The sequence below is a fragment of the Bubalus bubalis genome, chromosome 20, assembly GCF_019923935.1.
Source record: "Bubalus bubalis isolate 160015118507 breed Murrah chromosome 20, NDDB_SH_1, whole genome shotgun sequence".
NCBI lineage: Eukaryota > Metazoa > Chordata > Mammalia > Artiodactyla > Bovidae > Bubalus > Bubalus bubalis.
The window spans coordinates 57,999,439-58,071,527 of record NC_059176.1 but is presented as its reverse complement, the minus strand read 5'-3'; positions in this window follow the sequence as shown (position 1 = coordinate 58,071,527).

The window sequence follows — 72,089 nt, the reverse complement described above, 5'->3', positions numbered from 1 at the left end:
GAAAGAAACTCTCATGGAAATATGAACAATGGTTGAAAGAGGTAATGATTGGCCTGGAAGCTAATCGGGGGCGGTGGAAAGGGAGAGAAAAGAAGAAAATCACAATTATGGTGTAGGACTTTCAGGCATCCACAAAGAACACTGCAGGTCGGGAATCCAAGACCCATCTACTTCAAATTGGTCAGGCTAGGTCAGAATGACCATCATCAAAAGATCTACAAACAATAAACACCAGAGAGGGTCTGGTGAAAACTCTTGCACTGTTGCTAGGAATGTAAATTGATACAGCTACTATGGAGAACAGTATGGAGATTCTTTAGAAAAAAAAAAAAAAAAACAACAGGAATAAAACTACCATATGATCCGATAATCCCACTATTGGGCGTATACCCTGAGGAAACCATAATTGCATAATTTAAAAAGACACATGTAACCCAATGTTCATCACAGCACTATTTCCAAAACCAAGACATGGAAGCAACCTAGATGTCCACTGATAGATGAGTGGATAAAGAAGCTGCGATACATATATACAATGGAATATTATTCACCCATAAAAAGGAAAGCATTTGAGTCAATTCTAAGAAGATGGATGAACCTACAGCCTATTATACAGAGTGAAGTAAGTCAGAAAGAGAGAAAAAATGTCATATATTAACACACGTATATATGGAACCTAGAAAGATGGTACTGATGAAGCTAATTGCAGGGCAGCGGTGGAGACACAGAGAGAACAGACCCGTGGACACAGTTGGGGAAGGACAGGGTGGAACTAATGGAGACAGGAGCATTGAAACATATGCATCACCATACACAAAATAGACAGCCAATGTGAATTTGCTGTGTGATGCAGGGAGCTCAAACTTGGCGCTCTCTGACAGCCTAGAGGGGTGGGATGGGGTGGGAGATGGAAGGGGGTTCAGCAGGGGGGGACATGTGTATGCCTAAGGCTGATTCATGCAGATATATTGCAGAAACTAACAAAAATTGTAGACCAATTATCTTCCCATTAAAAAAATATATTTTTTTTAAAAAGCAAAGAACTAAAAGAACAACAACAACAAAACTTGTCAGGCTAGATTAGGGGAACTTGAACAAGAGATATGGACCCAACAGGGCAGGAAAAACCTGCCTCCTTGACAGCTATGCAAAAGCACCAAAAGCAGGAGTCCAGTTGGTTTCGGATGACTGACCAGAGTCTCATGGGACTAAGGAAAACTCTGTGTTGGACTTAATTTCTCAGCTGACCATACTGGCCCCTGCACTTAGTCTGTGGGCATATAATCTTTTCTGCCTAACACAATTAATTATCTGCTAAATTCCCACATGTAGTTACTCTGTACTCAAAACACTGAGCTAAACATTTCCTTATTAAGAGTTTCCCACTAAGAGTAACCATACAACATGAATTTTTTCAAAATAATCTTTATCCTTCTTTCTTTTTAAAAATAGTATCACTTTTTTTTTTTTTTTTTTTGCCACTGTGTAGCATGGAAGATCTTAATTGTTTCCTGATCATGGATGGAACTCGTATACCCTGCAATGGAAGCTTGGAATCCTAACACTGGACCATGAGGGAGTTACCTCCAAAAAATCTTAATTTCAAATATAGTGTTATTTTGGCCTCAGGAACCATCAAGATAACTTGGGAATCCCCATATTTGTCCAATTTTTATTAGGTTAATCACTCTAGAAAGAATTGTATTAAAAAGTACATGTATGTTAGAAAGGTCTTCATAAAAGAATGAATGCTTGAAAAATATCTAGTTAATCAAAAGACAACAGTTGTTGAGCCTCAAGTGTCAAAGGACATGTCTGTGTCCTCTGGTCCTATTCACTTTGCAGTGAAAATATTTGGATTATCTGCCAATATGAAAATCCTCAGGATTTATAGGGCTATAAGGCAAAGCTGACGGCATCAAGAGAAAGTAAAGTTTTTCCAACTGCTTCTGTAAACAGTCATTGTGTCTGCCAATCAAATCACTTCAAGTGTTCCAGTCCATTTAATTATTACATTTTATTTTAACATCAAAATGAGTACAAAGAGCAGGGAAAGAAATACATGTTATGATCAGAATACTCTTCAAGAAAATTACACATTAGGGATAAAAAGCTCATAGACCTATATTCTTAGCATAGAAAACATGATTCCCCAGTGAAAGTGCCTCAAATTCATAAGTTATAGCAGCAGATGTGGCAGCCAGAGCAGCAGGCTGGGAATGTCAATGCAGCTTGGGGGAACTGTGAAACCGAGGATAAGCAGCAGGCCTTCTTGGATGACAGGTCAATGTGAAACGAGAAACCAGCCTCCATCCGACTCCCACTGCATGGGTGTCAACATCAGAAAATGCTCCATCACACAGCTAGTAGAAGCACAGCCTGATGGACACAGAGCCTGACCTTGCTTCCCCAGGAGACAATCCCTGAAGGTCATGGGTGAGGAATACTGGCAAGGGTCACTGAGGGGGGCGTGCGAGTACAGCTGCTTGCTCAAAATCCATGCTCTAATCAACAGGACTCAGCCTCAAGGGGTTGTCATGCCAGCCCTCTCTGCGGCACTCGCTGAACAAATGAAAAGCAAAGCCCAGGAAAGGGCTCTCGCTTTTCAAGATCCAAAGCTGCATGGAAAGGAAAGGAAAGCATGAAGAAAAGGATTAAAGCAAGGTCCAGCATGCATGGGAGGGCCAAACTAGATGGACGTGTTGAGCAGCACTCGAGTCCTTTATTGCAGAACGAAAGAGAGCTCTGCTTAAAAGTGATGTAAAGAAAGGGGAAGAGAAATGGTGGATGGATGGGTGGATGGCTGGGTGGGTGGGTGAATGGATGAATGGATACATGGATAAAGAAACAACAGGTAATATGTTTGGCTTCCCTAGTGGCTCAGATGGTTAAGAATCTGTTTGCCAATGCGGGAGACCAGGGTTTGATCCCTGGGTCAGAAAGATCCCTTGGAGAAGGGAATGACCACCCACTGTAGTATTCTTGCCTAGAGAATCCCATGGACAGAGGAGCCTGTCTATGGTCCATGGGGTCACAAAGTGTCAGACACAACTGAGCCACTGTGAGAGGATAGGTGGACAGAAGGATGGATGAATGGATAAATAAATGATAGGTAATGTGTTTAGCTTTATAGTTACACCTTTCTATCAATAATTCTATCTGTACTTAAAACCACCTCTCTTCGTACATATGTAGCCATGCTTGAGGTACACTGACTCAGGCAGTGAGCACACAGTCCTCACTTTTACATAATCAGAGATGTCTAACTTCCCCAGTTGATGCTTCAAAATGAAATCCTGCCTTGTGGCTTCCTGTGATGTGTAGAATCTTGCACAGCCCCGGAGGCACCTATCAGACTTCCTGGTTTATTGGGTAGCTGGAGGCTGCTAAGATTCAGGGCAAGGGGAGTCATACGTCCTGCCTCTGGTAAAGGGGTCATCAGTTGGACAGCACTGTGCCTTTAGCAGGTGCCTCAGTGTCCAAGGCATTAAGGCTGTTTATTTTCTGCACTTCCTCTCATCATCCACCCTGGCCTGCTTCCTCTGCACCCACTCGTGTCCTTTTCATTAGGTTTATCGTCAGTGACTACTAGCTGGCCTGGAAGTGGAGATGTCAAGCTGAGCCTGCAAAGCTAGAAGCTCATGAGGCCTTCCAGCTGCAAAGAAGGAGGACATAGTGACGGTCCTTTCAGGTGGAAAAAAGAGATCTGGTTCTTGTACGTTTGTTCAAACTAATAATACACATAGAGGTAAATTCTGCCTGACACCGACTCCATTTGTCCTGATTCTTAGCCCATCCTGGGGAAAAAAAAAAGACAGAAAAAATTAATAAGACATATGATAGCCTACATGCTTGCAAAGAATCTGAAATTAAAGATGGAATTAATGACTTCACTTATTGACTCAACAGATATTTGCTGCTGCTGCTAAGTCGCTTCAGTAGTGTCCGACTCTGTGTGACCCCATAGACGGCAGCCCACCAGGCTCCCCCATCCCTGGCATTCTCCAGGCAAGAACACTGGAGTGGGTTGCCATTTCCTTCTCCAATGCATGAAAGTGAAAAGTCAAAGTGAAGTCGCTCAGTCGTGTCTGACTCTCAGCGACCCCATGGACTGCAGCCCACCAGGCTTCTCAGTCCATGGGATTTTCCAGGCAAGAGTACTGGAGTGGGTTGCCATTGCCTTCTCCACTCAACAGATACTTAGGTTACAGCAAAAGATGTAACTGTACATCTGTGTTCTCTAACAATAACAGCATAAACATTTCAGTTTAGCCTGAGGAGGCTACCTCCATGCTTCTACATGTCTGGATTTCATAAACTTCTAGTAGGAAAAATAGGTATAGGTGAAACTTACCAGTCAAAATGGTAGTGCCAGTAGTGAATACTGTCAAAGGCTGCAACCCTAATTGCTTTATGTGGATTATCTTTAAACCCAGCGATAACCTTATGAGCCAAGAATTATGACAACAACCTCGTTTTGTAGAAAAGAAGACTGAGACACAGCAAGGCCAATGTCTTGTGCAAAATCTCGCAGGGGCAGAAGGTTGACCCAGGCAATAAGACTCTAGAATCTGTTCCCCTTAAACACCACACTATGCTGCATCTCATCATTTTTGCTGATAACTGACCAGTGTAAAGTATTCCCTTGAAGCCTCCATTGGTTTTGCAGAATATTTCAAGTAAATAGAAATGAAAGCACACATTTTTGTTCACTTACCCATATTACAGGTTAGAGGCATTAGTACCACTTTACGAATGAGCAAACTGCAGTGAGAAACCAGCAAGAGGCTATCCCATAATCAAGACAGGGACGTGCTGGATTAGAGGCTTAGAATTTACAGTTCTGATTTCATGTCAAAGGATTAATTCCATCTTCTTGTACTAAACCAGGAAAGAAGGAAAAGGTCAGTTCTTTGCTCTCAAAGTAATAATTACGTAGGAGGAGAATCAAAATGGAAGCGAAAAGGAGATGAACTTGATGTAATGTCATGCCACTTAAATATTCTCTAAATGATGTCGACTTTAGCAAACTCCATTCCCCTGGGCTAAATCTGAAAACAGACTTAAGAGAGAAGGTTACTGTGAGAACTTTAATGAGTAGAAAACCTCTTTGATCCTATAAAAGCAAAAGAATCTATCACGTTCTAATTGAGTTTCAGTCATTGGACCATAAAGAAATCTCTGGGTGTAAATGTGAGCATGAAACAGAAATACTCCAGAATAACCCTAAGTAGAAAAATACACCCATTTTGATTCAGACATGATCCTCTCTCTGCCCCACATTTTCACATTGTGAAATTGTCTACCTTTCATAGTGAAACAATAAAACAAAGAGTTAAATGACTACAACTTGCTGGTAATGACAAAATTAGTTAAAAGAAATAATAAAACAACAGTGTCACTTCATTGCTGTGTACAAAACATAACCTAAATCAATGTAAACCCTTCCCTAGACCAAAGTGAGGAAATCATATTTTGTGGAATACTACTCCATCAAAATATTCCAGAAAAATATGTGCATCTTATGTCGGAACACATTTAGGAAAAACCACGCACCCTTCTTGGATGTCCTTGAAGTCCTTTGTAAACTTTGGAGTCCATTGTAACCTTTTGGAAATTCAAAGAGTCTGTTTCATGGGCATAATTGTTATTAAACCAGTATTAAACAACTAGTAAAGGCACTGGGAAGTTCTGCATAAAGAAACTTCCTAACTTTCTTTAAAACAGTGTTTCCCAAAATGATTGTTTCTTTCAGATTATGCCCACAGAATTTTATGGTAAAATCTTCATTTAGGTAGGGGCAGCATCTGTGTTATAGAGGTTCCTCTTTGTTCCTTCCTCTTTCATAACTGTTTTACCTAGAAGAATCCTCCCAAGCTCATAAAAGACTGCTGTCTTTATGGAAGAACCTATTGGGAAGCACAGTTATTGCTGTTCCCCTGTATCTTTGGATCAGCCTTGACCATTTGTTCAATATACAGTCTACCACATTCCCAACCCTCATATTTGGGCATCTCAGAGCTATTAATATAGAAAGTCCTGGAACCCTCTTCTTTGCTCTGACTGTTTTTCTTCTGGACCTGGATTCATGCTTACCCTCAAATTTGTCCATACCAGGCCACATCCGCTAATCTGCCTGATAAAACCTCAGGTCCAAGGTCAGCATTACTCACAACCTAGCGCCCCCAGTGACTGCTCCTCTTGAAAGAGAATCAGAATTACTGCACCAATCTGGAAACAAATGATTGCATCAATTGCCGAGAGATCTGAGGTACGATCTGGAGGTGCAGATTGATAGCATTATCTATGATGCTAAGCACACACAGCTTCCTTAGTCCTCAGTTTAGAGGTCCATAAAATGATGACTTCCTTACCTACCTTTCTTATAACATGGAGAGGACAAAAAATTTCTACACGAAAGTATAGCCTTTTACCTTTTTAAGTATCACTTCCCTTTTCATCCATATCAACTTGGTTGACATATTATTATGGCTCTCAATAGTTTACAAAATGATGCTACACATTTATTTTCATTTAATTTTAATGCTTCAAGGTGAGGTTGGGGTTATGATAGCAGTTTCTGATGAGACCACTGAAGACACGGACATTTAAGTGAATTGCTCCTAGTTGCACGGCTGGTAAAGAAGGTGCTGGTCTAAGACCCCACTGTGTGAGGCCAGGGGCGGAGGGCTGCCACTGGAGTCTCCTAGCTGGTGAGCGTCTTCTCCTTTGGCTCTAGGCCACTGACACCCTGGTGACCCAGCGACCTTCTGAGAATCAGGCTCAATTACAAATTTCCTACACAATGCCTTCTCTCTAAATAAAGGAACATTGACCATGCAGTTTCCTGCTGCTTCCTTCTCATCAAAAGGGAAGGTCAAACAAACACCTCCTCCTGACTTGCACACCCAAGATACAATTCCTTAAGACACCCATATGCTTGAGGAATGGTGGGACAGCTGCATCATGTTTAGTGAATGCTTTGTTTTGTGAGGAAGGTGTAGAAAACCAACACATCCCTTCATTTATTCACTCACTCATGGATTCATTCATCAGTTCCTTCTGGACATACTGAAAACTACTCTGTGCTAGACATTCTACCAGAAACTAGTGGTTTAGACATGATCAAAACAGAAGGGCTTCTGGGCTTCCCTGGTGGCTCAACTGGTAAAGAATCTGCCTGCAGTGCGGGAGACCTGGGTTCAGTCCCTGGGTTGGGAAGATCTCCTGGAGAAGGGAAAGGCTACCCACTCCAGTATTCTGGCCTGGAGAATTCCAGGGACTACATAGTTCATGGGGTCACAAAGAGTCAGACACGACTGAGCAACTTTCACTTTCAAAACAGAAAGTTTCCTCTACTCAGAGCACTGAGCACAGAGCACAACAAATTAATATACACAAAAATAAGGTGATCCTTGAGACTAAGAAGTCTAAGAAGAAAATAGCACAGAGTAACAGTGAAAGTGACGTGGAAGCAAGGAGGACACCAGACATCATTGTTTAGGAATGGTAACAGCCATAGTTTCTGGCGAGAACAGAATAAACATCACCTAAGACCTCTGAAACAAGAGAATGGGCTAGTAGCAAGGATACGTTGGACTGCACCTATTATTAGCTTGTGTGGTTTCAAGCTCATCAAACTGGACTCTTAAAATTGTGGATCAGAAAGTGATTCTTTGGGTTTTGTTTTTTTTTTTTAACTTAATGGAAGCTATCTGGCTTCCCAGGTGGTGCTAGTGGTAAAGAACCCGCCTGCCAGTGCAGGAGACATAACAGATGCAGGTTTAATCCCTGAGTCTGAAAGATGCCCTGGAGAAGGGCATGGCAACCCACTCCAATATTCTTGCCTGGAGAATCCCATGGACAGGGATCCTGGTGGGCTACAGTCCATGGGGTCACAAAGAGTCGGACATGACTGAAATGACTTAAAACGCAGGCAATGGAAGCTGTCAGAAATCAAGATTTGTAGACTGACAAGGAACTGAGGAAAAGGGAGTTTGGAGTGGAAAAAAATTAAGGCCAGTCTGTGTTCTTCCAGTGAAAGTGTTCAACTTTCATTGTTAAAGGGGGAGCAAAAGGAAATGAATAATTATCTTCATGAGAAGGGGCCAGGGGTGACCTGCTCACCAAGCGAAGGCAAGGCCAGCAGTTGCTGTCTTTTGGCGCCGTTAACCACGCTCTTGTTTATGCAGTTTGAATTCCAACTGCTGAAGAGTTTTACACTATTCAATGAACATCTTCTGTCATGTTCATTTTCAAAAGGATATAATTTCCTATCCAAACTGTAACATACCGACTTTCAAAGGCAGCCGCTGTGGGTAGGTGGTGATGGCACTGTGTTTCCTAACTGGTGATTAGCAAATTTATTGCATGATAAACCATTTTCAGTGCAGTTTTGAAAAATAAAAACATGCTTCTTCCTGAGTAATTAGTTGCTTTTTACCGCCAACAAACTGTAATTTTTATTCCTTTTACCCAAGCCCATTTATTAGGAGAGAGAGAGCTAGCAAGCATTTAGGCTTTTGTGTTTATACTGCAAAGAAGACATGGCATGGGAAACCTGCTATGATAATTCTGAATGCCGTTATATTTTAAAATCCACATTAATTATAGATCCACTTATTCTTAGAAAAGACAGGAATTGCAGCAGAATGGTAGTGGGTGGGGGGAGCGATTCATGTATAAATTGCCTCCCAAGGACCCCACTGAAATTTCCATAACATTCACCACATGACACTGATGTGTGAAAATTGACACGAAGATTTGAAAATTGGGACCGAGGGAGCCCAAGCATAAAATAACTTCAATTTTGCGCTCCCTCTGTCTCTCAGAGGGATAGCGCACAGGACTGACCACACAACACAAACAAGCGAAGGGGGGCGGAAATCCAGGAGAAGGATAGGAGTTATTAAGGAGAAAACACACTTCTCACTCACAGAGAGAAAGGATGATCAATGGATTTAGTCACAGAGAAATTCAAGCAGAAAATTGCTGCTGTTTTTTATCTGAACAGCAGAAAGTTTAACCAAACCAGAATTCTCAAGTCTGAGGAAGGCAACCACAATACCTGTGCTTGAAAGGATGGGAATTGGGTTTCTGAACCAGGGGGAAATGGCCAAGTCCTCTTACTCTTTCATGATATAATGAGTAGATTTTTGATAGAGGCTTTGCATCTGAAATGCCTTAGGTCAAGGCTAACATCCATTACAGCCCCCAATAGTTTCAAAGTGTATGAAATAAATAATCTGCTTGGTTCCATTACTTGCCCTTGAAGGAAAATAATACCCCAAACAGTGTCCAAAATAAATGTGTAAATAGTACACCATCCACAGATAGTCTATCCACTAAGAGTGACAAATATAAAATCATCACTGACAAAATGGAATGTACCAGCAATTCCTCACCTGGTAAAAATATTTAATGAGCAGCTCAAATTGCACTATTTTGGCAAGTGCACTTTTGAAGCTTAAGGAAAACAGAATGGGGGGGAAAAAAGCAAAAAGCACTCTTTATCTACCCAAGCTTTTGGCTGTCTTGGGTTACCTTTAATGTAAGAAAATTGATAACTCAATTACTTGAACTGCATGGTTTTAGGTGAGAAGTAGCTGTCCACACTTGGAGAATGACTTAAACAGTGTCATTTCCAACATCAGGGTTTTCAGATCCATTGGAATGAACAGAATGTTCTGTGTGAACATCTCTCTGCTGTTATTCCTCTGAGATAAAGGGAGTAAACAGTTAGACTTTCCTCAAAAAGAAGTTTAAGTTTTATGAACACTATACTAGAGTTTAGAGCAGATTTACAAAAATAGAACTTCAATGAGAGCCTTCAGCCCTTGGTAGTTACATGATTTTAGGCATGTGACTTGATTTCTCTAAAGCTTGGTTTCCTCAAGGAAAAATCAGGAAAGAGTTTTTACTTAAGGTGGTCAGGAGGAGTAAGTTCAATACACCACGTAAGATTTGAATAAATATTAGCCAGTAGTATTTTATTTCACTGTACCTTTAGCAGTTACTCACTTAGGGGCTTCCCTGATGGTTCAGCAATGCAGGAGACCCAGGTTCGATTCCTGGTTTGAGAAGATCCTCTGGAGTAGGGCATGGCAACCCACTCCAGTATTCTTGCCAGGGAAATCTCATGGACAGAGGAACTTGGTGGGCTACAGTCCATGGGGTCACAAAGAGTCAGACATGAGTTAGTGACTAAATCACCCAACACTTCATGCAACCACACCAACAAAAATCCCAAAATCTGTACAGGGTTTTAGCATTTGCATGATATTTTACATTCATTTTATCATTTTATTCTTACTTGATTCTTGTACTAATTAGAATAATACTAGCTGCTGTAACAAATCAACCTTGAGACTTCAATGACTTTACATTAAAAAAAGAAAACAAAAACTTTTATTTTTACTCTTGACAAAGTCCAATATGGGTGTTCTTGGTAGGAACAGAGGCTTCTTCATGGCAACATGGGGGCCCAAACTCCTAATGTTGATTCTGTATTCCTTTTTCCTGGGCTATGGGAACCCGTGTGTTTGGCTGGTATTTAGGGAGGCAGCATGGAAGGTCACTCAAGGAAGGTTTTCATCAGCCACATGCTTCCATTTACATTCTATTGGTTAGAAGTCACGTGGCCCCACTGAGCCCCAGGAGAACCTGGGAGTGGGTATACAGTCTTAGCCCTAATATCCCCACTGAAAATACCAAGACCTACAAAGAGTAAACAGGATTTCTCCTTTTCATAGATGAACAGAACTCAGAACAGTTCACTTCTGTGAAATCATGAAAGACTCAAACTCAGTCTCTGGACTCCTAATTCATTGATTTTTTTCTTCCATCCACCTCAGCTTCACTGGGAGCATCAAGACGGCTTAAGAGACAGATGATAAAACAGGTTATCAAGCTATCAGGACTCTTGCTTGTGCTTTCCCTCTACTCTTCTCTCCTACCCTCAAGCTGCCCACATCACTTCAACCAGGGAGGGAAAAAGTGCAATAGACTGTTTCACATTTTTAACATTTTTAAGGGCCTAAAAGACTTCCCTGTCCCTCCAGCCCTTGTACTTTATAGGAATTGTTGTTGTTTAGTTGCTCAGCCATGTCCAACTTTTTGTGAACCCATGGACTGTAGCCCACCAGGCTCCTCTGTCCACGGGATTTTCCAGGCAAGTATACTGGAGTGGTTGCCATTTCATTCTCCAGTAGATCTTCTCAACCCAGGAAATGAACCTGCATCTCCTGCATTGGCAGACAGTTTCATTACCACTGAGCCACCAGGGAAGCCCCTATAAAAGAGCAGAGACGCTTCATTGTTAGGACAATGTTTACTCCCATTGAAAGGAGCTTGGGAACCAGCTCACCTATAGTTAAAGCAGTGGGACCTCTTCTACTAGTTTCATGGCCCAAGAAGGAAACCAGTTTCTCTCCATTTTCCTGCATATCTGAACCCACAAACCGAGGATACAGAACAGTTAAGACCCAGTTTGTTCTGCTCCCTTTTCTCCCAGAATCATCTGATAAGAAGGCCAAATCATCCTGATTTTTCCAGAGGCTTAGAGATCTACCAGGTTTCCCAGGTGGCCCTAGTGGTAAAGAACCCACCTGCCAGTGGAAGAGACGTAAGAGAAGTGGGTTTGATCCCTGAGTGGGGAAGATCCCTGGAGAAGGGCATGGCAACCCACTCCAGTATTCTCACCTGGAGAATCCTGTGGAGAGAGGAACCTGGCGGGCTACAGTCCATGGGGTCACAAAGAGTCAGACACAACTGAAGTGACTTACCAGGAACGCAGAGATCCACCAGGTGTCCTGTTAAAACGTACCAGGAAATTGCAAGCCTTTGGCCAGAAAGACCTCAATTATCATCTCAGAGGGCTTTTGGGCCATCAAAAAGTGAGCAAAGAAATCTCATAAGATTGTGTCAGACAGCTATGAACTTTTCTCACCTGCAGTAGCTCTGAATAAATATTCAGATGGTTTAAGACAGAAGGCAAACCAAGTTTACTGCTAAAGAGTCTAAATTCTTTTGCCCCAAAGACAGTCATTTTCTTTCACCTCAAACAACTTCAGGATATTGCCCTGGGGCCGTGGGAGTATTTTGTTATTTTCTGTGTGAAATATTATATTCCCTGGTGGATGTGGGCAGATTGTATTACTGTCCACTGATTCCCTTAGTTGACAGAGCCAGCAGCGCTGGAGACCTCAACATCTGAGCTGCATCCAAATGTGGGCTTTTCTGCTGAAGGACCAAGATAAAGCCCCGAGGCTGGAAGAAGCCACGAAAGCCCAGTCTCTGCAGAATCTGAGCGCTCTGCCAGGCTGCGATGGGTATGTAACATGTCCACTGGCTCAGTGTGGTGTTGCAATCCTGAAATACGAGGTCTGAGGCGCAGCTTGGCATAGGTAGCCGATAAAACCCTCATAATTCACGCCACTTACCAATCAGTGACCACCAGGGATTGTGTCAGGTGAAATACGACTCGGTCTCAACTGAGTTCTTCTCCACTCTTACATATAAATAAATCTCTTTCTGCTGGTGAAAATAAGCTGGCCTGCGGACAGAGAAAGATCTAGCGCCTTCCTTTTTTCAACCACCATTAGCGCCCTGATACATCTCAGAGGCGCGGAGACTTCTAGGGAGGGACAGGATGCTATCAGAGGAGAGTTATGGTATCAAATTTCACCCGAATGGGCGCTCCTCTAGGTTCATTTATTTTTTTTACTTTGCACTGCAGTTAGGTCTGTGATTTTCCCTAAGATGATGATCTACAAGACAGGCTGTTTGCATGCTCTGGATCTCATTTATTAAGAAGTGAAGTATGTAATGGTGAAAAATAGCTCGACGGATTTCCTCTTTCTCTGGGGTATCTCTCCGCTGCCGCACGGCTGGCTGCACTCACAGTCAGTGCCAAGGAAATAAATGGAAGGGAACCGGGCGCTCGGGAGGCGCAGTGTGGGAGATCCTCCTCTGCATCTGGAAGCCTACGACAGCCAACCTTCTCCTCCTTTCTGCCCAGGACTCAGGCTTGCGAAGGATCTGGGGGTCACTAGGATGGCAATTGCAAAGACACATGTGAGCCCCACACTCAGTAATTTATTTTCTTGACGGGCTGTGTGTGTGTGTGTGTGTGTGTGTGTGGAGTCTCGGCTCACAGCGTTGATGGGGTAAGGCAGACTCTCCGCCTCCCAGTCTGCAAGACGCCTTTCCCCGGTCACCTTGAGGACTTGCCAGCAAGTCAGTGGAAAATCGCTGAGTGCAGAAGAGGGTCTTAAGGACTTAGTGGGAAGAAAAGACGGTGGAGTTTGATCTACTAAGACATCTTTAGCAAACGCATTGGTAATTTCTATGGCTGCACTTCTAGCTAGGGCAGCAGACTGCTTCTCGCGGACATCACTCCTTCAAATTTGTGGCAGTCCTATTTTATAGTCGATGAACTATATTCTGGAATATGGAGATAGTTAAATGACTGCTCAAAATCTTACCCTATGTTCAGAACAGAACTGCTACCCTGCCCATCTAGAACCTGTGCTTGGCAAGGCAGAGATCTTGCTTGGCCTTTCCAGCTATGTCCTTGCTACTCATCAGTATTCATGTCTTTTCACTGTGTGTTTAGCTTTCTCCTAGGCACCAGGGAAAGTCATATTTTCCAGGAAGGACAAAATGTGTTATGGTATGATGCAGTTCTGTAAAGTTAGAAATACACACACACACACACACACACACACACATGCACACACGCACACACAGAAAAGGTAGATCCTGAGAGTGTGAGAGATGCTGGGACTGATTTTTGTGCCAATCTCTGGGGGAGGCATTCTATATACCTGACTCACTAGGCTTCATGGTGCCTCTGAGATGCTATTGGGATGTTATGACAGCCATAACACCAATGAGGAAGCCAAAACTTAGGAAATTAATTTTCTAAGTCTCCCAGATCATCAGTGACAGAACCAGAATTTCCACCCAAGCTGTGATACCATAATACACAGCTGGCTCACAGATGCACCTATATGAGAGGAAAGACTGGGAGACCTGAGAATAAAGTCACTAAAGTTTCCTCCAAGACCAATTACTTAGTAAGGATCTCTGGTGTTCAGGGATTCTTCTCTGCAAGGAGCCTGAGTTGCATGCTTGCAGTCACCTGCTTTTAATGTGTGAAAACCAATGGAAGCCCACAGGGTCATGTACTCCACCCCCTTGTGTTATAGTTGAGGAAATCAAGAACCAAGTAAGTGAAGCTAGATTTGTGGTATACACAGTGAGGAAGTGAACTGAAAGTGTTGGTGACTCAGTCATGTCTGAGTTTTTGCAACCCAATGGCCTGTGGCTCCCCAGGCTCCTCTGTCCATGGGATTCTCTAGCCAAGAATACTGGAGTGGGTAGCCATTCCCTTCTTCAGGGGATCTTTCCAACCTAAGGATCTGCATGCAGGCAGATTCTATACCATCTGAGAGCCACTAGTTGAGACTAACACCTGGCTCTTCCAGATGCCTTGCTTCTCCTGACTTAGAGGCATTTAGCAATGGATTCTGCCATCTCCTTGGTTGCCAGGATAGACTCCTTTTTTCTAGAAGGTGGGAGAATGATTAACCTCCCTACCTTGTGTCTCTCACAAGACCCTTTATGAAGGTCACCATGGCTCTAAAGAGGGAAACTCATTGGAGAGTCAAGATGATGAGACATGATGACCTCCAGAGTGAGACCCTCAAAAGTTTAAGATGTTTGTTGGGCATGCTGGTTATGTTGTCCATCTGAGTCAAAAGCAATTCTATTCTTGGTTAATGTATTGAGTATTATTTCCTGGGTAATTTCTGCCAGATCACATGCCTGCCATCAGGTTGCTACTGTTGTAGTTCAGTTGCTCAGTTGTGTCCGACTGTTGCAAGCTGGATAGCAGCACACCAGGTTTCCCTGTTCTTCACCATCTTCCAGAGTTTGCTCAAATTCATGTCCATTGACTCAGTGATGCCATCCAACCATCTCGTCCTCTGTCATCCCCTTCTCCTCCTGCCTTCAATCTTTCCTAGCACCAGGGTCTTTTCCAATGAATCAGCTCTTTGTATCAGGTGGCCAAAATATTAGAGCTTCAGCTTCAGCATCAGTCCCTCCAATGAATATTCAGGGTTGATTTCCTTTAGGATTGACTGGTTTCATCTCCTTGCAGTCCAAGGGACTCTCAATAGTCTTTTCCAGCACCACAGTTAGAAAGCATCAGTTGTTCAGTGCTCAGCCTTCTTTATGGTCCAACTCTCACATCCATACATGACTACTGCAAAAACCATAGTAGTAATAATTTATTCTCTAGCTTCTAATATCTTCTCACTTCCCCACATAAACTGTGTGAGATTTTCTTTCTTTCTGAACTTCTAGTCCAGAGGTTCTCAATCCTAGATGCACAAGGAAGCCCTTGGGAAGATTTGGAATCCTCCATGTCCCCGACACCCCACCCCCCCAACACACACACACACACAGATCTGTGAATGGATATTTGGCCGGGACATCGGTGGGACCCAGTCACATGCCCTGATGAAGTCAGGTTCCTATCTTATTCCAATCATTTGTGGAAGAAAAGGAAAGACAAATAGGCATTAATTTCTGCAGGGTGACCCAGCATTTTACATCTTTTACCTCATTCAGAAGCTACCATGCTTCTGTGATGGAAGGTCTTATCATCTCTCTTTTTAAGTGAAGAGATTCACGCTCAGAGGAGTTGAGTCTTCTAACCTAGGTCACACTAGATACAGGAGATATGGAATTTAAACACAGTGTTGCTACGTTCTCCCAACCTCACCTTTTGTTTTTCTCATGTGAAATGTTTAGCTTGGTGCCTGCACACAGTGGGACGACACAATGTATTAATGCCCATCTCTTTCTACTCTCAAAATATCCATATATTTCCTCATATCTATTCTCAACAATTTTGTCAGACTGCCTTCCTGTTAAATTTAACTTGAGGTTATATATTTATATGCCCTCTGAGGAAAAAACCTCAAAGAATTTCCTTTTCTTACAGAATCAAATCTAAACTGTTGTTGTTGTTTGGTCACTCAGTCGTGTCCAGCTCTTTGCGACACCATGGACTGTAGCCTGCCAGGCTCCTCTGTCCATGGGATTTCCCAGGCAAGAATACTGGGGTGGGTTGCCATTTCCTCCTCCATGGAATCTTTCTGACCCAGGGATCAAACCCATGTCTCCTGCATTGACAGGCAGATTCTTTACCACTGAGCCACTAGGGAAGGCCCATCAAATCTAAACTACTTGATTTTCAAGAACCCACTTTATATTTTTGTCCAATTTTATGGTTCAATTCTTTCTAAATTATATATTCCTCCACAAGTCAATTTAATATCCCATCAAAATGACCTAAGTTTACTCCCCATCTCTTGTCTTATCTATTTCTTAAATCCTGTAAGGTTATGTAATACAACAATCAGAAACGATTTTAAGACAATTATCAATGAATCAGGAAAATGCCTAGATATAATATTAAGTGAAAAAGTAGCACCCAAAACAGAAATATGTGTGTATATATATATATATATCTTAATCCTAATTATGCAATGCCTATAAACAAATATAATTATGCCATGATCCTAATTATATAATATAAGCATATGTTTATACATTTGGATGCATATATTACATATGTTACTTTATTTGTATATATAAGCACACATTTTAAATTATAAGCATACATGGAAAATAATAGTAGTAGTTACAACTAGGTTATAGTTAAGTTTTTATTTGCTTCTTTTTTTTTTTCTATTTTCCAAGGCTCCTTTAAATTTCTTACAAAAGTAACTTTTATCTTACTTTTATTGTAAGATTAAATAAATTCAGCCTATCTTCCAGATATAAATATGACATTTCTATAAAGTCTTCTTAATCATATTCAACCTAGTTGACCTCTGCTCTTTGAAGGCTTATATCATTCAACAGACACCTGGTAGGCACTTCAACACTTACTATATTTTCTGTTCAGCATTCATTCTCCCACATGTTCTAGAGGAACTGATGCCACAAGTTGGTTCAAGAGTTAGAGTTAGTGATCAAGGCTAAGACTGGATTTTATTTATAGGGCTATAGAGATGGGCTTTTTGTGAAGTAACACATTCTCTTTACTTAAAAAATTTTTGTTTTTTTATGCTGTTTGCAACTAGTATATTTCTAACCATTGTTGTTTTTGTTGTTGTCTAGTCACTAAGTCATGTACAACTCTTTTGCAACCCAATGGACTGTAGACCGCCAGACTCCTCTGTTCATGGGACTCTCCAGGCAAGGATACTGGGGTGGGCTGCCTTTTTCATCTCCAGGGGATCTTCCCCATCCAGGACTGAACGCCTGTCTCCTGCCTTGGCAGGTGAATTCCCAGGTGGAGCCACCTGGGAAGCTTTCTAACTGATATAAATCCCAGAAGATTTGCTACATGTATGTATTTTTTTTTTTTTTTGCTACATGTATATAATTTTTATCTTTGCAACCAAGTTGGCCCTCATTCAACAAACACCTATTAAATGTCTTTTCTGTGCCAGACCCTTTATAGAAACAAAGATAAGCTCACCACCACTTTATCCACAGAGGCCTTGAGGTCTTGGCTGCTTGTCTGGCATCCCCCATTGCCCAGAACTAAATCTGGGGTAGGTTTCTTGGCGCTTGATGAACACATGATGGTCCAAAGATTCACCTTATGAGGTTTTTCACTTCAGTGAATATCTTGTATCTTCCTTTTCAAGGTTTTCTTTGCAAATCTGGCTAATACAGTTCTGTTTTACCACCTACAGATCTCCTCTTGCTTTAAGGTTCATCTCTGTAATAATAACATTTTCCACTCTAAACACATGTAGTTTAGTGACTGATGATATAGATAGCTGTTTTGTTTATTTTGATGCAAGCATTAGGCCTTAAGACTTTATACAATTCAGTTCAACCTGAAAAGAAAGAAGAAAGGAAGGAAGGGAGGGTGGGAAGGTAGAGGGAGGGAGGAAGGAAAAAAGAGAGAAAGGGAGAGAGAAAAGGAAGAAGGGAGGAAGAAGGGAAAAGAAACTCAAAGATCTTGACTACAAAGGCTTCCAAAATTACACTGAGAGATAGAAGAGGAAAAGTTGAAATTAGGCTAACAAATTCTTAAACTGATTTATGGCAGCAATCAGTATTTTAAATTTTTACTTTTAACCTCAGGGAAGTTATAGCAAAAATAACTCCAAGCTTGCCATCCAACCCAGTGATCAGACCTCAAATTTACTAATCTTGGCAACTGAAAGCAAAATTATAGGGTAGGAGCAACCACATAAAGTAACCTATATTTGTAATTGCAGTAAGTGAGGGACACGGAGAAAACATCCAAGGCCAGCTTTCTAAGAACTCCTTCTCACCAGGAGCACCTGGGGCTAAACTGTGGCTGATTCACAACATCCTTTCCTCACCCGGAAAGGCCGGGTGAGCAGAAAACCCACCTAGGAAGCCTGCTGAACATATCTGTGAGTCTGACTCATGCAAACGTACCCCTCCTTCTCTGACTATGTCCTAAAGCAACCTTCAAATTTTCCAACGGATTGTGTTGGGAAAGAGATGGGGGATTTTGCCACAAAGCGGACTCTGACTTTCATTCCTATTAGGCAATGTTCTTGTCCTGTGACCTTGAGAAGTTCTCTTAACCTCCCCCAGCCTCATTTTCCCCATTTGTACATTGGAGAAGATATAATGGCTTCCCAGGTGGTGCAATGGTAAAGCAGCCACCTGCCAATGCAGGAGACACAAGAGATGCGGGTTCAGTCTCCAGGTGAGGAAGATCCCCTGGAAGAGGAAATGGCAACCCACTCCAGTTTTCTTGCCTGGAGAATCCCATGGACAGAGGAGCCTGGCGGGCTACAGTGCATAGGGTCCCAAAGAACTGGACATGCCTGAGCTCACATGCAAAAAACACAAAGTGACTCATGCCAGGTGCTACACTAGATGCCAATATAACTTTTTGTTAATTCTTTCTAACAACACTAGAAGCAGACATATTTTCACTTGAACCAATGAGGACATTGAGGCTCAGATAAATAAGTAACTTGCCAAAACCCATACAGTTTGTAATTTTAAGAACCAGTATTCATATCTGGATCTTTCTCAGTTGACTGGATTCTACAGCAGTCAGACTGCCCAGTGCTTCCAGTGTTGTGTTTTAGCCTGCTTGGGAGGCCATAACAAAATGCCATAGACTCAGTGGCTTCAACAACAGAAATTTATTTGTTCCTAGTTTTGGAGTCTATGAAATCCAAGATGAAGATACTAGTTGATTTGGTTACTGGTGAGGGTTCAGTTCCTGGCATGCATATGGCCCTGTACTTACTGTGTCCTTTCATGATGAAGAGAGTCATCTATGTCATCTTGTTTAAGGACGCTAATCCTGTTGGATCAGCTCCCCACCCTTACATGTGTCTGTGCTTGTGTTCGGTTGTGTCTGACTCATTGCAGCCCCATGGACTATAGCCTACCAGGTTCCTCTGTCCATGAGATTTCCCAGGCAAGAATGCTGAGTGGGTAGCCCTTTCCTTCTCCAGGGGATCTTCCCCACCCAGGGATCTGAAGCCACATTTCTTGGGTCTCTTGCATTGGTAGGCAGATTCTTTGCCACTGTGTCACCTGGGAATCCATCCTTATAACCTCATTTAACCTTAATTATTGATCCCTGTGTCAGGAAGATCCCCTGTAGAAACAAATGGCACCCGACTCCAGTATTCTTGCCTGGAGAATTCCATGGACAGAGGAACCTGGTGGGCTGCAGTCCATAGGGTTCCAAAGAGTCAGACCTGACTGAGCGACTAACACATCTCCATATAGGCCCTGTCTCCTGAAACAGTTACATTAGGGCTTCAACATATGAATGGGGGTGGAGGAGCATAATCAGTCCATAGGTAGTGTCTTACATAAATTTCTACCCTATACAGTATTTTTGAGGCTATTATTCTACTTCAGATATCCCCCTTTTTCTTCTCAATTCAGTGAGCTTCTAAATTCTGCAGATAATCTCTCCATATCACGTTTATCACGTTACTATATCTCCTTAGATCAGACCATCATCAACTCTCCCCTTGAATACTGTGCAGCATGCTAACAGATTTCCAGCTGTCAGGTTTCATCCTCTCAAATGCATCCATCAGACAACCACAGCACAGACAGCCCAGCTCAGACTGTCTCAGTCCACATCTTAAAACCATTCATTTGCTTAACAAATAAAGCCCAAACCCGATCTGATTGGCATTCACTGCCTCCCACTGTCAGGTCCCAGGCTGCCTATCCAACTTTATCTGTTCCTTCTAAATCTCTTTTCCCTCTCTTTAGTACAGCTTGCACCAGTGACTCACTAATCATTTGTTTGCTTATTCACTTACTAATTTATTGAATAAGTATTTATTAAGCATCACTAATGTTCCAGATACTGTGCTAGGCTTTAGACAGTCAGCAGCAGACACCACATGTCTGACTAGGAGAGACAGACGTTACATGCTCTCACAGAAACTGCCTTCATGCATATCAGAGAACTATTATTCGCCATGTCCCAGCTCAAAGCATTCCTCCATTAAAGTTGTCCCATAAGAAAATACTTGGAAAATATTACCTAATAAAAGTCTTGCATCCAGAATATATAAAACTAAACAGTAATAAAACAACCCAATTGAAAAATGGATAAAAGATTGGAAAAGACATTTCACCAAAGAATATATATGGGTGGCAAGTAAGCCCATGAAAAGACATTCAACCTCATTCAAATTAGGAAAATGCAAATTAAAACTGCAATAAAATATTACTATACATGCAATGTATAGAATGGCATGTATAGTAATACACATAAGAGACTGACAAATATGAGATATTGCCAAGGCTGTGGAACAGCAGAAGGTTTCATACGTTGCTGATAAGAATATGTCATGGTGTAGCCACTTTGTGCAGAGTACATCATGAGAAATGCTGGGCTGGAAGAAGTACAGGCTGGAATCAAGATTGCTGGGAGAAATATCAATAACCTCAGATATGCAGATGACACCACCCTTATGGCAGAAAGTGAAGAGGAACTCAAAAGCCTCTTAATGAAGCTGAAAGAGGAGAGTGAAAAAGTTGGCTTAAAGCTCAACATTCAGAAAACGAAGATCATGGCATCTGGTCCCATCACTTCATGGGAAATAGATGAGGAAACAGTGGAAACAGTGTCAGACTTTATTTTCTTGGGCTCCAAAATCACTGCAGATGATGATTGCAGCCATGAAATTAAAAGACGCTTACTCCTTGGAAGGAAAGTTATGACCAACCTAGATAGCATATTCAAAAGCAGACATTACTTTGCCAACAAAGGTCTGTCTAGTCAAGGCTATGGTTTTTCCAGTGATCATGTATGGATGTGAGAGTTGGACTGTGAGGAAAGCTGAGCGCTGAAGAATTGATGCTTTTGAACTGTGGTGTTGGAGAAGACTCTTGAGAGTCCCTTGGACTGCAAGGAGATCCAACCAGTCCATTCTGAAGGAGATCAGCCCTGGGATTTCTTTGGAAGGAATGATGCTGAAGCTGAAACTCCAGTACTTTGGCCACCTCATGCTAAGAGTTGACTCACTGGAAAAGATTCTGATGCTGGGAGGGATTGGGGGCAAGAGGAGAAGGGAACGACAGAGGATGAGATGGCTGGATGGCATCACTGACTCAATGAACGTGAGTCTGAGTGAACTCTGGGAGTTGGTGATGGACAGGGAGGCCTGGTGTGCTGCGATTCATGGGGTCTCAAAGAGTCGGACACGACTGAGCGACTGAACTGAACTGAACTGAGCCACTTTGTGGAACAGTTCATCAGTTCCTCAAAGGGTTAAATATGCACTTATAGGAGGATCAGTAATTGCAGTCATAGGAACTTACCCGGGAGAAATGAAAACTTACAACCATATAAAGACATATGCGTGTGTGTGTGCTAAGTCACTTTATTCATGTCTGACTCTTTGAGACCCCATGGACTGTAGCCCGCCAGGCTCCTCTGTCCATGGCATTCTCCAGGCAAGAGTAACTAGAATGGGTTACTGTGCCTTTCTCCAGGGGATCTGCCTAACCCAAGGATCGAACCTGCAGGTCTTATGTCTCCTGCATTGTCAGGTGGGTTCTTTATCACTAGTACCATGTGGGAAGCCCATAAAGACATGTATATGAACTGAATTTGTTTATAGCAGTATAGTCATAAAACCCTAAAAGTAGAAGGCAGACAGATGTCTATCATTTGGTGACTGGATCAACAAATTCCTGTATATCCATACAACAGAACATGCATACCAGCTCAGTCGCTTCAGTTGTGTCTGACTCTTTGCGGCCCTATGGACTGTAGCCCACCTGGCTCCTCTGTCCATGGAATTCTGCAGACAAGACTACTGGAGTGGATTGCCAATACCCTCCACCAGGAGATCTTCCTGACCCAGGGATCGAACTTGCTTCTCTTATGTCTCCTGCATTGGCAAGCAGGTTCTTTACCCCCAGTACCATCTGGGAAGGCCCAGAACACTACTCGTCAATGAAATGATTAAACTACTGATGTTCACAATATGAATGTAATCTCAACAATGTTATGCTAACTGAAAAAAAAAAAAACAAGAAACAAAAGAATATCTATGATAACATTTATTTTAAACAAAAAGGCACTAAAGCTAGAAAGTAAATATTAGAAGCCAGTAGGTAGGAGGGAGATATGGACTACAGATATGCACATTAGAACATTTTAGGATGATAAAACTCTTCTGTACCAAGTTTGTGGTGGTCCTTACATATCTGTGTAGGTTGATCAAGCCTTATCACTTCTTTCTCATGTTAAGTTTTGAAGGACTAAATCCCATTTTAGAGAAGGCATTGGAGGAAGAAAAGATAGAAATAGAAGACACATCCTAATGTTTACCTAAATGAGACCATGAATTTTTGCTCAATTTAACCCCTCTTTTCCCAGTTCTCCTGATGATGGTTCTCCCTCTTCACTAGCACCTATCTGACTGTTTCCCCTTAATGAGCCCTGAGCTGGAAGAGCAGGTCCTAGTCACTTTCATACCTCTTGCTAATTTAGCACCTTGGCTTCCTGGTGGCTCAGACGGCAAAGAATCTGCCTGCAAAGCAGGAGACCCAGGTTTAATCCCTGGGTCAGAAAGATCCTCTGGAGAAGGGAATAGCTACCCACGCCAGTATTCTTGCTTGGAGAATTCAATGGATAGGGGAACCTGGCAGGCAGCAGTCCATGGGGTCGCAGAGTCAGGCGGAATGACTAACACTTGGAATTTTTTTTTCACTTTGCTCAGAATAGGATGTAATCAATGCATAATAAATTAAATTAGCCATGTTTTACAACTGTTCCTCATTCACCCCCAAACCAAACCTTTACTCTTTGATTGAAGAAACCTAAATGTCCACGGACAGAAAATAGATAAAGAAGATATGGCACATATACTACTCAGCCATAAAAAGGAATGAAATTGTGCCATTTACAGAATCATGGATGGACTTAGAGCCTGTCATACAGAGTGAAGCAAGTCAGAAAGAGAAAAATAAGTATTGTCTATTAACGCATATTTGTGGAACCTAGAAAAATGGTACGGATCATCCTATTTGCAAAGAAGCTGTTATATGACTTTCCAGTCTGAAAGAATCACTTCATTTAAGTTTTTAAACTGTCAGCCTTCTTTTTAACATTCCTTTAACAGGACTTTTGGCCAAATCTTCTTCTAGGAAAGACCAACTCCACTTGATGGACCAACTCATTTCAGGTTGAAGTGAAGTTTGGGGGAAGAGGAGAATTACCTGGAAATCATAGACTATGCCTTGTAATTCTGATCAGAGGATGTAAGAGAGAAATGTATACTATGTATGCATTATTATTACGAGCTATATATTATTTTATTATATACATATATATGTATATATTATTACATAATATTATTATATAGTAGTATTTATATTATATATACAGGGGGCTTCCCTTGTAGTGTCAGTTGGTAAAGAATCTGCCTACAATGCAGGAGACACAGTTTCAATCCCTGGGTCAGGAAGATCCCCTGGAGAAGGAAATGGCAACCCTCTCCTGTATTCTTGCCTGGGGAATCCCATGGACAGAGGAGTGTGGCAGGCTGCAGTCCATGGGGTCGCAAGAATCGGACATAGCTAAGCGACTAAACCACCACCATTATGAATACAGTAAGTATAAAATATATTTAAATAATCAATAAATTATATATAACACACATTATATATCACATATATAATATCAACTCATATAATATGTATGTTATATATGTTATACAGAAAGCAGTTCACATTCTAATTAATATATTTTTATTTTTGATATATGTGTAAAAAGATTTTTTTTGTTTTTTTGCAGAGAAGATGCCCCTATACAGACACACTGTATCTTCTGTTTAGAATGATAGTGATGTATCTTCATTCAGAACATAGAGATTTTTGCAATATAAACTGATTCACTTCATAGGGATTTGTGAGATAATTGAAAATATATATTGGTCTCTGACTCCTATTCCTAGCACAGAGCTTCTGAAGCCCTTTAAACTCCTAAGTGATGAAAGCAGCAGGAGCATTTTTGTTCTAGTGAGAGGACTCCGAGAGGGCTCTTGGACGACCCTATGTATTAGCGTGTTCATCCGTATCCTTTATCACATCCTTGAACAAACTGGTAAACATAAGCAAGCGGTTCCTGAGTTCCATAGGCTGTTCTATCAATCAAACCCAGGAGGGAGGGGGGCATGGGAGCCTCCAATTTGTAGCCAAGTGGAACTGAAGTTCTGGGTGACCAGGGCACCTACCACTTCTGATTGGCATATGAAGCGGGGACAGGGTGATCTGTGGGACTGAGTCCTTAACATGTGGGGTCTGGAGTTACGTCCGAGTAACTAGTGTCAGAATGGAGTTCGGTTGCAGGACACTTGCTGGTGTCACAGAGTACTGCTTGGTGGGGGAAAGCCACACGCATTCGATATCATGACTGTCAGCATCATTCGGTATTTGTATGAGCATGAAGGAGAAACGCAGGAAGGAGGAGACTCAGGTGTTTTCTTTTCTTTTTTCCAACACACAATTCTTTTAAGTATTGCACAAAGACTGGGTTCATTTTATCATGGTATCCTGAGAGCCTGGCATGATACACAGGCACTGAAAAAATATTTGCGAAGTAAATTTTAAAAAGCGAATGAGTGAATCTGTCAGCTGGCTCATATGACCCATTCATGACAACTGAAAATCCAACACTGTGTGCACACCCCTGGTCACTAAGATGTGATCAGCTTTACCTGTCCTGTTTTTTTTACTTTTTCACACTAATGCCTATTCATTTGCTAAGTCACTTCAGTTGTGTCCGACTCTGTGCGACCCCATAGATGGCAGCCCACCAGGCTCCCCTGTCCCTGGGATTCTCCAGGCAAGAACACTGGAGTGGGTTGCCGTTTCCTTTTCCAATGCATGAAAGTGAAAAGTGAAAGTGAAGTCACTCAGTCGTGTCCGACCCTCAGCAACCCCATGGACTGCAGCCTTCCAGGCTCCTCCGCCCATGGGATTTTCCAGGCAAGAGTACTGGAGTGGGGTGCCATTGCCTTCTCCAATGCCTATTCATATGCATGTATAATTCTTGGCAGTGTGTATGGGATAGAGATTCTGGAGGTGAAAAGGCATAGTTAGAAAGAAGGTACCAGAAGAAGGAGGAGCAGGAGGTGCAATGTTTATTTACATGAGAATCTATAAGCTTAGTTTTGTTGCGCTCAAAAACTATTCTGTGTATCTGTTTGCTGTACATTCAATTTCTTCTCTTCAACATCAAATGAAATAGGTCAAAAATCATGCTATTACTAACTTTGCTAGCTAACAAGGGCTTCCCTGGTGGTTCAGTTGGTAAAGAATCTGCCTGCAATGCAAGAGACCCAGATTCAATCCCTGTGTCAGAAAGATCTCCTGGAGGAAAAAATGGCAACCCACTCCAGTATTTTTGCCTAGGAAATCCCAGACAGAGGACCCTTCGAGCTTCAGTCCATGGTGGTCCCAAAGGGCCAGACATGAGCGACTGACACTATTATGACCACGGCTCTGCTCCAAGGATCTAGTCGTCACAACAGTAGAACATGCTGGGCTTCTCATGCCTTCTCTACCTTCTTTTTCCCAAATTCAGTGTTCTTCTCTATGAATGGAATCAAAACAATTTATCTTCAGGGCAGAGACCATCGTGAAAATGGAAAGCAATTTTCAGTTCTAGGCACACTTTTTTTTTCACTGCTGCTGCTGCTATTAAGTCACATCAGTTGTTTCCAACTCTGTGTGACCCCATAGACGGCTGCCCATCAGGCTGCCCAGTCCCTCAGGCTCTCCAGGCAAGAACACTGGAGTGGGTTGCCATTTCCTTCTCCAATGCATGAAAGTGAAAAGTGAAAGTGAATTTGTTCAATAGTGTCCGACTCTGCCACCCCATGGACTGCAGCCCACCAGGCTCTTCCGTCCATGGGATTTTCCAGGCAAGAGTACTGGAGTAGGGTGCCATCGCCTTCTCCTTTTTTCACTACAAGCCTCTTAATACCTCCTACAGGCATAGATTACTTTTTAGTGCTCTCTAATGGTTCAATACATCAGTATCCATTTCTGTGTTTTTAATCTGAATGAATGGTGACCTACCATGATGCACAATTCCAGGGGCCACCATTCAAATCCTAGTTCATGTGGATGGCATGGGAATAAATCCTAGTTCAAGCAGCATGAATGTGGATGGTTCTACGATGTTCAACCTGGGCAGTGTTCAATTAGGCAGCCCTTGGCAACAGATTTGAATTCCCAAAGGAATTTTCTTTTTAAATCTGCATGAATCCGTTGCTCCATTTCCTCATCTGGTAATGTAAGAGCAACCATACATGAACTTTAATGAGTGAATATTCTATGCCAAGTACTTGACTTGCATTATCTCATTTAACACTTATAACCCTATGTATGTGTGTTAGTCACTCAGCCATGTCAAACTCTTTGCGCTCCCATGGACTGTAGCCCACTAGGCTCCTCTGTCCATGAAATTCTCCAGGCAAGAATTCTCACTGGAGTGGGTAACCATTCTCTTCTCCAGGAGATCTTCCCAACCCAGGGACTGAACTTGGGTCTCCCATATTGCAGACAGATTCTTAAACATCTGAGCCACCAGGGAAGCCCCTATAACTCTATATGTAGATACAATTATTGTAAAATCAACTGATTTTACAGTTGAGGTAACCAGTACATCTGGAAGTAAGTAACCAACTGAGAATAGTTATCAAAGCTTGAAGTGAAACTCAAGCATTTGGATTTCAAGCCCCAATATGCTTGTTTTGAATAATCAGCCAGAAAAGTTAATACACTTCCTATAATTCTTGCTGCTGACATTCATTCTTCTTTGTGCATTGGAGGCTTCATTGGAGGATTTGGTGGGAATGACTTCCCCAGTGGCTCAGACGGTAAAGCATCTGCCTACAGTATGGGAGACCTGGGTTCAATCCCTGGGTCAGGAAGATCTCCTGGAGAAGGAAGTGGCAACCCACTTCAGTACTCTTGCTTGGAAAATCCTATGGACAGAGGAGCCTGGTAGGCTACAGTCCATGGGGTCACAAAGAGTCAGACACAACTGAGTGACTTCACGTTCAAGGAAGTAGCAGAGGGTGAGATGGTTAGATAGCATCACTGACTCAATGGACATGAATTTGACCAAACTCTGGGAGAGAGTAGAGGACAGGGGAGCCTGGTGTGCTGAAGTCCATGGGATCACAAAGAGTCAGACACGATTTAGTGACTGAACAACAACAACAAAATGTCACAAGAAATCTCATCCCAAAGCGAGTAATGATGATGGAGCTTCTGGGATGTTAGAGGCTCTTTTGCTAAAAGAAGCCACGAAAGAAGGGTTAGGGTTAGGGAGCCAAACCGAATAAAACATAAGGAAGAAGTTTGGTATCCATGAACCAAGGCTTCAACAATGATGTGATATCTTCGGGTCAAACAAGGATTTTGCTCAGCAATGAAAAGATTCACCTCCAGACGCCTGGAAAGGTTTCACTGGCTGCCTCCTCCTTGACTCCCCGTCTTTGCCATACCCTTCCTCTCTTGTTTATTCTACAAATATTTCAACTCTATGACTACGACTAAGAAAAGTCTATCTTCTTTCTTAGGCATTCATCTGAAGTTGGATGTTATTTTTTCCCTTTCATGTTTATTTGGTTTATTAGTCAATCACCATTACTTTTATATGAAGTAAAACCACAGCTTCTAGGGAATTTTTTGTTTTGTTCCTCTGCAACTCTAAAGTTCAAGGCTGTGGACACTGTCAAAATACTTGACCTAGAAAAATAGTCAAGGCTGTGCAGTCTCCTGCTGGTTGGATTGGGGTGATAAATTGCACCAAACATTCTTGTTCTGCTTCTAGGACTTGGTGTTTCAGGCAGAAACTGGCTTCCTTCCCTTGCCACTGGCATTTGAAATTAAAAAGAGGATGATACAGCTCAAGGGATATTAGTACTCTTTAAATATATCTTCTAAACTACTTATATAATCAAAGGCATGGAAGTAGTTTTCTATGCCAAACAAATTAAAGTTAAGCAGAGCCATACAAGAACTGGAATTATAACTTGGAAATGCAGCTACACAGCTTCAATATTTTTTTCCACCCAATCATGCACTCTGCATGGATTTTTAAAATTGGTATCTGGAGATTTTCTCCAGTGTTAAATCAAATTCCAGAACAATGCTTAAATCAGTATCCCACCATTTCAAGTGTCTGCCATTTGCAAAGATTTAATGGGTTTTTACTGCAGGATTAGGTCTCAAATTAGCCACCCAAGGACCAAATCCTTCTCACTGTTCAAACCCAGTCCACAAGCATATTATGATTTTCCACGGGGCTGTTTGTTTTTAATGGATTAATATATAAATACAGAAATTTCATATAAATTCTGGATACCCAGAATTTTATTTTTTTAAAAAATGAAGAACCTAGTTATACTTGAATAACATTCTTTCATTCTACATTTATTTATTCAGCAAATATTTCTTGAGTGATGCTGTTTCCTGGATAATCCATTTAGGTGATGGGCATAAATCAGTGGGGGAAACAACTGCAAACAAAAGGTCACTGTCCTCGTGGAGCTTCCATTCCAGTGGAAGCGTATCTAGAGAAAAACAGCGACTCCCTGCGTAGACAGGTCAGTTTTTCTCCATTTCACAATAGTCTTTATTATCCTATAGTTTTGGAGTTTCTGTTCCTAATTTAGGCTTCCACTCTACACTCCTGTCTTCTAGCTTCTGAGTTTTTAAACTCCCATCTAGAGAGACCTATGCCATATGAGTTTCTGATTTGAAGACCCAGGAGCAGAGGGGAAGGAACACAGCATGGAAGGCAGGTACATATCTGGAGCTGCACAGCGAAGGTTTAAACTCTGGCTGTGGTTTTCATAAGCCTTGCAGTCTTGGCCGCATCATTCAACTTCTCAGTTTCCCCACCTGTTACACTGAGATGGTAAGGGTCCCTAAGTCACGACGATTAAAAGAGTTAATGCTTGAACATGCTTAGAAAAGAGGCTGGTACATGGAGAAAGCTTGTTAAATAAAATTTTTAAAAGCAAGGTGAAGTCTCTTTTTCCAGGTAACCTCAAGAGAAACAGGAACAAGATACAAAGTCAAACTTCTCATGTAGGAGTAGTAACTGAACAAGTAACCTCCCTGAGATACATGCTGTGGTCCAAATAGCTCCTCATTATGGCGCCCCACTCCAGTACTCTTGCCTGGAAAATCCCATGGACGGAGGAGCCTGGTAGGCTCCAGTCCATGGGGTTGCTAAGAGTCGGGAACGACTAAGCGACTTCACTTTGACTTTTCACTTTCATGCATTGGAGAAGGAAATGGCAACCTGCTCCAGCGTTCTTGCCTGGAGAATCCCAGGGATGGTGGAGCCTGATGGGCTGCTGTCTATGGGGTCGCACAGAGTCGGACACAACTGAAGCGACTTAGCAGTAACAGCAGCATGGAACACCCAGAATGCTTTCAAATGTCTTTATTCCTATTTTTTAACACCCAAAGCATTTTGTATTGGGGTCTAACCAATGAAAAATGTTGTGGTAGTTTCGAGGGAACAGCAAAGGGACTCAGTCATACACATACATGTATCCATTCTCCTCCAAACCCCTCTCCCATCCAGGCTGGCACGTAACACTGAGCAGAGTTCCCTGTGCTGTACAATAGGTCTTTGTTGGTTATCCATTTTAAATGCAGCAATGTGACCATGACCTAGCCAATGTCCCCCACTATCCCTTCCCCCAGCAGCCACAGGTTCGTTTTCTAAGTCTATGAATCTTTTTCTGTTTCGTAAGTTCATCCATATGACTTCTTTTAGATTCCACATATAAGGGATGTCACTTGATATTTCTCCTTCTCTGTCTGGCTTCCTTCACTCAGTATGACCCTTTCTAGGTCTGTCTCAAATGTCTTTTAAATCCACCATGCATGATCTTCTCTCCAAAAGATTTGTGATATTTTGAGAACTATTCTAGATGATTAGCTAAAGAATTTTGTCATTATTAATGAAATTATTAGCTGCTTTCATGACCTAATTTTCACATAGGACCTCAACACAGCATTAACTTAGAAACACACTCTGATGCACTCTAGCTGGCATATAACATGCTAAATGAGGCCATTTGCTTTAATAAAACAAAACAAAGCAACATAAATAAAAAGCCTTTCTTACCCCTTCCTCACCATTTGTTAAATAGTCCAAATCCTCCTCATGTCAGATTCAACTCGGCTAAAAAGCATTTACTATGTCAGACACACTGCTAGGTGTCTTAAACACATCATTGCAGCTAAACATCACAGGATCTTAAACAAATTTGTTATGATCTCCATTTTCAGATGAGAACACAGAAGCTCAAGGTAGGGAAGCTGACGCAGCCTCTGGTCATGATGTCAAGCTCTGAATTCAGTCCCTTAACTCTGGATGCTGTGCCCATGAGAGTTGTTTTGGATGAAAGCAAAAGTGAAGGTTGCTCAGTCGTGTCTGACTATTTGCTACCCCATGGACTATACAGGCCATAATACTGGAGCGGGTAGCCTTTCCCTTCTCTAGGGCATCTTCCCAACCCAGGTATCAAGCCCAGGTCCCCCACATTGCAGGTGGATTTTTTACCAGCTGAGCCACAAGAGAAGCCCAAGAATACCAAAGTGGGTAGCCTATCCCTTCTCCAGCAGATCTTCCCGGCCCAGGAGTTGAACCAGTGTCTCCTGCAATTGCAGGTGGATTCTTTACCAACTGAGCTATGGAAGGAAGCCCTGTTTTGGATGGTGGTCCTCAGAATGTTTGCCTGAACCAGCTGCTTCAGCATCACCCGAGTTCTTGCGAGAAGTGCAGGTTCTTGGGCTCCACCCTGATCTACTGATTCATCCACCCCCGGGCCAGGACCCAGCTCTGAGTTTCAATAAGCCCTCAGGTGGTCCAGAGGCTCACTCAGACTTGAGACTTCAGTTCATCTCAGCTAACCACCCTAACCTTAGTCTTTCTCCCTCTAATAACTGTGCTTAGCCTTGCCAAGCTCTTCCTTCATGAACATCATTTTAATCACATCCCTCTCTGCTCAGAAACCTAGAGTCAGTCTCCATCCCCTGCTCTGTGAAGGCCAAACTGCTGACAGTTCAGGCTTCTCCCTGTTTCAACTGCTGTTTAGTATCTTTCTGCCCTCAGGATACTCAAATCAGTGAGCTGTGGGGAGGGGGATAGGGGAGGGATGAATTGGAGTCTGGGATTAGCAAGTGCAAAGTATTATATATAGAATGAAAAATGAAGTGAAAGTGTCAGTTGCTCAGTTGTGTCCGACTCTTTGTGACCCCATTCTCTACCCCTAGGATTCTCCTGGCCAGAGTACTGGAGTGGGTTGCCGTTTCCTTCTCTAGGGGATCTTTCCAACCCAGGGATCGAATGTGGGTCTCCCACATTGCAGGCAGGTTCTTTACTGTCTGAGCCACAGGGAAGCCACAGGGGAATGGATAAAAATCAAGTTCTATTGTACAGCATAGGGAACTATATTCAATATTTTATAATAAATCATAATGAAAAATTCAAAATTAATTTTTTAAAGTCAGAATGCTTATTTGCTGTGAAATTTGCTCATTCACCGTTTCTATGCCTTTGACTATGCTGCTCTTTTTTATTCTCTGCTTTCTCCCCAACACAAGTTCAGATCCCAACTCTTTCATTCTGGTCTCACTGACCACCCAAGTCCAGAATTCCTGTTAAAGAAGCACTTGGGCCCAGCCTGCTTCCCCCACCTCAGCTCCTGTCCCTTCCCCTTCAATCTTGTGCTCCAGCCTCCCTGACCTTCCTTCCATCACTAGAACACATCTAACGTTGTCCTGCTGTGGGCTCTATGACATTGCTTTTCCCCATGTTTGGAATAGTCTTCCCTACTCCAATCCTTACATAGCTGGTCCCATCACATCATTCAGACTCAACTTATATGTCGCCTTCCAGGAGAGGCTGTCCCTGACCTTCTGTTTACTAAGCCCTGTGTCACTCTCTTTGTGCCTCTTTTATTCTTTTATTTTTGTAGCACTGATCACCATTTGCACTTACTTTATGCATGTATTTTACCATGTTGCTTTATGTCTTCCCACAATTACAAGGAAACTTGCTGAGAGCAGATATAATTGCTTCATTCTTTGCTTCAATCCCAGTGCCTGGCACATAGTAGGTGCTAAATAACTATGTGTGAATGATTACGTGGATCATTTAAAATCTGCAGCACATCATGAGACCATTACTTCGAGGCTGTCTTACAGGGTGAGCTGTTTCTATTTTCAGTGTCCATCCTGCCTCCTCCCCTGGGATCATGAGTTTGAGTAGCCACGCCAGCCTTCTCTGGTTTTCTAGCCCTAGAGGACCCAGCAGAAGGCCGAAACGACAGACCAGCAGGTTTTCATGTCTACTGTCTTCAGACTATCACGCTGTACATCATTGTATATAATTGCTATTTCTCTGATATTGTATGGCAAACGATATTCAAAGTGCTATAAGAGAGCTTTATATTAAAAGAAGCTCAAAGATAATGAATCCCTATAGAAAATAAGAATGCATTTTATAAAGTGACTAATTCCCTCAAACTTTAAATTCCCAAGGAAAACCCTGCTTCGTAACACAGAATACATAAAATTTTATTTGTAAATTGAATAATACTGATATAAATTAATTTTAATGCCTGCTTATTTGCTGCCTGGTATTAAACTAGGCAAATTACATGCATTATTATGGCCCTATTCAATCTTTATAAAACCTTTGTGGTTAGCTTTGGTATTGCCTCTTTTAGTACGACATTTACTTGCTCAAAATCTCACAGCCAATAGTGTTGAAGTTGAGTTTGGAATCCCAGCTTTGTCTAATATTCCATCACCCTGCTGTCTATCTCTCATTATATTTAATGAGATCAAATAGAAATATTTTTATTAAATCAAAAGAACCAACAAAATAACATTCAAGAAAAAATTCTCTCTGGTTTGGAAGAATTAAATATACATTAAACTAGTTCTAAAAGCAGTGACCAATTCACCATATGACAGACTTTATTTTCTTGGGCTCCAAAATCATGCCAGATGGCAACTGTAGCCATGATATTAAAAGACGCTTACTCCTTGGAAGAAAAGCTATGACAAACCTAGACAGCATATTAAAAAGAGACATTACTTTGCCAACAAAGGTCCGTATAGTCAAAGCTATGGTTTTTCCAGTAGTCATGTATGGATGTGAAAGATGGGCCATTAAAAAAGGCTGAGCGCCAAAGAACTGATGCTTTTGAACTGTGGTGTTGGAGAAGATTCTTGAGAGGCCCTTGGACTCCAAAGAGATCCAACCAGTCCATCCTAAAGGAGATCAGTCCTGGGTGTTCATTGGAAGGACTGATACTGAAGTTGAAGCTCCAATACTTTGGCTATCTGATGCGAAGAGCTGACCCATTGGAAAGACCCTGATGCTGGGAAAGACTGAAGGCAGGAGGAGAAGGGGATGACAGAGGATGAGATGGTTGGATGATGTCACTGACTCAATGGACATGAATTTGATCAAGTTCCAGGAGATGGTGAAGGACAGAGAAGCCTGGCGTGTTGCAGTCCACAGGGTCACAAAGAGTCAGACATGACTGAGTGACTGAACAACAGCAAATCAATAATTTAACAAATAAGTGATTTGGAATTCATTCACATTTTCCACACCAGGAAGGCAATTCTGATTGAAGCAAACAGATTGCAAAATATTGGTTTTGCCATCAAATTCTTAGCAAACCACATTCTTAGTAAAATCTCCATTTGATTTTTGCTGTCAAAATGATTTTACGTATGTGATTCAGTCATTTCCTGGGGCTTCACCTTAAGAAACACGAGGATGTACACTTGATAGACGAGGACCTCGAGAGAGGCAGTGAGGTCCAGGCTTGTCTCGGGATGTGCCTATGATCATGGCAGGGCTGGGCCATGCAGGTCAGAGACAGGCTGGGACCTGGGACCCTAGCTGCAGTGCTCGCAGCTGGACAACCATCTCCTGGACAACAAAATACAAAGAAACTACAAGGCACTAAGAACAACTATGTGCATGCACAGTTGGGGTGAATTATGAACAGTAAGACGCAAAAAGACCCAAAAACTCTCACTGCCACTTCTGAAGGGCCTGAGGCAGAAACAAGGTGCTGGGAGCAAAAGCGGGTTACCCTGCATGTCGCCTGCACTCAACACCAACAAAGCAGTGGGCAACCACCTGAGCCACCCTCTGGCCTGACCCCTATATGCTCCCCTACCTTCACCTCACATAAGGAATCAGCTTGCCCCATGTCGTGGAGTAAGCAAGTAAGGGAACCTGTTACTTGGTCTCACTCCCCACTGCTGCAGCAGGGGCCCCAATAAAGCCTTGCCTGAATTTCTTGTCTGGCCTCATATCACTTTCTATTTATCAGGGAAGGCCGAGAACCCTGGTCAGTGTCAAGTTCTGCTGCCTCTTTATCAAATGTTCTTCGTATATCAAGACAAAGAACTGGTCCTGCTGACAGGTACTTAGTGGAACTTCTGAGACATCGACACATCCATGAGGCCATTTGGACCAGTACGGGCTAGAACTCCCCACCAGATTAGGTGAGCCTGCTTCCTGCCCCTCTCTCACTCTCTCTCTCTCCCCTCTCAGATCTTTGTGATATGAGAAAAGCTTTATCAAATGTCCAGCCTCTTGCTCAACTCATCCAAAAAGAATCGGGATGAGAACACAAAGAGAAAAACAGACAAACAAACAAAAAACACTGAAAGTAAGTAGCAAAGTGAACAAAGAAGCAGTTTATTGAGTCAAAAGTGAAATTTACACTTTTGGAAAAGCTTGTGGGCATCCTTGGGCCCCCAAGTTTTTTGATCCCTTTTTAATCTTATTTTTAGCCCTTCGAATGGGTGGGGTCTTTTTGATTAGAGGTTGAACATTCTGTAAGTGGGGCTGAGGTGCGGCCTGGATGGCACCAAGCTCTATCAGTTCTCGGTCCTGCAAGTTTGTTCCCTGAAGCCACAGTACTTGTGCTCTGAGAGCAGTTTTCCCTTCAATAGTGGGTTGTGCTTAGTCTCTCAGTCATGTCCAGTTCTTTGCAACCCTATGGACTGTAGCCCACCAGGCTCCTCTGTCCATGGGATTCTCCAGGCAAGAATACTAGAGTGGGTTGCCATTCCCTCCTCCAGGAGATCTTCCCAACCCAGGGATCGAACCCAGGTCTCCCGCATTGCAGGCGGATTCTTTACCATTGAAGCCACCAGGGAAGCCCTTCCCTTAAATTGGCCCTTACTATTCGAGCAGCCACACATGGAAGGTCATGCAGGGTCGTCAGCAACCTGTGCAATTTTACTGCTCTTGCTCCACAATTTTCACGGTCAGTGCCTTATTGGGAGGCTACAGGGTTTCTGTGTTAGACACCATTCCTCCATGCTTCATGGCCTCATTAAGTGCAAAACAGGGAGGTGGCTTTACCTTTGGCCTAATGCCTATACATGAGGAAGCTGTCCTTGAACCCAGACCTGTATTTCCTGCCTCGATGGTTGTCTTGGCTACATCTCAGACACTTCCACTGCTTATCTGGTGGCAAGAACATCCATATATCTTACACTGACTGGCTTCACCCAACTCCTCTTTGTCTCATGGACTGAATCCTAAACTCACATCTTGGACCCGGGACTACCAGCCTTCCTTTTCTGCCTGCCTTCACTGCACTGCATCTCCATGTCTGAAATGCCTGCCCCAGCCTTGGCGCACCATAGAATTCTGGAGTCACACATTGTCATGTCAGTCCTTCCTACAGTTACAGCAGATCCACTTTTTTTTTTTTATTTTTGTAACTTGGCTGTTACTTGGCTGAACAAAAGGAGTCCTTTAATCTGTGTGGTTATGGCTACTAGATTATTGGTGATGAATTTCAAACTCCAATCACAAGAAACTCATAAAAAAAGAAACACCGTATATTAAACTTTTAAACTTTAAACCTGCAAAAGCATATCTTTTTTTTTTCTTTTTTTTTTTTTAATTTTATTTTTAAACTTTACATAACTGTATTAGTTTTGCCAAATATCAAAATGAATCCACCACAGGTATACATGTGTTCCCCCCAAAAGCATATCTTTAACTTGTCAACCTTCTGATACAAGGCCAAAGCATCCTCTTCACACATGGGCCTGCTCGTCAGAGTTCTGCGGCGTCATTTTGCATAAATTACACCCATGAAGAAGCATCCATGATTTTTTAGTTGCTACAAAGTGGAGCAAGAGCTTAAAGACTTGCAGAGCAATCTTAGAAGAGAATCCATCTAAATTTTAATGATCTTTCCCAATCTTATACATTTGTCTAACTCACACCTAATTTAACAGCAATTACTTTTTAGCAAATCGCCTTCATCAAATCTCTCCAAAGCACTCAACTTCGTTTTCATAGACACAACATCTTGCTTTCTTCTAACACTAATATTTCACCAGTTTACATAATGTTTAATGAAACTAAGCAATTACAGTAACAGATGCAACTGGTTTAAATAGAAACGGGGACAAATACACCTGGTTCTTGGAAAGCATCCAGCTCAATGGAAAGAAGCAGAATTCTGTGGGTATCTTAGTGAGCAGCATATTCCCCGGTGAGGACAACTCCATCCATTACAGAAATATGAGGGCATGGAGAGTACCAGTTATTATGTTAGGTCATAAAAGTGGAGGCTGAGTCCTAGAGGCAGGTGGCTATGCAGACTTATCTCTTTCTGTCACAGAATCAGAAAATAGGAAGCCTTCCGAAAGTTTATGGAATTCACATTTCCAACGACAATCTTCTTAGCAAAATCCACGGTTTGTTTTCAACCGTTCAAGTATATTCTCATGGCAGTGTGCTCGTGAGCTAACAAAACAGCCTCTTTCTTTGTTGGACAATGGGATAGTTAAAACACTTTCTAGAATAGTGAGGATTTTTCCCCTTTTTCATGGCTCTAAATTCAACCTCCTTGTTTTCATCAAGGACTCCTTCAATGAAGTGGTTGCCAGACCCCACCTCCTCCTGTTTTTTTTTCCTCTGGACACACTCTAGTTTGGGGTTATTAATTTTCCCCTTCAAGGACTTTGCCCGGAAATGAAACCATTTGGCTCAGATTTGATCAACAAGAGTAAAAGTCAGAAGAATGTCAGGACACTCTGCTTGTGTTCATGGGTTTCTTATTGTATTCACTTACCTTTCGATAATAATTGTGTTGGACTTTTGGCTCATTGTTGACTTTTGGCCAGCCCAAACATCCAATTCTTCTTTTCCTGAATTGTAGCCGAGTTACTTGTTTTCTGCTTTGCTTTTCCCGTGTCTTTTGTGCCACTGATTTTCAGTCAAAAACTTGTGTTGGTGTCCATTCATCTGAGGCTAATTAGTTTGGTGTATATTGTCACTATGACAATAATGACATTTGATATTTACTGAGTGGATACCATGCACCAGGAACACCGCTAAGCATTGTCCATGGATCATTTAATCCTTATTACCATTTTGTGAGATAAGTATTATTTCACATACCCATTTCTCAGCTGAGATAACTGAAGCAAAGCATATTTAAGTCTCTTCCTAAACGTCATCCATGTAGCAACTGGTAGATGAGAGATACAAACTCAGGCAAGACGGTGCCAAGTACAGAGCTCTTAGCCACTACAATATATCATCTCTTGATTCATATTTGATTCATCTCGCCTTTTAAATAGAACTTCATAGTTTATGGAATCAAAACTTAACAAAAAGTCGTCATGGACCTTCCTTTAATTTATTCAGTCGAGAAACTGAAAACCGTTTCCAAACAAACCTTTGTGGTCATTCTATGCTGCTCACTTGCTAATGCTTTTCTGGGGGAGGGTGATGTATGTAAGCGCCATTGTAAGGCTCTTCTGTGTTCGATTGTGTGTTCAGGCGGGGAGGGGGCCTCGGAGATTGCAAAGGCAATGCATTCTGGGTCCGAGAGGCTTGGGTTCTGGTCCAGCCCCTTCCAAGCTGTGTGAGCTCAGCTCCTTATTTTGTTGAACTCAGCCCCTTTCATTTGCAGAATACAGGCAATTTAAACAACCTTATGGGGTTTCTGGGAGGTTCACATGCAAAGTAACACTTTGAGGTTAAATGAGGCCTTCCAGATGAGGAGTGAAGATACCCTCACAAAGGCACAAGAAATATGGAGGAATGCAGGCAACTCTCTAGAAGAATGAAAGCATGAGCTGTGACAAGGTGACATCTCAGTTCTCTGCAGAGGAAAGAAAAGGACTTGTCCCCTGGCTATCGCCCTGCAGGGGACAACAGGGCCATGGGACTGTCCCCGCCCGGGCAGCTGGACCCGCCAGGGTGGGCTAGCCCCTCTTCTCGAGTCAGCCTTGCTGATGAAGAGGAGAGAAAGGGACATGTGTGTGTGCCTCAGAGGAATAATTAATCATCTTGGCAATTACTCTGGTCTCAGATCAGTTTCCCACTGAGCTCCTGAACACAGCCTCTCTCAATTTCCTGGGACCAGCAGTTCTGCTTCCCTCCTTCAGGTGGCCACCAACCAGGGAAGTAAATTAAGGAGATCTTCCTCAATAGCCTGTTTGAGCAGACTGTATTCAAAGAAAATGACAGTATTAATAGGCAACTGATTTTTCACTAATGACAAAAGACTCCTACCAAGAACCTGGTTTGTGTCCAATAATGTCATCAGATTTTTTTTTTTTTAATATCTAAGTATTTTTCTTCTACAGATTCCAGGGGTGGGTGGGTGCCCTTTGCCCTTCGTATAGCAATTGGATGCAAGTGTGAAAAAACAACTAATGTTGTCAGTTTCTGTAGATATTTCATTTAGATATCATGGAAGATTCCTGAAGCTTATGAGAATTAAGCAAAAGGAGTATTGGGAATTTGCTTGCCACCTTATAATTCTACAGGCTTCCCTGGTGGCTCAAATGGTAAAGAATCCACCTCAATGCAGGATACCTGGGTTAGATCCTTGGGTTGGGAAGATCCCCTGGAGAAGGGAATGGCTACCCACTCCAGTATTCTTGCCTGGAGAATTTCATGGACAGGGGAGCCTGGCAGGTTACAGTCCATGGGGTTGCAAAGAGTCAGGCATGACTGAGCTACTAACACTTTATAGTTTTACATCCAGGCATCTTTACTGTGATCACATACTCTACACCCAGGAAGAGGGAGAGGTGAACATTAGTCTTCCCAGAGGGGACGACCCTACTCCCATCCTGACTTCTCATTTTCCACATGGTCCCTATGACTGTCACTCTAATCCCTTGGCTAAGAAGACAGAGTCAGCTTGTTCTATTTACCCTCCCAGCCTTCTTTTCAGACATTGCTTAGTACTCACAGTTTCTAAAAATATTTGCTTGTTTCCGGCTGTGTCTTCCTTGCCGTGTGCAGGTTTTCTCTGGCTGTGATGAGTGGGGACAGTGCTCCAGTTGCAGTTCTCAGGTTTCTCTTGGGGGTGGCCTCTCTTGTGTGTGTGGGCCCAGGAGCTGTGGCCCACCAGCTTAGATGCCCCTCTGCATGTGGAATCTTCAAGGACCAGAATTGAACCCGTGTCCCTGCACTGGCAGGCAGATTCTTAACCACTGGATCATCAGGCTAGTCCAGGACTCACATTTTAACTCTTTTTGTGCCTATAGATGACTCAGAGCAGCACCAGACTCTATATACTCAATTTGCTGCAGCTGGGGCATTCTGCTGACCTCCCTGAAGTACCTACTGCTGGTAACTGCTCACCTTAATTTATTGTTTGCTTTATTTGTTTTGGCATATTTATTTGAAATACTGTTTCCCTTAGAGTGATTAACAAACAGATATACCATACGAAAGATTCTTCATCAGCTTGTGCTTTTACATGAATTTAACTCCAGCTCTGAGATGGTTGAATGACATCACTGACTTAATGGACATGGGTTTGGGTGGACTCCAGGAGTTGGTAATGGACAGGGAGGCCTGGTGTGCTGCGGTTCATGGGGTTGCAAAGAGTCGGACACAACTGAGTGACTGAACTGAACTCCAGTTCTGTTTTTTATTTTTTTCTCACACTTATATTGTAATAGGAGGGAAGAAAAGTAATCCATCTTTAGGTTAGTAACAGCAAGCTTCCCCCTTCTGGTTTGTCGTAGGGCCAATACAGAAGTTTGCTAAAGTGTATTTTAGAAGTACGAAAAGAACTTCAATATTCTGGCAGCTATTAGTAGGGTGCCCTTTGCTGAGATTCCCTGCACAGGTTTGAGTCAGGGAACAGCCTTGTGTACCCCTATTGCTGTTGCTCATTTACAGAGTACTGGTGCTTACGGGTTTGCTATTGTTCAGTTGCTAAGTTGTGTCCGACTCTTTGTGAACCCATGGACTGCAACACGCCAGGCCTCCCTGTCCTTCACTGTCTCCTGGAGTTTGTTCAAACTCATGCCCATTGAGTCAGTGATGCCATCCAACCATCTCATCCTTTGTCGCTCCCTTCTCCTCCTTAGGTGTTTAGCGTTCAATACTTTTCAAAGCACCTTCACAACTTTAATATTGTCTGGTTTTTGTGCCCAAAGTCAATATATGTCGCAATAAGGAGGGACTCCTAGGATGGATTGGTAGGAGAACATGATTGACATAAAATGAGAAGTTCTAAGTTCAAATCGTGGTACAGGTACAGTAAGTGAGAAACTGGACCTACCTGGCTTAGGTTTCATGTGTAAAATGAGAGTATTCAAGTTCTCTCAAGTTGCATTCAGCTCCAACATTCTTTTCTCACTTGAGATCATGTAACCAAGGGTAGGCAGAGTCCCCATCGGGGATCTGGTGTCTTCATTCCTTGCACCCATCCTTGCTATGTTAGACAGTATTGTCAAGATCAGGGTGGAGTATGCCAGCACCTCTGATGATGTTTGAGGATTAAAAGTTTCAAAAATGTCAGATCAGAGGAGGGAGAGAAGAAGGAAGGGGAGGGCAGAAAATGGATTATAGACCAGGGTTTTGAGACAAGGTTATAAAGGCTGCATATAGTTGATGAGGACACAGAGAAGGAAAAAGCATTTTGCCTGTGGGTGAGGGAGAGGAAAACCAAAAGAGCTGGGGAAGGAAAAGAATAATTGAACAGAATCATGCTAACTAGACAGAAGAGAAAGAATAAGTTGAAATTAAACCATGAAATAGTTGATCTGAGCATAACCAACAAATGTCTATGAACTTCTTCCTTTATTCTTTGATTTACTCTAAGGAGAAAAGTCACCCTTAATGGAAAAAGAAAAACTATAGACTTATGCACATAGAAAAAAAAATCAGAGAAACCCCTCTCTGTTCTTAACTTCCTACATAGTCTATGTTTATAGTAGTAAGTATCAAGATTTCATATTCAGAAAATGGACCCTGGAGAACGGTAAGAATCCAAACCATCAAATAAAGCACAAGGCAAGTTCAGCTCACTATGATTTGCTGAAGCAGGGAAGTGGATTTATCTCTTTTGAGGGAAAAATGTGGATAATAGTGACAATGAAAGCAAGATATTTTGAGGCTTTGTGTTTTTTCTTTTTTTTTATCATCAATAAACAACAACAAAAATCCCAATTTACCCAGAGGTCCCCATTTCCTAAGCATTCAGGTTAATGGACATTTTCCACTGTTTGAGCAAAAGGCATGCTACTAAGGAGATGCAGGGCGTTGTAAAATTATATCCACCCACTTAATCACATGTGAATTTTATGAGGTAGATTTTACTACTGCTTTCTACCTCAGTGTGAAAAGCTCTCTCGTTCTAAGTGAATTTGGTGGAACATTTTCCTGATCCCTGTAGAGAGATGTTATTCACTGAAAGGAATACAAAAATGTAGGTATGGTGGATGGTCAGACTGGGATACTGGCCAGGCCACATGGCACTGGGTCCAGGTCCAAGGGGCTGAAACCCAAGCAGAAGATAAAGGCTATTGAGGGTGAGGACTTCCTTCTTGAGTCTACAAGGAAGACAGAGTGAGAACTTCAGGTGTGCAGTTCACTCACCAAGTCCATCCGTGATCTTGGGGACAGAAATAAGAACAAGACTGACTGAGAGCTTCAGCACTGACATTAGACGCCTGGAATCAAACCCCATAACAGTGCATTCTCGAGGTACAGCTTGGTCCTTACCTCTAGATTTTTTACAGAGCTCGGTTTCCTCATCTGTAAAATGAGAAAAAGAATAGTACTTACTTCATAAGTTTTGAGGGAAATTCTCATCATAAATGCGATGATGCACATTTAAACATCCAGCCCATGGTGGAGTGTGATAAATGTTAATAGTCACATTAATATTTATAAAATGTTACATTCACAAATGAGACAAGAGACCAAGGATTTCAATAAGACTTGACCTAGAAAGGGATAGAGAGATGGAAGTAAGAACAGGATAAAGCAATGAAAACTTACGACATCCCATCAAACAGAGTGGGAATATACATGGCAGCCTCATTTATCATCCAACTGACTTGCTGGGTGGATAAATAAGAGTAATAATAGTATTATTATTAACAACAGCTATCATTCTGTAGCCTTTACTATGTGCCAAGCACTGTTCTTAGCCCTTTACATATATTAATCCATTTTATCCTCACAACTTTATGAAGTCAGTGGAAATAACAGGGCTGCCATTCCTTAGATTTCAATTAAAGTCTACTTATATAGTAGGAAAACTTCAGGGAGAATGTTCTATAACTATTATCTTAATTTAGACATGTATCTTGAAACCAGAACCTTAAAGTAAATAATCACATCAGGATGGAGACTGAAAAGGTCAACTTAAAGTTCACATGAACCACTTGATATTAAAAAAAAGAAAATTAGGAAACTTTCCATAAGCACACCTCTCCCTGATCAATGTCCTCAGCTGGAGAAGCAATGAGGCTTCTGACAGTAGCTGAACTGGGACAAAAGATAGGAGCAGAGCCAAATCTGGAATTGACTTCAAGTTCTGTTCCTCAGATGCTGTGATGCTTGCCAGTCTGGGCATTTTATTTCATCTGATGTGGCTGCCAGAGTTGCCCAGATTTGATGCCAAGGCAAAGAGAAAGCTTTTAAAAGAGATTTGTTGAAATTCTATTACAAGGTCCTATAAACAATTCCTGTCTCCTTCCTGTCTCCTGTTATAAATTGGAATCTATATTTTACCTACTGTACAAATATCATTATTCTTTTGTATAATACTCTCAACATCTTCACTTGATTGCTTTTAAATACTTTCAGCTTATTATGATGTCTTATCTATTTTTTGGTTTTGCTTATTTGGTTTGGTGGCACCTTCCCCTTTTAAGAATCAGATAACCTTTTTTAGCTTTTAGTCACCTCCCTCTTAACTCAAATCTCAACAAGGACCCTCTTTTTTAATATATATATTTTTATTGTGGACCATTTTAAAAGTCTTCATTGAATTTGTTACAATATTGCTTCTGTTGTTTATGTTCTGATTTTTCAGCTGTGAGGCAAGTGGGCTCTTAGCTGCCCGACCAGGGATCAAACCTGTACCCCCTGCCCTGGCAGGCAAAGTCTTAATCATTGGACTGCCAGGGAAGTCCTCCAAAGACCCTCTTTTAATAAGCAAAGTGTGTGGATTGGTTCCAGGTTGTTTTTTAAGGTTTCAATAAAATCAGGAAAACAATAACAACAAAAATCCCCTCCTCCTTGATAAAGGTGATATATTCAATGTAACGGTTGCTTTAGTCTTCTATCAATTTCTAAAATTATCCCATTGTATAACATTACACTCTTTTAGGACAGTAAGAATAATAATTATACTTTGCAGTTATGAAAAGAAATATATGGCAGGGGGAAGAAAAGAGATTCAGTTGCTCTTATACACTTAGTGTTTCAGCTTCTGTACTTTAACCTCTTTTCCAAGTGTCACCAATATATTACTTTCTCACTCATCATATGCTAACATATTGACCTCAAATTAAATGATTATTAGGATATATCTCTCAGGATGTTTACATATCTAGATGAAAAGTGAATCATCTCAAGGTATTGTCTAAATGATGACAAACACGGAAATGTTTGGAAACAACCCTGCTGTTTGGTGTCATAGAAACAAAACAACCAGTTGACAATTGAACTGTTCATTTTTCCGTGAAATATTTTGGCATCACAAGGACCCTCCTCAAATCACCTCTTCCTCTAGTGGGCCTTGAGCTGTGATTTCAGTGTCAATTATTGTTCAAGTCGACCTCGAGAAGTTTGCAAAGCCAGAGTTCTTTTTGGATGACTTTAGAAGTTAAATAGCAGTATAGCTTTTCTTGGTCTTATTCAGGAATTTTGCCTGGTTTTAAGATAATGTAAAGCTCACCAGCTGTTAGGTATCTTTCTTTCTCTTTCTCTCTCTCACACACGAGTCATTTCTTTCCTTTGCTGCTTGTTCATTCATTCATTAGGGGAACCAGTCCATTGATTTCAAGGTTCAGGGGTCCATTGTAGTGAAGGTCCCTTAGAGAATTCTGAAATAGATGCCGGTTTGGATTGGATAAGCCCAACCTACGTTTTTTATGGATAATTTTTAATTATTAAATTAATAATTAGTACCTGCACACAGGCTTTCTCTAGTTGCAGCGAGTGGGCACTCTCATCACTGGGGTGCTCAGGCTCTAGGCTCATGGCTCAGTGGTTGTGGCTTCCACACTTCATTGCTCCATGGCATGTGAAATCTTCCCGGGCCAGGGGTCAAACCTGTGTCCCCTGCATTGGCAGGCAGATTCTTAGCCACTGTGCTACCAGGGAAGTCCCCAAGTTACTTAATAGTTATGTCTGGAAGGATCCCAAAGCTGACCACCAAGTGATTCTCCAGTGCTGCAGGAGGTGCCAAGGAAGTAGGGACCAGAGTCTTCACACTGCCCTGCCTTTATCCAGGCAGTCTCGTCCTCCAGGAGCACCCTTGACTCTTATCCATCTGGCCAGAGCTTCAGTTTCTCCCTGCAGACTTAGCCTCACTTTTTCTGTCAAACCTCCTCAAAGTCTCAGCACATGGTCGGCCTCTGCTCTCCCATCACTCTCTGGTCCCAACCTCTATGGCTGTGGATTCACGACTGCTCCTGCCAGCCTGCAGGCACTCTGTGGCTCCAGGGAAGCTCTTACCATCTTTGGAGCCCTGAAATTTAGCTCAGAACGTGACCACTAGGCAGTCTTGAAAGTGAAAGTGTTAGTCGCTCAGTCTGCCTGACTTTTTGCAACCCCATGGACTATACAGCCCACCAGGCTCTTCTGTCCATGGGATTTTCCAAGAAAGGATACTGGAATGGTTTGCCATTTCCTCCTCCAGGGGATCTTTCCAACCCAGGTATCGAACCTGGGTCTCATGCACTACAGGCAGATTCTTCACCCACTGAACTACCAGGGAAGCTAGGCAGTCTTAGTAAGTGCTAACTAAATGCTCCTCTTACCCCAAGCTGACACTCTTCCTTTGTGGATAAATTTCAGCAGCTGATGACAGTTGGTTTGTATATGTGCTTGTACATTATACACACTTCCAGTCTCAAGTTCATAAGGTGTGCCTCACTTTAAGAGGGAAGTGTTCACCTAAAGTGGCTGGATGAGTGTGAAGGGGAAGAAAAAAGAGTCCGTGCCAGAGCTGCTGAGCATCGTCCAGGAAAGCCGCTCACAAAATTGCCACCCTGCAACTCCTTCCAGAATCCCTAAGGAAGAGCTTTAATGGTGTCTCTTATTCATTCACTCAACAAATCATTTGAAGGGCTCCTGTGAGCTGAGACAACAGTGATGAGCGAGACAGGGAGAAGATTACAGTCTCGGGAGATAACGTAATAAGCTACGAAAATTAATACTGTGGTACAACTGTGGTCAGCCCCGTGGAGAAAAGGTGGCCATGCAAGGTACAGGGGAGGACGAGGAGGGCAAGTGTGAGCTGCCCTGATGGGGTGGTGGGAGGCATGGTGGGAGGAGAGGGGCTCAGCTGTTTGGCCACAGGGAGGAAGGGAAGCTGGGAGAGACCAAATATAAACATGTGGGCAGGAAGAGGGGGGCTGAGGAGAATGTAGGAGAAATCTACTTTTAAACAAAAAAATTTTAGCACAGGGAACTCTACTCAATACTCTGTAATGGCCTATACAAGAAAAGAATCCAGAAAAGGGTGGCTATGCGTGTGTGTATAACTGATTCATGTCGCTGTACAGCAGACATGAACACAGCATTGCAAATCAACTATACTTCAAAAAAAAATTTTTTTAAGGGAAAACACATTTTTAAAATTCTATTTATTTTATTAACAAGAATTTTTCACTGAAGTATGGTTGATTTACAATGTTTCAGGGGCACAACAAAGTGATTCAGGTATACATAAATATATTCTTTTTCAGATTCTTTTCCATTCTAGGTTATTACAAGATTATCAAATATAGTTTCCTGTGCTATACAGTAAGCCCTTGTTCCTTATCTGTTGTACTTATAGTAGGGTGTATCTGTTAATCCCAAACCCCTACTTTATCCCTCCCTCCCCTATGTCTCTGCTTTGGTAACCAGAAGTTTGTTTTCTGTGTGTAATTTTAAAACCAGAGTTCTGACTCTTCTTCACAGAAGGAAATATACAGTCAAGGGTACTGGTTTAAAAATAGCTAGCATGAGGGCAAAACTGGCCACGAGGGAAGGTCACAATAACTATTTATTGCAGCTAACCTATTCTTAAAACTTTTGCAAATGCTTCAGCCCAAGTTTCCATGAACTGCTGAGCCCTTGGGGGTGAGGCCCACTGAGATCAGGGGCTGCTACCTGGTGGCCCCTGGTCCCAGGTCTTTTACAGTAAACTGCAGAGAAAAAAGTTTTCAGGGCCAAGTTCAAATCCCACCTGGCTTAGACGATGGCATGAAAGGAGGACTCTCCTTTGGAAGAGCGTGCTTTGCAAGAAGGACATGGAGTGGCTCCGGTCCGTGTGGCAGGGGGCCAGTTAGGGCTCCAAATGTTCGCATCCTGCCCAGGATGCCGTCTGCTTGGAAACAAAGCCAGGTTGGTGCTGACTTTAATGGCCTTTTCCGTTTTTCTCTCGACAAAGATGAAAGTTTATAGTGGTGCATTCCGATCTTATTAAACACCGAATGGTCCCCATCAGAAACCGCAGGAAATGAGGGACACAGCGTTCAACACAACACGCCTTCTTCTGTGTTTCTTCTCCTGCAAAGGGGTGAGTTAGACCTTCAAAAAGGGGATGAGGCAGCTTTAATAATAAGGGAAAAAAATGAAAGGAGAAGGGAAGAAAGGTGCCTCAGTTGTCTCGGCAGCTGATCAACAAAGGAGCAGTCGTGAGCTGTAACCTCTCGGAGCCGCAGTCTGGAACATGACACATGTCAGCCTATGATAAATGGTGCAGAGTGTGTGCAATTTCAAGCGCAATGCCCTTGAGATGCGCAGGACCTCGATCGCAAATGTTATTGTTAAATTAAACCTTAAAGGAAGGATTGGAAAGAGGAGAGGGGGTGGGGTGGGAGATATTTTATATATATATATATATATATATATATATATATATGAAATAAGCAAAAGGAAAAAGAAGAGAAGAAATAATAGATAGGAAGGTGAAGAAATAAAACTTTCTCTCTTCACCTAACAAAATTAAAAAAAAAAAAAATCATACCCTGAGACCTAATTCAAGGTATGAGGCTTCCGTTTGTTTTTTCCCTCTTATTCTATGGGCATAGCTAACTCACACCTGTAGTTTGTATGTTTGCCGTGTTCTTTTTTCTCATCTTTGGTCATTTTGACAGCGCTGGTTATCCATCCTGTTTTCAGTTCTCTGTGTGTACATGTGCAGGTGTGATGTACCTGAGTGTGTGTGGGTGTGGTGTGCTTTTATCTAGCACTAAAGGGTAAAAATCTCTCTCCATCCCTTTTTGACACAGTTCCAACACCTGAGCTAATTAATTTAATGCAGGAAACGTGGGATGGGATGGGACTGGGTAAAGGAGGCAGAAGAATGTTGGAGAAAGAGGGAAGGGAGAAAGGAAAGGGGCATGAATCTGAAACTTGTTCAGCTACAAAGGTTCAAAGTCATTGATGACACACGAGGGACATGAAAAATTAGCTAGAGAGATAACAATGGAAAAGCCACAGAAGTCAACAGGAATCAGGATGACAAAACTGCAGAGTTGTTGTCATGTAGAATTTAGAGTAAAAAGAGATGTAGGATAAACAACTGAGTATCTTTATCACATGACCACACCTGCCGATCACAACCCAGAATTCCTCTCATGGATTCAAAAGTCTCATGATTGGTCTAGAAGGGATTGAAGCTCACGGATTGGGTAGTGAAGAGAGGCATGTAATTGCCTTCTGGAGAGAGTCCATGCTGAAGGGATTTATTTATTTTCCCCTCCCTGCAACATATTTGGATGAAAGAATGTTTAATAGAGGGGAAAAAACCCAAATCACAGAAAAAAGGGTACCCAAGGCTTGTTTTGTACATTTTGGCCAGCGGTTGCCTAGCATCTTTAAAAACTAGAATCCTTTTTTGGTCTTTTGGAAAAGTTCACCCAGGTTTCTTGTTATGAAAGAAAATAAACATCAGACAAAACAGGACTTTATCAAACCTATAAATAATTCAATGCAGATGGATTTAAAAAGCAAGCAGATTTTCAGAGTGTGGAGCATGGCAGGCTTTGGGTAGAAACCGAGGGGGAATATAAACAGAAAAAAAGAAATGAAATTATGAACTTGTTGAGGAAAATAAATAGACACATAAAACTAATTGAAAAGAAAATAAAGAGGGAACACTCTGAAAACAAGGCGAGCTTTCCAGAGTTTGTGTGGTGGCATGCTGCCTGGGGCCAACGACTAAAGGCATCCCATCCGAGAACCGCCATTGAGGGCAGGCTGCTGAGCCCTGGAGCAAAAAGGGGCAGCAGAGAATGAAGTCCAGTGACATTTTCTCTGCCTCAAGTTAGTGTCAAACTGCAGCTAGAACCCAATGGTCTGGGGGTCCCTGTCCAGAGCTTTTTCTACCACATTGCACCAGAAGTGGTGCTAACCTCTATGGAGCATCTCAGCTGAACACAAACCCAGCTCACCCTGGACCCAGGACCAATCTGTCAAGCAATCAAATGGTCTCAAGTCTGCAGCTCCTTGATTCCCCAAAACAACACTACGGGAAATGCCAGGAGCTAAAGGAAACTGAATCATGCATTTAATCAATACTTCTGGAAAGATTCTAAGGGGAGCCTGAAAGTCTGATGATCTTGGAAAATGTCCTAATTCTTTGAATTGGGAGGAGAGATTGCACTTTCTGAATTACTCAAAAAAAAGCTTTAGCCTCTACAAGGTTGGGAATTTCCTTCATCAAGCCACTTCCATTCTACTTTGTAGACAGAAAGAGAATAAAAGAAAGTAACCTGATGGAGCTGTCCTGAGTGAAACAGAAAGCAGCCTTCAACTGTTGCCATGTTAGTTGACTTATTTCACTGGTGGTTTCCTCCCTGCCTCCCTTGCATGAGCCTTTGTGAATGTATAAAACTTACTGACAGTCCTTTACTGATTTATTAAAGGTGAATTTATCAAGTCTCACTTTGAGTTATTTGTGCCAGGTAACCACAGAGAAGAATTCTGCTTCCAAACAACGTGAGTAAATCTTCAAGGAAAGTCATGAATTGGATGTAAACAAGTTTGCAAGAAATGTGGAATCAGTTTTTAATCAGTCAACAAACACTTCCCACACAATTATTGGTGTCTTCCTTTGGTGGCTCCTGGAGACAGAAAATGAAAAATTCCAGTTGAGATCATACAACTGGATCCCACAGTTTGGCTGGTGATTACCTAGTATGCTCACAACCGTAAGGGTTCTCCCCTGATAATCATGACTGTCTCCAAAGAAGTTACCATCTGGGTTAGCAACTGAGCCAAGAGGTGTCTACTGAAACTAAGACAGTATCTTTCTCTCTCCTTTGGAAAGTTATGAGCTCAAATATGGGAAAGACTGTGAGACATAATCAACAATGTGGAAGAGTTGCTTTTGCATCTCTGTTCGTTGTTGTTCAGTCACTAACCAACTCTTTGGGACCCCATGGACTGCAGCACACCAGGCTTATCTGTCCTCCACTACCTCCCAGAGTTTGATCAAATTCATGTCCATTTAATCAGTGGTGCTATCTAACCATCTTGCCCTCTGCCACCCCCTTCCCCTTTTGCCTTGAGTCTTTCCCATCATCTGGATCTCTTCCAATGAGCTGACTCTTTGCATCAGGTGACCAAAGTTTCGAAGCTTCAGCTTACAGCCTCAGTCCTTCCAATGAATATTCAAGGTTGATCTCCTTTAGGATTGACTGGTTGGATCTCCTTGCCATCCAAGGTACTCTGAAGAGTCTTCTCCAGCACCACAGTTCGAAAGCATCAATTCTTTGGCACTCAGCTTTCTCTATCTTTATCTTTGCATCTTTAAGGGGAGACATAAGTCTTTTCTCCACCAGGTTAATCATGTCATTTTCCTTTATTTCATACACAAGTCTTTTCTTTTCCAGTATCGTAAAGGTAAGCTACCTAAATATGGTTGATACAGAAACAGTAGAATCTATATCATAATTCCTATTCATATGGCACAAGCTACCTCCCAGGGAGCTTCCTACATCTGGAATCTCAGATCCAGCCTTTCAGGGAAGAAAGTGCCTTGGGAGGGCATCCTTTCTTCAAAATAAATGACTAGGGTAATTGCTACTAGAGTGTTTTGAAATTACATATTTGCAATCAAACTCCAATTTCAAATTACCCCAACAAACAACCCCACCTTATAACAATTTAGAAAGCCTAGTATGTGTCAGTATGTTACTGACATGTGTATGCATCATTTGAAAGAGAATGAGTAAGGGGACTTCACCAAGAGCAGCTTTTACATGGCCAAGACTTGATTATCGTTCACCCTAGCTACCTGCCTCTATTTTAAAGTTTTATTTTTGCCATGTTCTTTGTTCCCTCTTTCTCTCTTACAGCCACTATGGAGAACAGTGTGGAGATTCCTTAAAAAACTGGAAATAGACCTGCCTTATGATCCAGCAATCCCACTGCTGGGCATACACGCTGAGGAAACCAGAAGGGAAAGAGACACGTGTACCCCAATGTTCATCGCAGCACTGTTGATAATAGCCAGGACATGGAAGCAACCTAGATGTCCATCAGCAGATGAATGGATAAGAAAGCTGTGGTACATATACACAATGGAGTATTACTCAGCCATTAAAAAGAATACATTTGAATCAGTTCTAATGAGGTGGATGAAACTGGAGCCTATTATACAGAGTGAAGTAAGCCAGAAAGAAAAACACCAATACAGTATACTAACGCATATATATGGAATTTAGAAAGATGGTAACAAAAACCCTGTGTACAAGACAGCAAAAGAGACACTGATGTATAGAACAGTCTTATGGACTCTGTGAGAGAGGGAGAGGGTGGGAAGATTTGGGAGAATGGCATTGAAACATGTAAAATATCATGTAAAAAAAAAAATCTGTTTATTAGCTTCAGCCTGGTCTTGTGCATTGTCAGACTGACCCTAAATCTAAGGCCAATCTGAATTCTACCCACTTGTCTTGAGCCACCTAAAATTTGACTCTTGCTTCCCTGGTGGCTCAGATAGTGAAGAATCTGCCTGCAGCGTAGGAGGCCTTGGTTCAGTCCCTGAGTTGGGAAGATCCCCTGGAAAAGGGAATGGCAGCCCCCTCCAGTATTCTTGCCTGGGAAATCCTATGGACAGAGGAACTTGGCAGGCTACAGTCCGTGGGGTCACAAAGAGTCAGACACCACTGAACGACTAACACTTTCACTTTCTCAGGTTAAGGGAAACTCATCCTAGCAAGTTAAAGAGTCAACTTTGACAGATGAGAGAGCTGCTCAGAATGGCCTTGAGCTTGATTGTTATTCTTGTTTTCTATAAGTTAATGTTCTGAATCTTAGCACGGCTTATAAGGACCTTCATTCTCTAGTTTTTACAATTTCATCTACTAGTTTGCATTGCCAACTCCACCCTCTGGTCATGGTGGACTTCTTACTTTACAAACTCTCCTTACTTCTTAACACAAATTGTTTTCTCCAGAATGATCTTTCCTTCTGCTCCTCATGTTCCAGAAGAAATCCAAGGTGCTTGGAACTTTTTGAGCTTTGACCACCCCTCCTCCCGTTCTCATTCTTCCTCCCACCCTGTTTACTGAGCATCTGCTATGACCCAGGCATAGTGTTGGGTACTGGCTACAATGGTTAACAGACATGACCATTATTCTGATGGAAACTCTAGTCACCTTTGGTTCCCTCTTCCCTCCATACTGCTACTGTATCTGGATCACATCACATCGAATTAAAGTTGTTTATAGTCCCATGTTTATAGTCAAAGGACCCAGTGGACACTGCCTCGCCCAAGTCCTGCTTGATTCAATGCCATAGCTTCTGTACCTGGCACAACACTTAAGTTTGTTGAATAGTTACTTTTTAAATCTATAATGTCAAGATAGAGAATAAAGTCTTGTCTTGAATTAATTAAAAAAAAAAAAGAATGTAATTCATAAGCAAGAGAATAAACAAGAAGGTTGAAAAAAAATTGGCTTAAACACTGTATACCAGACTCTCTTCCCAGGATCCAGGCCTGGGTCTCTGATTGAAGGAACCAGAGAAGGGTTCCAGATGCTTTGGCTCATCTCTATAAACTCTGCTTCTTCCTATCACTGTTCTGCTGATGATGGCCTTATATTACTAGGGTTGACTTTCAATTACTGTCAGTTTTCCAAAAATAATATTTTTAGGAAGCTTCTATTCAGATTCCAAACCAACTTACCACTGAGATGAAAATGCTTGGAGAGATTCCCACCACCCTCAAAGGAAAAGCTTTGATAAAAGTAAACAAGAAAGCAATAAACATACTTTTTAGTTTTTTTTAATTAATTGTAGGACTTTTCCTTTCATATTGGAAATATGAACCTGATGTTGGTTTATTTACTCAAGTCTATAGAGATGGCTGGATGGCATCAATGACTCAATGGACATGAGTTTGGGTGAACTCTGGGAGTTGGTGATGGACAGGGAGGCCTGGCGTGCTGTAATTCATGGGGTTGCAAAGAGTCAGACACGACTGAGCAACTGAACTGAACTGAACTGATACGCTGATTTTATAAAGTCTGCATATTACAGTGCAAAATGACAGTCCCATTCTGACAAAAGAAATTCCATCTAAATTGGATCAAGAATGAAGCATAGATTTATTGTGATTAGAGAAGAAATAACCAAGAAATTGCTTTTCACTTAGAGTATAAAATCATTGTTAAAAATTTAAGGGAAATTCAAGTGAGGATCCATATGGAGGAAAAGTAAAAGAGAAAAAGGGTGTGTGTGATATGTGTGTATATACATGTATATACACACAGGGCTTCCCTGGTAGCTCAGCTGGAAAAGAATCCGCCTGCAATGCAGGAGACCCCAGTTCAATTCCTGGTTCAGAAAGATCCCCTGGAGAAGGGCATCGCAACCCACTCCAGTATTCTTGCCTGGAGAATTCCCATGGACGGAGGAGCCTTGTGAGCTATAGTCCATGGGGTTATGAAAAGTCAGACACAAGTGAGCGTCTGAGCACAACACAGGACAGCATACACACACACACACACACACACACATAGTGTGTGTGTATATATATATATAAACATATTCATATATACAAATTAATATATATTCCCAAGCTACAATAGAATATGAATGCTTCTGTCAAATTACATTTATAAACTTTTAAGTGAATTTAAAGTTCTTGATAAGTCAAGAAGTAACTTATTTCATGTTCCTGATGCTTCTAAATTTGTACCTCATTTTTAGTCATAATATTAATTTGTAATGAAAGCTGATGATCCATGAGTAATCTTTAAATTTAAATAGCTAAAAACTCAAATTTTACCTACTCTACCATAATATAGATTTTCAATGATCAATTTTATATAAACCTCTAAAAAGTTCACTTTGTAGGCATTATGCTGCTAAGCTGCTAAGTCACTTCAGTCGTGTCCGACTCTGTGCGACCCCATAGATGGCAGCCAACCAGGCTCCCTCGTCTCTGGGATTCTCCAGGCAAGAACACTGGAGTGGGTTGTCATTTCCTTCTCCAATGCATGAAAGTGAAAAGTGAAAGTGAAGTCACTCAGTCGTATCCGACTATTAGCATCCCCATGGACTGCAGCCCACCAGGGTCCTCCGTCCATGGGATTTTCCAGGCAAGAGTACTGGAGTGGGGTGCCATTGCCTTCTCTGTAGGCATTATACATACATAATATATATAATACATATAACTGTAAAGTGGAATATATATATATATATATACACGCACACATATAAATATGTATATTTAAGACTGTATTTTAAATGGGTTTTTTTTTTAAACAATTAAGTTTGACTTGCACCTGCTTTTTGGTCTTAAGTGGCTCTTTTCAACTCGCCAACCTTCCATTTCCTCTTTTGTGAGATAAGCTAGTCATCTCAGTCTATTCTCTTCACTGAGTTATATGAAGGTAAAAACAGTAGTTAACATATATGAGGTGGCTCATATATGGTACCACTTCCTGGTGGCTCAGTGGTAAAGAATCTGCCTGCCAATACAGGAGACACGGGTTCCATCCTTGCTCTCTGAAGATTCCCACATGCTAAGGAGCAACTAAGCCCACGTTCCACAACTACTGAGCCTGTGCTCTACAGCTCAGAGCCACAAGTACTGAGTCCACACACCACAACTACTGAATCCGTGCCCGTCCACCCTAGAACCTGTGCTCTTCAACAAGAGAAGCCACCACAATGAGAAGCTTGCCCATTGCAACTAGAGAAAGGCCCGTGCAGCAAAGAAGGCCCAGCACCATCAAAAATAAATACAATTACTTTTTAAAAAGCACATATGAACACTTTCTGTGCCAGGTCCTTTCGTTGCATTTCTCTCTTCCTCTTGCCCTCTCCCCATAAGTAGGTATTTTTATTACCATCTGCATTTCCCAGGTGAACTTAGGGGATAGTGAGGTAAAGTAGTTTGCTCTGGGTAACACAATTTGAGAAAAGCAGATGTAAACCTTGACATGAGGCCTGTTTGTTTGTAGAGCCTGGACTCTGAATCATTACCTCAGCCTAGTTTGCAAAGAAAAACATATCCATTAAAGAGGTGAATGACTAATCAATGTGCATGATAAGTTGGCAGCAAACCCTGTACCCACCATTAGGTCAGTGCCAACAGAAGACAAAACTAATGTTAAACATTTTTCTTTCACAGGGAAAAAGTTTCTCCATTAGATAGAGACATACTTGGAACCACCCATCATCTGCTCTATGGCTAAAGGTTTACATGAGATGTTTATCCTTGCTTTAGAAAGCACAACTAAAATGCAAAAGCTGATGGAGGCTGCATGTTAGATAATCTTGATTTCATGCATTTAAGATATCTTATAAATAAATTGATTGTGACTCTGGGATTTAATTCTGAAGTCTGGGGCTTTCTTTTTGAGACGAATGACAGAGGAGGGAATTAAGTGCTGCCTTTTAAGAATTCTAAAGGACAGAAATCCATGATGTATGATTCTGGGTATGAGTGCAGTTTACAAAGAAATTAGACATTTCTTACCCTGGGTAGATCCTGTGATTCTAAGCTACCAATTTCAACTGACCACAGAAGACACAGTTTCATGGATGTCCAGAATAGTGCTAGTGGTAAAGAACCCACCTGCCAATGCAGGAGAAGTAAAGGACGTAGGATCGATCTCTGGGTTGGGAAGATCCCCTGGAGGAGGAAATGGCAACCCACTTCAGTATTCTTGCCTGGAGAATCCCATGGCCAGAGGAGCCTGGTGGGCTACAGTCCATATGGTATAAAAGAATCAGACTCAACTGAAGCAACTTAGCACACAGATTTACAAAGCATCTTCTCATCTTATAAGAACTTCTGTGGTTCTCTCTGAAGAGTGTGTTCCTTTAGCTAGAAAGCATAATTCTGGAGAATATACGATAAAGAAACCTCATGGGATATGTAGGGGAAGAAGGGAAAGGGTGTGATATTTGAGTGCAAAGAACAGCAGCATTCTATGATGAACATTCCTTTAAGAAGAGTTTTTCAGTGTGAAAGTTTCTTTCTGAAATGATAGAGAACCCAAATGCCTAACATCAAAGGAAGAGATGCTTAGCCAGGGAATATGTAGTAAACTGCACACCATTACTATGACTGGTGCAGTGTGAGAGTGGACCTTTAGCATTGTCTTTCTGGTCTACCATCTGTCAGCCATGGTGCTGCAGAGGTCACTTCTGTCTTTGCATTATTGTACCCCAGTCTCCCTGTTCCAGGAATTTGTGGGATGAGGACCAAAAAGTACCTGAGTCTGAGATTCTCCTTTGGTTTTTATCATTTTGTCATTGTGCCTATGACCTTTCATCATTATCAAAGATCATGAGAGATGTACGTGTTTTCAAGGGAAAATAAATTTCTGAGAACTAAAGGAGGACTATGGTACTCATTCCCAGCATTACAGGAAGCTGACTCACTTCTAGGGATCCAGACTTGTGAATCCTGTGAAGAAACTAGTTCACTCTTCTTCTTCTTTCTTAACCTATCATTTGCAAATCTCAGAAATAGAAAAGCTGAACTAGAACTTCAGACTTTGAAATGTATGAAGTCCAACTTCAAAATCAGTGCCTCTGGGATTCTTTCCTGGTTTCCTGAAAATTTAGTTTTTTTCCCCCTCTGTTTCTGAAGCACTTTGTGCTTCAGTTCAGTTCAGTTCAGTTTAGTCGCTCAGTTGTGTCCAACTCTTTGCGACCCCATGAATCACAGCATGCCAGGCCTCCCTGTCCATCACCATCTCCCGGAGTTCACTCAAACTCACGTCCATCGAGCCGGTGATGCCATCCAGCCATCTCATCCTCTGTCATCTCCTTTTCCTCCTGTCCCCAATCCCTTCCAGCATCAGAGTCTTTTCCAATGAGTCAACTCTTCACATGAGGTGGCCAAAGTACTGGAGTTTCAGCTTTTAGCATCATTCCTTCCAAAGAACACCCAGGGCTGATCTTCAGAATGGACTGGTTGGATCTCCTTGCAGTCCAAGGGACTCTCAAGAGTCTTCTCCAACACCACAGTTCAAAAGCATCAATTCTTTGGCGCTCAGCTTTCTTCACAGTCCAACTCTCACATCCATACATGACCACTGGGAAAACCATAGCCTTGACTAGATGGACCTTTGTTGGCCAAGTAATGTCTCTGCTTTTCTATATGCTATCTAGGTTGGTCATAACTTTTCTTCCAAGGACTAAGTATCTTTTAATTCCATAGAACCCCTAAAAAGCATCTCATATTAAGTTAGGATTTTTGTTTATTTTTTGTCTGTCCATCTCTTCTGTCAGATCATGAGTGACTTTATGGGCATAAGCAAAGTCATATTCACTATTGTGGATCCATTTCCTAACATGTGTCCATCGTATAGTAAAAATCCAATAACACTTTGGTGAATAAGTCCATTTATTAATCAATCTGTATATGAATAGTTTAATTTTTTGAGGGGTTATGTCAAGGCTCATTCCTTCATTTGAACGTCTGCCATACAAGAAAAGTCAAGTGCTAGATCTGTAAAACTGATAGCATAACATTCATCAAATGAATAAATGTTCTTAAAGTGCTGACTTTTCAGTGGTGTATTGTTTTCCATTTCTACAGTCTATTCTGAAAGGTCGCATTCTTGCAGCCCAGCACCATCTGTTCCAGTTCCTTTCGCAATGCCACTGTCATTCACTGAATTCCCACATTCAACTCTAATTTACCTTTGATGTGGATTTAAGGATGACACAGGCTTTATCTGTTTTAGTCTAATGATTATTGTGAACAATCATGAAAGTGTTTTAAAAATCTCCCTTTCCCGAGAGTGCAGATATTTATCTAATTATAGGAAAAGTGAGCATCAGAATATAATCGCTGAGTTGGTGTCTCAGCCTATCAAATGAGTCAGTATGCTAATGAACCCCTTTAGACATTCTTCTGTATAGGCTCAAGCAATTGTTATTTGAAAAAACAGACTCTCGAACCAGGATTTCTACATTTTCATTAGTAAAGAATCCACCTGCAATGCAGGAGACCCCAGTTCGATTTCTGGGTTGGAAAGATCCCCTGGAGAAGGGATAGGCTATCCACTCCAGTATTCTTGGGCTTCCCTTGTGGCTCAACTGGTAAAGAATCTACCTGCAATGCAGGAGACCTAGGTTTGGCACCTGGCTTTGGAAGATCTCTTGGAGAAGGGAAAGTCTACCCACTCTAGTATTCTCATCTGGAGAATACTAGACTGTATAGTCCACGTGGTCACAAAGAGTAGGACATAACTGAGCAATTTTCACTCACTCATTTATTTGTAAAGTAGAGGAGATGGGGGAAAGCATGTAATTCCATAAAATCAATGTGCAATGAAAATCTCTTTATAAAATAAAATACTGGGGATTTTCACACAAAAGGTAAACTAACTCCAGACATAAGACATTCAAATTAATTGAATTTTGTATGAAGTTTCTATTATTTGGGAAAATAATCAGATTCATAAAATTTTGTATAAATGTATGGCATAATGAAAGGAGGATTGTCTTGGGGAGCAGAAGGGGGTGTTTTAAATTCCTAGTTCTGTCTCCAAAATGGAAGGAATTTTATTATTCTGAGCTTTATTTTCTTCATTATCAGATGAATTAAGCTACCTTTCAGTAAGGTTGAGTGAATCAAGAGTAAAAATATCTCTGAGAATGTCTAGTATAGGTTTTCTTTACCCTTTCCCACTCTTTCCTTTGAAAGAAAGTAATTACTTTAAAGTTTTTCAAAACATCATGATAGGTATTCACCTATAGGGTGACATAGCTGACCGTTTTCACAGTGATTAAGTAGAAGGAAAATTAGAGAATGAAACTGAAATTTAAAGATTATCAACTCCAGGGATTTTTCAGATACTTTATTTAACCAGGAAAACTAAATACTAACTAAATGTTAAGTATTGTACATAACCTCACATCACACAGAACAAATGGAGTGGGGCTTCCATGATGGAGATCCACCTCTGGGCTTCTGCATAAGCTCTAAGTCTGTCCATTCATTGAGAAAGCTCCTCCACAGAGCCCTCAGGCACTGAGAACCACTGTCTTTTTTTTTTTTTTTTTTTCATGTAATACGTGTTTCAGTTTACTCCACCCCACCACCCATAAATTTTGAGAGTAGATGAATGATTCAATACTTTGGCCACCTGATGCGAAGAACTGACTCAGTGGAAAAGACCCTGATGCTGCGAAATATTGAACACAGTAGGAGAGGGGACGACAGAGGATGAGACGGTTGGATGGCATCACCACTCAATGGACATGAGTTTGAGCAAGCTCCAGGAGTTGGTAATGGACAGGGAAGCCTGGAGTGCTGCAGTCCATGGAATCACAAAGAGTTGGACATGACTGAGTGACTGGACTGAATAATTCAAGTGGATTAGATGATTTACCCAAGGCCACTTAGCTTATTAGTGACAGAATATAAAATAAACTCAATTCTTTTAACTACCAATCTTGCCCTCTTTCAGTTATGCCTTACTATACTAGTCAGGATAGGTTAAGTTTTGCTCCAGTACGAACAATACATTTCAGTGGCTGCTGCTGCTGCTAAGTCGCATCAGTCGTGTCTGACTCTGTGTGACCCCATAGACAGAAGCCCACCAGGCTCCCCCGTCCCTGGGATTCTCCACAATGGAGTGGGTTGCCATTTCCTTCTCCAATGCATGAAAGTGAAAAATGAAAGTGAAGTCGTTCAGTCGTGTCCGACTCTTAGCGACCCCATGGACTGTAGCCTACCAGGCTCCTCTGTCCATGGGATTTTCCAGGCAAGAGTACTGGAGTGGAGTGCCATTGCCTTCTCTGATTTCAGTGGCTAACAACCATGATTTCTCATTCACATAACACGTCCAACTTTAGATTAGTGAGGGGTCCTTCTCTACAAAGTCCCAGCTCAGGCTGATGAAGTCTCCATCACTGGGAACTGCCCGTTGTTACAGGGAGGGGAATAAAGAGCTAGAGAGTTAAGTACTAGCATTTAGATGCTTTTATACAAAGAAGAAACACATCTCTTCCCCCATATGTCATTGGTCAGTGCAAGTAGGTGGACACATCTAAATATAAGCAGCTGGGAAATTACAGTTCTGGAAGGAGAAGAAAAAGGAAAGGTACACGATTCTGCCATACTTACTGATGATGTATGTCTTTTCTTTTAATTTTGTATTCTAAAACTGGTTTAGAATCAGTTATATTAAAGATTCATATAATAGTGCTTAGTTACTCAGTTGTGTCTGACTCTTTGCAACTCTGAACTGTAGCCCATCAGGCTCCTCTCCATAGGATTTTTCAGGCAAGAATACTGAAATTGATTGCCATTTCCTTCTCCATCATATTATAGTAAGAATACAAAACAATTTTTAAGTTGCATCATGACAAGGATGAGATTATATATATATATATACATCTTACTATTATAGTAGCAACAATTAATGTTCAAATCACCTGATGAGTCTCTGTTGACCCTAACCCATTGAGGGCCCAGAAGTACAGTATAACTTGGATATTTAAGATAAAAAAAAGCATAATAAGTGGACTTTGAAAAAACTATGCACAATTGCACAGTGTCATTTGTAAGGTGCTTTAGTTTCAAGGAAGTGAAGCTGATTCTAGTTAATCCAAGGGAAGGAGTTTATTGAAAGACCATCAAGGATTCAAAAGAAGGTTGGAGAGGCTAGTATTCCTCAGATGCTGTCGTTGTTGTTCAGTTGCTAAGTCATGTCCAACTCTTTGTGACCCCATGGACTGCAGCACACCAGGCTTCCCTGCCCTTCACTATCTCCCAGAGTTTGCTCAAACTCATGTCCATTGAGTCAATGATACCACCCAACCATCTCATCTTCTGTCATCCCCTCCTCCTCTTGCCCTCAGTCTTTCCCAGCAGCAGGGTCTTTTCTAATGAGTTGGCTCTTTTAATCAGGTGGCTGAAGTATTGGAGATTCAGCTTCAGTCCTTCCAATGAATATTCAGGGTTGGTTTCCTTTAGGATTAACTGGTTTGATCTCATAATCCAAGGGACCTCAGATGTGGCTGCTGTTAGAAGGTGTATGTATTTTTGTGACATAAGGCAGTCTCAAAAGCTAGGAAGCATGAGCCACACTCAGAGTTCTGAAGCTCACACAGTATGATCAGGATGCAATGAAGCCCAATTACTTTCAGTTTCTGTATCCCTCTACCCAAGATTCACAGTCTAGGACAAGAGCCTCCATTTAATCTAATCATGCCCTTCGGCTAAGAGGAGACTATTTCCATAGAGGAAGAAGAGGAAATAAAAGAGTTCTTCAGAAGTGGAAAATGATATTGGGAAATCCCAAACAATAAATGCTAAGAAAAAAATGTGCTGGGGCATTCAGGGGAACACGCCCACCCTCCCTAGAAGTGGGCTCATCTCCCGCCTACTCAGCAGATGTACTGGGCTATTCTATGGTGGTACTGTACTTCATCTCAGCTTCTGGCTCCACTGCTATTATTTTATTTCAAAAGCACTACTACAGCTTCAACATCTACTTTTCTTCTCTTATTGCAAGCCTCCAAATTCCCATCTTTATACCTGTAGTCACATGATCCTGCTGCTACTGCTAAGTCGCTTCAGTCGTGTCCGACTCTGTGCGACCCCATGGACGGCAGCCCACCCGGTTCTCCCAACCCTGGGATTCTCCAGGCAAGAAATGGAGTGTGTTGCCATTTCCTTCTCCAAAGCATGAAAGTGAAAAGTGAAAGTGAAGTCTCTCAGTCATGTCCGACTCCTAGCGATCCCGTGGACTGCAGCCTTCCAGGCTCCTCCATCCATGGGACCTTCCCGGCAAGAGTAGTGGAGTGGGGTGCCATTGCCTTCTCTGTCCAGTTGCCAACTCAGCCATGATCCTTGAATCTATTAATAGAAAAGGAAAGATACAGACTCAAAGGCCTTTTGAAGGATTAACCTATAATTCATTAACCTATAATTCATTATTAATGGATGCTTCTTCACTGTTTTTATTCCACGAAATAAAACTCCATAGCACAGATGTTTCTCTAGAACAGACCTCTTTACAAAATTAAAAGAATAAGAATATCTTCACCAAATGCAAGTCCCATAATATTATTGAGCATTTTCTTGTTTAGATTTAACATATTATCCCACAACGGAGAAGTCACAGACAGCTGTTTTGGAGTTTTGGCATGTCAATATGTCAAATCACTTATGCTGATTTTCAGCTCCTTTATAATGCATATTCTTGTCTAAATAAGAAATTTACTTGAGTACAAACTTTCCCCCTTGAAGTTTCCCATAAAATGTTTTATCTTATGAAAAAAGTTCTTAACCTTGTGGCGGGGCGAGGGGAACTTTCATGCTTTTAAGATCATCCCTCTCATGATTGGAATTCTAATACAAATAAAACTGTTTTTAAAATACTAGTTCTTAATACGAAAATAAAAATAGAAATAACTAGAGGCTTTTATGGAAATGTCTATCTTTTAAAATCTGGAGACGATTTCAAGTTCAAATTCCTCTCCTAAATCTCAATCAACATAACACATTTGTTGGTCTAATTATTTGATGTACTATTCTGAGAAGAACTTAGAAAAAGAACTGCAGGGCCAATATCCAAAATTCTCTGGAATAATCTTTAAAAGTTAAAGTCAGATATTATTGAAACCAACTAGATTAAATGTTAAAGCAAACAAAATTTCATCTGTCTACCTGTCCATTTATTTACGCTACGTGTATTGTTTTCTTTCTTTTCACCAACAATGAAAACTTTGATTGTGCTCCATAATGTTGCAAGAAAAACTTCCCTGCTGCCAACAGTTTCTTCTAAGTCAGGGAACCTCTATTGTCTTTGCTCTGGTAATAAATGATAATAATTAAAGGCAAATACACAATAATTAGTCACACTAGGTTTATCCATCTGGTCTACCTGTATCCTATCACTGTGTCTTTGAAACAGATGACAAGCAACATATTGCAGCACATCCCACTAATGGGTCTAAGTGGAAAATGAGGAGGTAAAGAGGTCATTGGAAAAAAAGGTCAGCAGCAAAGAATAAGAGCATTATTCCTTTTTCAAAATTTAAAGTGGTCATTGTTCATTTAGCTCTGTATCCTCCCAAAACACATATGATTCCACAAGATGGTAGTAAACTATTAAGACACTTACCAAGCCTGAGGAGGTCTATAGATTCTATTGATTTCATTGTTGTTTAAATGTTAAATTTCATTGTTGCTTAAATCACAAGAACCATGAACATGATCATGGCTACTATTTATTGCTTGCTTGCTATCAGGTACTGTGTTCATTTAAAATATATTTTTCTCTGCTTCTGAGAATCTCGCAAGGTAGATACTAAGATCATCTCCATTTATAGGTGAGAAATTGAGATAAGGAGAGATTAAATAAATTCTTCCAAGACTACTTTATTCATCAGTACTGAACCAAAGTTTAAAGAAAAGACATTTCTGGAAGGTTTAACAAAGTATATGGAGCTGCTTGTCAATTATCTTAGTTGGAGGCTGACTTTAAAATAGCTTAAAATATTTTTGTCCAAGCTTTTATACATGATATATACTTTCAGAGCTTCAGTTAACATGGTCATCAAACTCTTCTGAGGAATATGATGCCAAAAATAAACATAAGAACTAAGTTTTATATGTGAGAAAAGCACATCTTGGATAGACTATTAAAAGTGAACTACAAATGAATTCTTCTTCCCCTACAAATCCAAGAGAGATGGTCCTTCTCGAGTTATTGTATTTCACATGCATTCTTCAAGGAAGAGGAACAATATTACTCTATTTAGGAGCTGCCCCTATAAACTAACAAAAGCCTGATATCTCTCTTTAAATCATCTAGCATATTCTGTACTCGGTTCATATAACTTCAACCTCTATTCACATTTTTAAAGCTTAAAATGCTCTCAATAGACACATTCATATATACAAGATGGGCCATTACTTGTCACTTCATCTTTTTGCACTCTCTGAATTTGTCATTAGCTTCCTACAAGTAAAAATATAGACATTTCTATTGGCCTTTTTTTGTCCCCAAAGTGGAAAATTAGGCACTTCCAGATTATTAAAGATAACCATCTCATGTTGCCAGTGTTTCTCTGGGAAAATATTCTTTCTTCATTGTTGTTAGAACTGCACATTATCAGGCCCATCAGATGAGAAGAGAGTAAAAAGATATCGTGGGAGATAGAACCTTCAGTGCAGAAAAAAATTCACAAGTGCATGTGTAAAATAGGTTGAGTAAGAAATAGTACCTCCACTTGCTCAACAAAAGAGGGAAATTTGAGTAAAACAAGATGAGGGTTTTGCAATCAGTGTGAATTGTTGCTCACCAACCGTTCTGGAGTCTCAGCTTCTCTTTGGAAGCTCACAGTCCTACAGAAGCAGCAGCACCTGTTGCTGACTGTGCAGCCACAGCCTCACCAAGCAATCAAGACACTCCCATCTGTGGTGAAATTTCCCAATTTTTCTCGTAAAGAACAGATCCTTCGCTGCTAATGAGCTAACTGGAGGCATGCAACATCGGATTCTAGTCTATGGCTGTGGTATAAAGCAGTGGGAATTAAAAATTAAAATCAGCTGAGGTTTTCCCCAGCGTCTAAGGCTGATGTTCCCCTTTTTCCACAATTCCCTACTTTGCACAGATTTTTCAAGCTTTTATTTAAATTAGGACATTAGGCATGTTGGCTTGATTACATTTCTTACTCAATGTGTATCTGGTGTGTCTTTGCAGGACAGAGGCCACTCATGATCTAAGGTTGGAACGTTATCCTGGTCTCTTCCTTTCCTCTTAAATCCACATCCAACTTGATAACCAAGAACTGGAAATTTTGCAGCTTTAATGCAAATTTAAATCTATTCTCTCCTCAGGGGTTTCATTCTCATGACCAATGTCTTAGGATATCTATTTATAGATATTTATTTCTCATGGATTTATTTCAACAGCTTTTAAACAATCTCTCCTTGCCTCCCACTTCCCTCAACTTTCCCTTTCAACCCAGAATTCATGTCACTATTGTGGAGCCCTATGCCAAGGGCACAGGTGTGGAGTCCTATACTAAAGTCAAAGGACAGAAATCTCTGGAACTGATCAACCCCCACAGCAACTGTTGCCATGAGCCTCCAGATCTAAAGTGAAACCCCATATTATGTAAAGGCTTCCCAGGGGGCACCAGTGGTAAAGAATCCACCTGTAGGAGACACAAGAGACACAAGTTCAATCCCTGGGTCAGGAAGAACCCCTGGAGTAGGAAATGGCAACTCACTCCAGTATTCTTGCCTGGAAATTCTATGGACAGAGGAGCCTGGTGGGCTACACTCACAGGGTCTCAAAGAGTCAGACACAACTGAGCACACACACATACACACACACACATTAGGTAAAATACCCATCCTACTGCATCCTAACTAATCACCTAATGCCACCCTTCCAGTAGGAATTTTCTCTGCTTTGAGGCTATAAAGGGGTTCCCAGGTGGCAGAGTTTATAAAAGTTGGCTGCTAACCTATTAAAGGGGTCAGCTCTCCCTTGAGCTGACCCACTGTTCTAACAGCATCTCCCATTTTAATAAGCTTTATTCCCCTCTCAATATCATATCTCAGATATGATATTCTGCCTCATATCTAGAAAATTTTTTCCAACCCATGCACAGACCATGATGGATATTCTAAAATATAAGTTGGACCACAACACTACCTTGATGAAATACATCAGAAGCCTGAGTGTGACTCTGAGATTCCTCATGACCTGATTGCAGCCCCCAAGTTCACCTTTCCCTTCAGCCCCTTCTCTCCTCTGAATTCCTTGCCCCCTTTTCAATGAATCTTTGCTCTTCTTTTGAACACTGTGCCTGTCCTTGCCTTGTATTCCTCCTTACAATGTCCCTGTCCCTCTGTCTTATCTAGTACCTTGCTTTTTTGCAGGAGAGTAGAGAGGTGGCAGAACAATTCATCCTTTAAGAAAGGCATGAAAACAGATTACATTTCACATGGTAAAAGCAATGTCATTCAGTAGTGTTAATTTCTGAGCTTCTGTGTTCAGTGGGGGTAAAGATGCTCTGTCTGGAATTGGTGCAGATATAGGTTAAAGATGTCTTTCCAGGATTAGGAAAGGAGTAAGGGTTGGTCTGGATAAAATGATACCCCCTCTGAGAAACCTTCTCCAACTTCCCCAAGAGGATTTATCATCCCACTCACTTGCATTCCTACAGCATCCTGAACATCATTGTATTTAGTTTCTTCTGTATCCGTTCTCTAGTTAGACTGTGAACTTCCCTGGGGCATGTACTAGACACTGAGCACTGACTAAGTACTTGTTGAGTGAATGGCTAATTCTTTTCTGATCCCACCATAATGTGGTCTAGAGCTGATTTTGGGAAACAACCATGGACTGCATGCAAGGTAAATCCTGCTGACCAGGTGTTTGAGTCAAGTATTGTTGGAGTACATCCTGGGCCATCCTTTTATGTAGGACGTATGGCTGCTTTGATGCTACAACAGCAGACAGAACTGAGTGGTCACACCAGGGACCCGGTGGACTGCAAAAGCTGAAACATGCACTCCCTGGCCACTTGCAGAAAAGGTCTGCGGACCCAGTTCTAGAGCCTAAAAATAAAAGCTAAGATTTCACACGTTGCACCTCGTTTCTTTAATTGAGGGCAGGAGGAGCAGGGGACAACAGAGGATGAGATGGTTGGATGGCATCACCGACTCAATGGACATGGGTTTGGGTGGACTCCGGGAGTTGGTGATGGACAGGGAGGCCCGGCGTGCTGCGGTTCATGGGGTTGCAAAGAGTCGGACACGACCAAGCGACTGAACTGAACTGAACTGAAGGGAAATTCTACACCATGGAATCTAATTCAGCCCAAATGAGAGACCCTCAAGGTCAAAGTTGCCTCCTGAATTTCATTTGCGTTCTGCAGCAGATTCCTAAATGATTTTTCAACACTTTTAAAAGTTTTGCCAAAAGGACACTTTACTAATTCTGGAAAGAACTCTGATCATTAGTATGGTATTTTATGGCTTTTATGAAAATGTTCTGGATTCTGTGGCTGTGCACAGCACTGCTCTTTGAAATCATTCCAGCCTTTTGCCTTGTATCCATTTGTCAATATAATTATGCTTAATGAAGAGCAGGAAATGTTCCTCCAATAGTCATATCCTTGATTCCCCTTCTACCATCCCTAAGTCTCATCTCCTGATATAGTTCAACTAGCTACAACCCAAGCAATATAACAGTTTCCTACACATTAGAGGGCAACTTGCTCTTATAACCTAACTGTGGTAGAGTCAGATCATCAGAGTCCTAATCCTGGCTCTTCAGATAAACTACAGGAATGATCATATATTTTTACCATCTTCAGTATCCTCCGCTGTAAGGAAAAAAAAAATATTATAGCAGCAAAAATCTCTGCAGATTGTTGTGAAAAATCAATTCAATTATCCCTGAAAAGCATTTGACAGTCTTGTTATCAGAAGCATACCATTTGCTTTCTATTTTGCTTCCATCCTTCACATCAATTCAGCTTACCAACTCCATATGAGGAACTAGGTCTTTTAAAGTACATGTATCAACCTCCAGGTGTCAAGGTCACAATCACGGCCCTTTTACTTTTGATGTTGCAACTAAGCAGGACACTATGGGGCTCCTGGGCACAAAAGCCTTTCTGTGTCCCCAGTTTCCTGACCCTCTCTGAGTTCCAAAGGGCAGGTTCAAACACTTGGTGATCAGGGAAGTGAGGGGATGCAGAGCAAGGGAGGAGCAGTAAGGAAACAATAAGGCAGCCTTGGGGCAGGGTCGTAGTTTCACCTCAAGGGCTATACAGAGCAAAACTAAAATTCCAACAAAGGGAAGATGTTGGCTGCTTGAAGAAACAGTCTTCATTCCAGAGAAGGTCACAGTTTGATAACCTTGAGAAGCAGAGAAGCATCAGGAGACCATCTAAGGCCAGATTAAAGGAGTGTGGGCCCAGGACACACCCTGACCCTTATCAACAACCCTCAACCCCACCCTTGAGCCCTTGCTGTTAAACTCCTCACCAAAGCCCCCCAGGTTGCAACACATGAATCTGAGAGGCGCAAGTCCACTGTGTCCACCTTTGCCTGGCAAAACAATAAAGCTATTGTTTTCTACTTCACTCAAAGCTCTGTGTCTGAAATTCGGTTCAGCACCTATGCACAGAGGCCAAGTTTTTGGCATAAGTGTCAAGAAATCATGGTTTACAGAAGCCTGAGGGGGCCAGGTCATTCTAAGTATTCTAATCTGCATCAAGGTGAACCTAGAATCATTCTAACAAGTTGGAATCAGCTTCAAAGCAGTATATGTCTTGAAAAGTAAGACAATTCTCAAGATACCTGTCTTGTCAAGTCTCTTCAGGAATGTTTTCTAGCTCTCAGAGTGGAAGAAGATTACCCCCTTTTTCTAACAGCCAAGGGTGTTCCTAATTGTAACCTATGTGGCCAGTCTGGCCTGATATATCTGTGCTTTTTCCTGGCTCAAGGCCTTGGGGAATGAAAATGGCTGCATAATTTCCCTCTGGTGTTTTGATTCTAAGTTCATTGGCCCAGAAGCATAAAAAAGAACAAATTTTTTTTTCCCCCTTGAGCATTATTTTTCTGATTCTATCTTGGAAACCAAAGAAAAACATGTTTTGATTATATTTACAAATTTATCTAATCATCCTGGAATGTTGAACTACATTTTCTCTTTGGAAAAGGCCACTGATAGAGTGCCTCTGGACATGGAGCTTATTGGCCTTCAGGGACTTCCTCTGTGGGACACCAGGCACAAAGGGCGAACCAGGGCAAAGACGTAAACCCCACACGACTCGCATGGCTCCACCCTCAGGGGACTCAGTGCACAGTGGGGTCTTCTGACATTTATTTAACAACAAACGTGTTTTGGAAGCCTGGACAATTGGAACCACCTTCAAACTGCTATGACTGCTGTGAGTTTCTCTCCCCCACCCCATCCATCTCTGCCACCGGAGCCATCGATCCAAAACACAAATCTGATCATGTCGTTTCCCCTCTTAGAAATCATCAGTGTCTCCCCCTTGCTCAAAGGATCATGTCTTAACACCTTTAGTAAGACCCACTAGCATTCACCATCTGGCCTTTCAGGTCTCCAAGGCAAATCCATTGTTTCTGTAAAAACTCATATATTTCTTCATTCTTTTTTTTTTTTTTTTTTAATTTTGGTATTTTAGCACAACAGTTGCATGTGTTCAGGACTAAAATATTTTACATATCATTAAGTAACGTGGACATAGCTACCTATCTCTTCTCTATTGTACACACCAGAAAGTCAGAGACTATGCCGAACTTTCTGGAAAGCACCCATGATTGGCTAAACATAGGATCTTTGGTTGGAGAAGGAAATGGCAACCCACTCCAGTGTTCTTGCCTGGAGAATCCCAGCGACGGCGGAGCCTGGTGGACTGCCGTCTATGGGGTCGCACAGAGTCAGACACGACTGAAGCGACCTAGCAGCAGCAGCAGCAGCAGGATCTTTGGTGGGCTTCCTGAGTTGTTCAGGGGATAAAGAATCCTTCTGCAATGCAGGAGACGCAGGAGATGTGGGTTTGATCCCTGGGTCAGGAGAATTCCCTGGAGGAGGGCATGGCAACCCACCCCAGTATTCTTGCCTGGAGAATCCCATGGACAGAGGAGCCTGCCGCAAAGAGTTGGACAACACTGAAGCAACTGAGCACACACACAGGCTCTGTGGAAATACTGGATGAACGAAGGCAAGACTTGGTTCTCCCGCAGATTCCTAACTGCATCTCACTCTCGGAACTTTCATTTTCTACTGCAGCCAGGTCTCTTCTAGCAGATTTTATAGTCCTTGAGGGCTAGAATGCTGTGTCTATCTTATTTTCCACTGTCTTGGGCTTCTCTATACTTCTGATGTGTGTGGAAAGCTTCATAATGATCTGTTGGGGAAAAGGTTAAGATTTTCATGTTAAAAAGTAAATAGTGGTCCAGTGGTTGAGAATATGCCTGCCAATGCAGGAGACGTGGGTTTGATCCCTGGTCCAGGAGCATCCCACATGCTGTGAGGTTAGCAGGCCTGTGAGCCACAACTCCTGAAGCCTACATGCCCTAGAGTCTGTGCCCCATAAGAGAAGCCATCACAATGAGAAGCCCTTGCCCTAGAGCTAGAGGGTAGCCCTGGCTTGTGGCAACTAGAGAAAAGCCCCCGTGCAATAGCAAAGAGCCTGTGTTGCAACCAAGAGCTGCAACAGAGTCTCAATGCAGCCAATAATTAATTATTTATTTTTAAAAGTAAATAGACCTGGAATCTACTCCCAGGCAACTTTCTCTCCATGTGTATGTAGAAGACAGGATTCTGATACCAGGCAGACAAAAGTCTGATAATCTGTTTTAAATGTCTAAGATTTAAGAAAGAGGCAGAACGGGGAAGCATGACAGTGTGAGAGAAAGAAGAGATTACCTTTGGTTGCAAGGATTTATTTTTTCAGCAAACATATATTGAGCATCTTGCATATGCATGGCATGCAATTGGCTCTGGAGAAAAGAGGAAGAGACATGAGAATAAGACTTCGCTTCCTGATTTTCCAAACTCAGGACTAAGACAGGCCATTTCCCTTTCATGGGGCAAGGGTGATGACAGAGGAGAGCACTGTGGGGGCAGAGGCACAGTCCCCAAATCTCCCAGGAATTGGGAGGAGGAAGGGGGATGGGAAGTATAATAAACTATGCTGTGAAAGGTCAGCCAGCTCCTTAGTGCTGTCTGGAATCTAACGGGGGAATGTGGGAAAGATGACTAGCTTAAGAGTCCCTTGATCAGTCTGATAAGCAACTCTAGGTTAGTTGCTGTTTCTCGTATTGTCCTCTCCTGGCTCCAAGATAGCCAAACAAACCATGGACACAAGGACACTGAGGCTCTGAGAAAGACACAGAAAGGCCAAAGTCAGAAAGAAAGGCTGGTTCCAAACCAATGTCCCCAAAGTACCCAGAACAGAAGCACAGAGAGGGTCAGGTCAAACGCTAATATCTCCTGGAAGGGCATTCCAAACCTGGAACTATTAAGATGGGCTTGGTGGAGATAGAAGGTAGCAAGTTTCCCTTTGACCAGTTTTGCGCTGAGTGTCGTCTTTGGCTTGATATAGAGGAGGTGATTAATCCATAGCCTTTCATATTTTATTTTTGAGAAACTGAAAATTAAATTATGATTTAGTTTTCTAAAACTAAAAACTAATTTCCTATGGAATTCAGGAAACTCTCAAACTTCTTCTTATGAATGCTCTATTTCTGAAAAGATCTCTGTGTAGCCTCAGAGACACTATTTCCACTCTACTAGAACAGAACTGAGCAGATTTCAGGTTCTTGACAACTGTTCTTAAAAATGTACTCAATTGACTAATTTGACACATAATCCCATTATGTGTCTGGCAGTAAAGATATAGAAAAATGAGATAGATGGTTATCTCTTTTCAAACAACCAAAAATCAAATGGGAAGGAAGCTTCGGAAAAGG